The sequence below is a fragment of the Carassius carassius genome, chromosome 19 (genome assembly GCF_963082965.1).
Source record: "Carassius carassius chromosome 19, fCarCar2.1, whole genome shotgun sequence".
NCBI classification, from domain to species: Eukaryota; Metazoa; Chordata; class Actinopteri; order Cypriniformes; family Cyprinidae; genus Carassius; species Carassius carassius.
The window spans coordinates 1,748,189-1,813,642 of NC_081773.1; the positions used below are offsets into that span (position 1 = coordinate 1,748,189).

The window sequence follows — 65,454 nt, forward strand, 5'->3', positions numbered from 1 at the left end:
GCACAATCTGACTTTGCTGCAGCCTGGAATTGAACTACTGGTTTCGTCTGGTCAGAGGAGAACTGGCCCCCCAACTGAGCCTGGTTTCTCCCAAGGTTTTTTTCTCCATTCTGTCACCGATGGAGTTTCGGTTCCTTGCCGCTGTCGCCTCTGGCTTGCTTAGTTGGGGTCACTTCATCTACAGCGATATCGTTGACTTGATTGCAAATAAATGCACAGAAACTATTTAACTGAACAGAGATGACATCACTGAATTCAATGATGAACTGCCTATAACTATCATTTTGCATTATTGACACACTGTTTTCCAAATGAATGTTGTTCAGTTGCTTTGACGCAATGTATTTTGTTTAAAGCGCTATATAAATAAATGTGACTTGACTTGAATTATTATAATGACAGTTTGTGGGAAAATGTGCTTAACTTACAAAATAATGCTGCAATACTTAATATTAAACCTATAGAATAGGCTGTAATTTCTTTATGCAAAATGTATTCATTTTATTTTATTTTATTTTAGTTGAGTGTTTGTGTGTGTTCTTTGTAAATTCTCTACCGTGTCTGTAACTTAAAGCACCTTGGGATATTGTGATTAGATTTTAACAAGCCTGTTTCAGTTCCAATCATCAGATGTTACTGAGAGTCTGATGTCAGAACAGTTCCAGATTGGCCTGGAAATCCTCCCGCTTTAATTTTGTTCGGTAGCTCAGTTTGGGAGGTTTTAAGAATGCAGTCTGCATGCACTTTTACAGGACAGGTTAATGGGGTTTCTTTTTGCATTTTTGTGCGCATGTATGTATGTATGTGGGTAAGTGTTGTGCTTTTATCTGAGTATGTGTGTGTGTATGTTGTTTCTCAGTATCTCTGTACAACAGTGTGTGTGTGTGTGTGTGTGTATGGTCTGGTCTGCACATGCTCCATTTAGACATCAAAGAGCGCTGCTGATGATTTTGCCTTGCAATCCCCCCTCTCCTCCATCTGTACAAACAAACCCCGACGGCTCGGCCCAGCCCGAGACGTGTCAGGTGATCATGCACGTGAGCGACGGGAATCAATACGCCTCCCGCGTTTATAAGGCTAAAAACCCTTTTAGCATCTCTTTTATGTAGTTTCTGAAGCGCGTTCTGATTTTCAAGGGATTTAGAGGTGCTTTTTAAGAGCCAGCCTGAGTCTCGTCAAATTAAAACCATCTCTGAGAAGAATTCTCAGCCTTTTTATCTATCAAATACAAAAATTTACGATATGCAAGGCAAATGGTACAACATAAAACTCAACCCCTTAGTGGTTTATTGTATTGCTTTTTTCTTCTTTTCTTCCACACAACAGTCTATAAGACAAATCAATAAGTCCTGAATAAAGGATTATATTTGTGAAAACCTTTAGAGATTACTTGCCCCTCCCAACACAAACACACAATATGAGAAACATACAATGGTTTGTTGTGCCGTTAATGGATTTGAGTGACCGTCATTGTTTCTTGACACCCAGTGGCATTAAATGTTCAATACTTCAGAAAGGGAATATATATATATATATATATATATATATATATATATATATATATATATATATATATATATATATATATATATTTGTAAATATATAATCTATATTGTCTGATTATGGTTCTCATTCTTAAACGCAAATGCATTTGGCAGATGCTTTGATCGAAAGAAACTTTGCATTAAAGGTATGCATGTTATCTGGTCAGGCATTACCTTGGAATCAAACCAATGTCCTTGGTGTTGTTAGGGCCATGCACTAATGTTTGTGCTACAGGAGTATTATTACTCAGGAGGAGTATGGAGTTACAGTATATTATTATTAAGAAGAAGTATATTTATTGAGAAGAAAAGAGGTCCCAATACCGAAACCTTTCACCAATGTGACTAGCTGTGTACAATATGTAGTGTAGAAGACTGTGCTGCTGCTCTTGCAAATATTTAGTTTGGAAGGAGTGAAAAAAAAAAGTTTAATTAATATCATTCAATGGCCCTAATTTTTTTTCTGATCTTATCTGTGTAGAAGCTATTTTTGTTTGAACTTTATTATGAAACCTTGCTTAAAGTCTAGTCTATTTATTTATTTTTTGTCCTCTGTGATAGACAAATGACTAACCAGCCAACAAACTGCACATCAAAACTTTGTTGATGCAAAGACATAATAATATATCACATTTCTTGTCTTGTGATAGTGCATCGTTTCCCTGAACCTGGCATTCTCAGTGCTGTCAAATCTACCTCTACATGCAAACTGTATGAGAGATTGAAACATTTACATTATGTGTAAATTCTGAGTCTCTCTCTTAAAGGTGACATATCATAAAAATCTGACTATTCCATGTTTTAAGTGCTATAATCAGGCCCCTGGTGCATCTACCAACCAAGGAAACATGAAAAAGATTAATACAGTAACTTTGTTTTTGTAAGCATTTTTCTGCATGTGTCTCAAATCTGATGTGCATCAAATGTAATGTGCATCAAAAAAATGCATCTGATTTCACTCCCTTGGTGACGTGGCAAAGGGATCTCATTATAATATTACCACCCCTTGTCTTCCAGTTCCTCACAGACAGCAGAAGTGAGGAAAAAAAGTGTTTATTACATTTGAAATCTATATATTTATCTTACAAAAATGCATGGATTCGCTACAGGGGGCCTTTAATTACCCCCCAGAGCCGTGTGAGGGATGTTTTATTGCAGATGCACACACTTTATTTCACGTCTTCTGAACAGATGACAACAAACACCCGCTTACCCCCATTGAAAGTCTTGGAAGAGCAAGGACAATTTTTAATATAACTCCGATTTGATTATTCTGTAAGAACAAAGTCACATACACCTAGGATGCGTCGAGGGTGAGTAGAAGATGGATGAATTTTCATTCCCGGGTGAACTAACCTTTAATATGTACGTTTCCACGCACAGTGCCATCATTTTCGCAAGCGATAACAGTGTCTAATGCCATGAAAAAAAGTTTGAGCAAAACATGCTAACTGTTCTGCACTGATGAGCACAGAACACAGTTTAGAGTGCCAACCTCAGAGGAAACAACAGAGGATTTATTGATTTATTTACTGTATATTGCTGCTGCCACACTGATCTAAAATAAACATGCAATTTATTTCCCAGCTGTTTACCTTCACAGACATAACCAACTGTGTGTTTTTAACGTAATCTTGTGTGTGAAAGATAACTTAGTTTAGTACTCACATGTGCTTCAGAAATGTAGTTTTGTAAAGCAGTATAGTTTGAACCCATATGGTTTAAAACACATGATTTGAGTGTGATAAACATGATAATCAGAACCAAAATAGATGTTTAGCAGGTATGACGAGATGCTGCGTCGCATAGCCATACTCCCGGCACCCCTGCCGGCGCTTGCTTCCCTACTCGAAGCTGAAGTCAGCTGCGTGGCACGTGCCTTTATACCTTCCTGGTCGCTGCGTCACCCTGCCCATGATGTCACACCCTTCCATTGGACAGATTGCACACGATATTCAGAGTTGATCTTGCCAAAGGCTTTTCCCCAAAGCGTTCGACGCAGCGTCTCTTCAGGAACTCGAGCTGCATCTAACGCTTTGGGGAGTGATGTGCCAACGCTGCCAGACTTCCAAGCCCCTGCCTAGTGTGTATCCGAAGAGCACAGCTAAGGCAAGAGGACAACAAAGCCAGGAGCGGCTCGCAAATCGAGATTGTATAATCTGGCAAATGTAGAGGGCGTGGACCATCCCGCAGCGTTGCAGATGTCTAGGAGGTACACACCTGCTAAGAAGGCCTTAGAGGCAGCCATACCCCGAGTGGAGTGAGCCTTGGCTCCCAAAGGAAGGGGAAGACCAGAGGACTCATAGGAGACGTTGATAGCCTCGATTATTCAACGACTTAGGGTCTGCTTACAGGCAGAAAAAAACCCTTTTTAGGAGGACTGTATCAAACAAGCAATTGGTCTGATTTTCTCCACTGGGCAGCTCTGTGGATGTATGCGTCCAGCGCTCGAACTGGACACATACAGTTTAGCTTCTCCTGGTCTGGCTCCCGAAAGAGAGGAGGGCAGAAGGCCAACAGTACTATGGGTTGTGGCGTAACAGAGGGAACTTTAGGAATGTAACCGACTCGAGAGTATAAAAATGCTTTGGCCATACCAGGGGCAAAGTCTAAGTAGGTAGGGGCCACCGAGAGGGCCTGAAGGTCTCCAACTCTCTTTAGAGAAGTAATAGCCAGCAATAGGGCAGTCTTGAGGGTCAGATGTCATCTGAGATATCATGAATCGGCTCAAATGGAGCTTTACAAAGAGCCTCTAACACCACAACCGAGTCCCAGGGGGGAACACGGGACCGTACTGGAGGTCTCAGCCTCAGCGCACCACGGAGGAAACGTGTAACTAGGGGGTGTCAACCCACTAACTGACCATTGAAAGGGACGTGGTAAACAGCTATGGCCGCCACATACACCTTTAAGGTGGAGTGAGTTAACCCCGTAGAGAGCCTTGCTTGGAGAAACTCAAGAACTGTACCAACTGAGCAGTTAACAGGGTCAAGCTGGTGGTCTCTGCACCATGAGGTGAAGAGCTTCCACCTCAGGGCGTACAGTTTCCTCGTAGAGGGAGCTCTGGATTGGAGGAGGGTCTCAACAACCTCGGTTGAGAGACCGGAAGCTATGAACTGTGCCCCCTCAGGGGCCACACCCACAACTTCCACAACTCCGGGTGAGGGTGAATTACTTTGCCCTGCGCCTGAGAGAGTAGATATGTCCTGATCAGAATCTCCCATGGAGAGCCGTCGGGGAGAGAGATCAGATCTGCGAGCCATACTGGGCCCGGCCAGAAAGGGGCTACTAATAGAAGACGGACCCCGTCCAGGCGTACTCTCGCCAGAACTCCCGGGAGCAGAGCAATAGGGGGAAAGGCGTACAGACGAAGCCTCAGCCTGGTCTGTACCATAGCGTCCAGTCCCAGAGGAGCTGGATGAACTAGAGAGAAACAGAGAGGACATTGCGATATCTCTTGAGTCGCAAAAAGGTCCAAAAACTCTCCATATCTACTTCACCACCTCGGGGTGAAGCCCCCCGGGCCTCGGCCCCTGTCTCGACAGTATGTCTGCTCCAGTGTTGGGGAGTAACTAGTTATATGTAACGGCGTTACGTAATTTAATTACAAAATTATTGTAACTGTAATTAGTTACAGTTACTAAGAAAAAATGAGTAATTAAATTACAGTTACTTATGAAATTTTTAACGATTACAAAGGGGATTACATTTGAATATTTACACACATCCACATACAGATTTAACTGATTTCTTTCCCATATTGCACTGACTATTCTGAGACATACCGCCTTAATAATTTCCGGGATGCGGAAACACAGTCTGGTTTGTAGAATCCAGTCATAAAAACGGAATGCCTAACGCGGACGGAATATGCCACATTTTGGATGACTAAATCAAAAGTAGGTCAGTACACTTGAATCAAAACATGACATGGACTAGTGTCTGTGAATATTAAGCCCCAAAAATGCAATATATGACTTGCACATTCTGCGTGTCTGTGGAAATCAGGCGCGGACTGGACACCGGGAGAACCGGGACAATTCCCGGTGGCCTGACAGCTGATTTTGCCCCACTATTTAATATCATTGTTGTATACTAAAGCGATCATTTGCGAATCCGCCATTTGATAATTAAATCTCTAAGTCATGAAGTGTTAGTCATGACTCGCTCGCTCTCCGCGCCTCCGCCAAACGGTTTGGATCAGACTCAGAGTAATCAATGCGAGAGAGAGAGAGAGAGAGAGAGAGAGAGAGAGAAAAGAGTGGACTGTGGAAGCGCACAGCTGGAGCAGAGAAGCAGAACTATACTGTTCAGGGTTTCAGGTCAGTTTCATCTGTAAAGATGCTTTTTTGTCTTTGTTTTTTTATTTAATTAATCAAGCAGCAGCACGTTGCTCATCAGTCATCACTCAAAATACTATATAAAGGACATAATTATTATCTGTTGTACAGTAGTAATTTAGCTGAACAAAATTCTGATTTTTTTTTATAGGTTTAGGGGGAGCCACGAGAGACAACAACACAACCCTTACGAAAATTAACATTTTAATATTTAACTCTAAATCCAGAGAAAATGGTTACTATTGTTTAACTGTGGTAACCAAAAATTTAAAATTATTTTACAAATGTATTTATTTAAAAATAAATACAAATACATTTGCAAAAAAACAAAAACAAAACAAGGTTATTTTACTTTTATATAGGCTAATAAAAGCATGGTTAATTTTTGTAAGGGAAAAACATGACTCGTGTACAGTATTAGGGTTTTTCTATAAAGATATTGTAGTATTGTAGAGTATTATATTGTAAAGTATAGTTTTGTTCAATCTTGAGAATTAAAGTCATGAGAGAGATGGATAACAGGGCAAAATAAAGAGACTGAAGAGAAAAATGGAAGTGAAGGTGCAGTTCAGAAGAGAAGTTTAAATTATTTTGCATGTCCCCAAATTAAAGATTTAAACCTTTTTTTTATGTTAGGTCCATACAAAAAAATAGTTTTGTCCATGAATTTGTTTGTATGAGTTAGAATTTTCCCGTCTGAATTTTTTTCCCAGTCCGCCCCTCCTGTAAATTAATGGCAAAGACATGGTTTCATTTACTACACATAGGCCTACTGAAGCTCACAGTGTTTTCAACCTCTGCCCCCTCAGTATAGGAGTACACGCGCACATAAACATAATTTCTAGAACTGCTCTGTGTCACTTCATGTGCATTTTACTTATTTTGAGAAAACTATCATCATATACAAAGAGACAGCAGTTTAAAAAAAAACACCAATGTTTAGGAGTTTATTACACCGAATACGTCACATGCTTATTAGATAAATGTATTTAAGTTGATGTATATGCTTTCATTTATTATTCTTTCATTTTCACAAATTTAGAAAAGTAATCAAAAAGTACTCAAAAGTAATTAGTTACATTACTTTAATAAAGTAATTGAAAAAGTTACACTACTATTACATTTTAAACAGGGTAACTTGTAATCTGTAACCTATTACATTTCCAAAGTAACCTTCCCAACACTGGTCTGCTCCCACAGTCAATCTCCCATGAATATACACTGCCCCGAACGAGAGGAGTTTGTCCTGGGACAACAGAAGGATCTGGTGTGCCAGCTTGTACAAGGGGCGCGAATGCAGATCTCTCTGGTGACTGATATAAGAGATCGCCAATTTGTTGTCGGTGCGCACCAACACATGGTGACCTCTCAGGCCTGGGAGGAAATATTTCAATGCTCGATGCACAGCTAGCATCTCTAGAAAACTGGTATGCCATGTCAGATGGCAACCGCTCCACAGACCGCGGGCAGGGTGGCCACTAATGACCGCACCCCAACCGGTGAGGGACGCGTCTGTCGCTAACATTACACGGCGACCAGGAGCTCCCAGCACCGGGACCTGATTCAAGAACCAAGGTTTCTTCCATATGTCTACGGCACGAAGGCATTGCCGCGTGACCTTGATAGTTCGTAATGGATTCCCCCTCTGGGAAAATCCTTTGGTCTTGAGCCACCACTGTAGGGGTCTCATGTGCAGGAGGCCAAAAGGTATCACGTTGGTTGCAGCTGCCATAAGCCCTAACAGTCTCTGAAACTGCTTGACAGGGAGTGACTGGCCTTCTCTGACTCTCTTGACTGAGGTAAGGATTGACTCGATCCGAGCAGGAGACAGACGTGCCTGCATCGTGGTCGAATTCCACACTACGCCTAGATAGGTGGTTCTTTGAACTGGAGAAAGTACACTCTTCTTGGCGTTCAGTCTCAAACCCAGCTCCCCCATATGGGCGAGAACGACATCTCGATGTCGAACCGCCATCTGCTCTGATTGAGCTAAAATCAACCAATTGTCGATATAGTTCAGAATGCGGATGCCTTGCATATGGAAGGGAACCAAAGCCGCATCTACACATTTCGTGAACGTGCGGGGTGAGAGTGCAAGGCCACAGGGACGTACTCGATATTGGTGGGCTTTTCCCCTGAAAGCGAACGTCAGAAACTTCCTGTGTTGTGGAAGGATGGATATATGGAAGTATGCATCTTTGAGATCTATTGTGAAAAACCAGTCCTCGGATCTTATTTTAGCTACAACCTGTTTGACAGTGAGCATTTTGAACTTCAGTGACATTCCTGAGAGGTTTAGATGACGTAAGTCTAAGATTTGACGCAACCCCCCATCCCTCTTTGGAACTATGAAATACGGGCTGTAAAACCCAGACTCCCTGTCTAGAGGAGGGACCACCTCGATGGCCTCCTTCCTTAATAGGGTATTCACTTCTTGTTCCATCACCAGAGCCTGCTGGGGGCCGACTACTGTCGGTGTAACCCCAATGAATGTTGGCGGTGGATGGCCCAACTGAATGCGATAGCCTCTTTCTACTGTGTGCAGGACCCATTGGGATACATTTGGCAGTAGTTTCCACGCTGCTAACTAATGTACTAAGGGAATCAGTCTCTCGAGACTGACCTCTGGTGTAAGAGGCCCCCGAAGGGGCGGCGAGCGTCTCAGCTCTGCTACGCTCATGGGTGGAAATAACTGAGAGCAGTGCTCGCTGGAAGCCGCTGCGCCCTGAAACTCTGGCAGGGTTGGCAGACCCAACTCCTGAGGGTACTGAGGTGAGACGGGCACCGTGTAATGAGGTGGACACCGCTCTACCCCAGTAGGGGCCGCCCTCTTTAGTCGTGACAAAATGCGTCATGACTTCTTGGCCGTGGACCTCCCAGCCTGAAGTAAGGCTCCATCGGATTCGGAATAGGCTGAGAAGTCGCTGACTCAGAACGTTGCTTCAGCCTCTGGTCCCGAAACGGGGAACACGGGCGGCAACGCTCTGTTTGAACGTGGAGGGGGCTGCTCCCGCCCAGCAGTCCCTCCAGTACATCTAACTACACAAGTTAAATAACTGTCATTATATTCCTCAGAATTTAATGCAGTCAAACAATCAGACAAAGCACGGTCTGGATTGTGATACAATACACATTGAAGTGATATATTAACTTCTCAGTCATTAAATTTCTCTGAATTTAATGTAATCAGTCAATCAGACAAGTAAACACCATCTATATTGTGATAAAGTACACATTGAAGGGATAGAACTAACTCCTCCTTATTAATTGGAGTTTAAACAATCAGACAAGCGGTCGGGTATGGAAAAATTCACATCAAAACTGAAAATGATGTAATACACACGTTGCCTCGACAGCACGCGAATAGCTTAGTCACACAAACAATATTAATCCCCTCGGAGATTAAATAGCTGCTTATTAACGCTGCCCGTATAATCTTAGGCATAACACTGTTTGTTGTATACTGATGCTTATGCAACTTTATGTTTGTGCAACTACAAGCTTGCAGACGCCGTGTCATTCTCCTCGGAGAAAGAAAGGTAGAGCGTCAAGCCCGATGCCCGGGGGGAAGAACCGAAGCTTGGGCTTCCGAATCCAGGAATCGGGCAGATCTGTTGAGTAAGGTAGGAGATAAGGACGTGCCCGTCTCCATTCCCTCCAGCCGATCGATCTGCTAACCCAACGAATTCCGGCGCTGCTCCGCCTCGGCGAAAACGGGACCAGTATCGCGAGGAATATTGGCGAAAGCTCACTTCTCGAAGAGAGCCCTCCGGGATCGAAGTGGACGTGAAATCATATGCAGCGCGCTTTGATCCCGGGCAGACTATGCACAGACTGTGTGTATCCCCGCTTCTAATGTTTAGCTTTGTTGAGCAGGGAGGAACACACAATCTGAATGCGGTCTGGATTCACCCTTCAGATGCCTAGTCTTAGCTTTGCTCTTTGACATACTATAGCTACTTAAAGGAGCTAATAGTGACAAACGACAATAAATAAGACTGACAAGACAGAATGACATGCACACACAGAGCGCTTGCTGAAAGACAAGAAGCTGAAGTTAGCTGTGTGGCACGTGCCTTTATAGCTTCCTGGTCGCTATGTCACCCCACCCGTGATGTCACGCCCTTCCATTGGACAGATTGCACACGATATTCAGAGTTGATCTTGCCAAAGACGTTTCCCCAAAGCGTTCGACGCAGCTCGAGTTCCTGAAGAGGAACAGCCTGAAGAGCAACAGGCATTTTCAAAATGATATAATAAAATGATATAATAAATGATCTGTGTAGTATTTTGAGCTAAACTTCATAGACACATTCTGGGGACAACAGAGACTAATAGTACATATTGTAAGAAGGGGCATAATAAGTCTCCTTCAAATCAAATCCATGCAAAACACAGTACTAACGTAAACATAGACATCTGTTTCTATATGCATGAATAATGTAATAATGATTTAAGTTTTTTTCAACTGCTTACACGCAAAAGCTTTACTTGTAACAAAACTTCTGAAAGCTGACACTCAAATAGCAGAAGCACACACCAAATCTGCACAACCATACATTAATTTGTGGCCTTTGACTCAGTTTTCAATCAAAAAACGTTTCGCAAAACACAACACACAATTCTTAATATAACACACAAAAATGTAACAGGAATTACAGCAAAGGAGTTTGCAAATGTTTGCTTTTGAGGTGTGTTTTTGATATTTCGAAAGCAGTGCTTCATTTTGCAATACATGCCTGGCATTTTGCATTTTGTTGCAATTCATGGAATTGTGTGTAAAGTTTTGAAAACGTGTGTAAGCAGTTGAAAAAAACATCTCGGGTTACTTGACTGTAACCCTGTTCCCTGAAAAAGCAGGAACGAGATGCTGCTCTCAATAGCGCTAATGAGAACATTCTTTGTTCGACCGGTTGTGAAGCACGTGTGTCAAACACGCCAAGAATTGGCTTAAATAACCTCGGTAGGTGACGTCACATATTACACGCACCTGAAGGTTATAAATAAACGTGACACGGAAACACCCTCAGGTTAATATTTGTCTGAAAGGACGTCCGGGCACGTTTACACGTTTACAGTGTGTGCCGCATCACACACTTGCTGCAAGGGTACACCTCTTGCTAAAGCCATTGAATATGCAACCCCCCTGGTTGAATGAGCCCTAACTCCTAGAGGTGAAGTTTGATCATGCGCCTCATAGGCTAGGGCAATAGCATCCCTCACCCAATGTGAAATTGTTTGCCTGGTGGGAGCCGCCCCCCGGTTGTGGCCCCCATGGCATATGAAAAGTTGCTCAGACTTACGCCACTGGCTAGTGCGGTGGACGTAAATCTGAAGAGCACGTATTGGACACAGTAAGTGAAGTCTTTCCTGCTCCGGTGTCGTGAATGGCGGAGGACAGAAGGCTTCGAGAATGACCGGATGTATGGTTGAGAAAGAAACTTTCGGAAGATAATTAGGGTGAGGATGCAAAATAACTTTAGCTCGCCATCGAGGAGGGATATTAGATCTGAGAACCAGACTCTGGTCGGCCAACGGGGCGCTATCAGTAAGAGGTGAGACCCCTGTTGACGGACCTTGGCCAGGACTCCCGGGAGCAGAGCAATCGGAGGAAAAGCGTAAAGACGCAGTCTGGGCCACGCATGGGCCATCGCGTCCAGACCCAGGGGAGCTGGGTGAGTCAGAGAGAAATGGAGGGGACATTGTGCTGTCTCCTGTGTAGCAAAGATGTCCACCTCTGCTTCGTAAAATCTTTCCCAGATTTGACTCACTACTTCGGGGTGGAGTTTCCATTCTTCGTTTGTCACAGCTTGTCTGGACAACAAATCTGCTCCCACATTCATATGCCCAGGAATGTACATCGCCTTGAGGGACAGGAACTTGTCCTGTGCCCAAAGCAGGACCTGCTGCGCTAACTTGTTCAAGCCGCGTGAACGCAGTCCGCCCTGGTGATTTATGTAAGAGACTACAGTCGTCATAGAACGGCCGATGGCACGGGCCGTCTGCTTAGTCGCGCAGAGACAGATCTGTGGCTTGGCGAAGTTCTAAAAATGCCTCTTCATCGATGGACCCGCCTGTGCTCAAGTCTTTTAGCAGATCAGCCTGGTACGCCTGCAGAACCGCCATGGTATGCAGGGCAGCACCAGCCTGACCCGCCGCCTGAAAAGCTTTCCCCACCAGCGAAGATGTCATTCTGCACGGCTTGGTGGGAAGCGTAGGCTTTTTAAGGGACGATGAAGTCCCAGGGGAGAGATAGCTCGCAAGCGTCTCTTCCACCTGGGGCATCATCATATAGCGCCGTGCCTTTGAATCAACGATAGTCGAATAAATCGACGTCGACGGCACGAAGACACGGGACGAATATGGCTTACTCCACGACCGTACTAGCTCATCGTGGAGATCACCAAAAAAGCTACTGAGGCCCCTCCCCTTGGCCACCCGACAGAAATCTGTCGTCTAATTTTGAGCGTTTGGGGGTCTCTTGCTCCTGTGGCCAGTCTAGCTTTAAACGATCGACTGCCTGAGTTACCACCTCAAGTAGCTTCTCATATGCTTTATCATCGTGGGAGGAGCGCTCTGAGGTGGCACTTTCCATCTCAACAGAAGCAACAGATGAAGTCTCCTCGGGCCGTTCAGAAGAAGTGCCGGGGCGCGCTTGAGAAACGGACGCGAGGGCTTCATGATCTGGCGAGAGCGCGAGAGAAAGGGGCGGAGTCATGCCACGCGCCTCGGTCCGATCGACACGCGACCCCCAGGATCTTAATGAGGGAGAATCTGCCGGCTCGTAATTTTTGAAAAACGCGAGCCGCGCGCGAAGCACTTTAATAGATAACATGTCACAGTGCTCGCATTCTCCCTCGAGCCCGAGGGCAGCGTGCTCTTCCCCCAAACACTCAAAACAGAATCTGTGAGGATCATCCTCTGAGATGAGCCTCTGACACGGAGGCACGCATCTCTTATTTGATTCTGTCATTCTCTCTTTTTTTTCTTTCTTTTAATATTTCACTGCAACGCAGTGTTTTATTTATATTTTCTTATTTACTCAACTCTAACACACACACACACACAATGCGGTCCTTGAAGACAAAAAAACCTGAGGGTGTTTCCGTGTCACGTCTATTTATAACCTTCAGGTGCGTGTAATATGTGACGTCACCTACCGAGGTTATTTAAGCCAATTCTTGGGGTGTTTGACACATGTGTTTCACAACCGGTCGAACAAAGAATGTTCTCATTAGCGCTATTGAGTGCAGCATCGAGAGTAGCTTTTGATAAGGGAACTACTGTAATGAAAGTTCTAATAAATTCATACTACATTTTAATTATCTGGCCAGTTCAACTGTCTAACAGTTTTCAAAGAAAAAAAAGCTTATAGTGTGTAGAGGGCTAAGCGGCTGGTTTTGTCTATAGGGTGGCATTCTGCTCCAGCGGTGTGGTACACAGGCCCTAGGTGCACGGGATAAAGAGCGTTTAGATGGCTTTTGGCTGCGCCTGTGCTGCTGGTCTATCAGAGCAACAGTGGCAGCAATGAGGGAGAGCTCGGGATCAAATGCTGCTGATTTCCCAGACAAAGGGGGAGGATCAGCCACTAACCCGTGTGTGTGTGTGTGTGTGTGTGTGTGTGGTAGTGAGACTTACATATCACTAATGGCTCAAGGTCAGACTACTTAACTCTGCATTAGAAGAGTAACTAAAAGGTCTCTCTCTCTCTCTCTCTCTCTCTCTCTCAGTTGTTTAAACAGCATTAATTTTTACTAAAAGTTACAAGTTGAGTTGTACTTTATCAAATTTCATGTCTAATTAAGCAACTAAATTAAGTGTGATATAAGAGGATGTTCAACAAGGTAAAAGTGTAAAGTGGGATTTAATTTTATCCAATGAGAATTGATTGGATGGTAAAAACTGGACAGTTGAAGAGGAATGAGCAACAAAAATCATTTTAGAGGAGGAGCAATTTTTTACATTATATGATGATTAATGATCAGTGATTCCAAACCTTTTTGCCTTTACAATAATATCTTTCTTTTATTTATTTAGCAGATGTGACATTACATTGAATGTTTGTATTTTTATTAGTTCATGCAATTTTGCACAAATGCATTGTTAATTAATTCAGTAAAAAAATACTAATTTTTAGTGAAATAATTATTTTAGTAAATAAGTATTAAATTATTCATTATGAACCAATTTTTTTCATTGATTGATTTTCCCAGTATTATTTTGCTGGGAGGGAATATTCTTCTGTATGCTTAGTATCTGGATGAAATCACTGGTTTGCTGTCAGAACAAATTTGTTCATAAATGTGCTTTTCCGATTTTTCATCTCTTATTTTTGTCTTAAACAGTTATGCTCCCGGTTTGATCTTCGCTCATTGGGTAAATATAGAGTTTCTGTCCAAACCAGTTTTGATTTCCAATCGTGAAATGACTTGCAGAGCAGTTCAGTCACCTTTATTATATAGCAGTTCAGTTATGCAGGAAGCTTGTAAGTCCTTAAGCTTGGGAGATGAGAAAAGTCAACGTTTGCGCAAAGAAAATTTGAATTTAAAGTTGAAAGCAGTTGCAGTGTGTGACACTGGGTGCTCTTGACCCATTTGGAGAACTTGTGCACCAGAACTGTGCAGTCATTACAAGTGCATCAATGTACAGCAGTAGAGCACATCACCCGCTCTTTAAACTCTTTTGAAGCAGCAGAAAGTTAAATCTATGCAAAGTAGAATTACACCCAGCCAGAGAAAGACTGAACCTCAACACTTTGAAGTGTGAGAAGGATAGAGATGTTCTGCAGTCTGTTCAAAGCCATCACGCCATTCTGTTCCGGAGCATTCTGCAGAACAACTACATCACTGAACTCTGTTTTAGAGAAGATTTACAGAGGATCTGGAAACATGATAAGCAGAGAAGCTCTGATTCGTCTGAAATGAAGGCGAGATGAAACAGGCCCAGATATTAAATATACATGTCTGTGTAGAAAGGTGTCCTGGATTTCTGCTCATTTTGTCGTGTTTGTAGATCTGAAAGGTTACGAGTGAACATGAGGAAGCAAGACTCTTTTTCCTCTTCCTGACATGCTGTTTGATCTACGATAATTGTGAACCGACAGAATTTTGGTGGATCAGATGGTCGGGACTCATGTATGATTGTGAAAAGTACACACTGCATATTTAAACGATATAGCAGGGATTATTCAAAAAACGTTTGACAGTTTATTTTTTTGTTTGTTTGTTTGTTTTTTGTTTTCTTAACATACAACCATTTTCATCATTGATAATAGCAGCATATTAGAATGATTCCTGAAGATCATGTGACACTGAAGACAGGAGGAATGATGCTGAAAATACAGCTGCACATCACAGCAAGAAATCGCATATTAAGTATAAATTCACATAGAAAGCAGTTATTTTAAATTGAATTCAAATTTAATAATAATTATGTTTTACTGTTAATTAATACTATGTCACTGAATGATATATAGTGCTTTGAACAAAAACATTGGGTTACAGTTTATTGTAAGTATTGGTTTTGTTGTTACGGTGTAATTAAATACTCTGTAATCTTTATTTACTACATGTACTTACTATGAGACTATGGTTAGGGTCTAGTTTAGGATTGGTTGCTTTCAATTACTTGTAACAACTGTTATTACTAAGTATCTATATGTAATGTGATGTGTTAATGTCTTCATTATGAACCAGACATGAATCACACCTTAAATCATGTTGCTTGTTATGGAGGGGCGTACCATTACTTTTGGGTAGCCCTTTAAGTGCACACACTGTAAAATAAAGTGCAACCCTTTTTAGCCTGGTGAACAATAAAACAGATGAAAAATCTCATAGAGTTGCACTCGATTCACTTGGACTAGTAAGAAATCACCTAAATACCACAATTAGCACTTTTTCAACTTTTTCAAGGGCGAACAGCTCTCACCTTTTCTTCTTCTTCAAAAAAGTAAAAATCTCACAGTGCACTATTGTTCAGTCTGATGTATTTATGTTGCAGCTGTCAGCTTTATTTGTGCTGCTCTGCTTATACAATTCCTGCAGGGCAACACAATGGGAGACGTGTCACTGATCCGGCCCACGTATGTGTGTGTGTGTGTGTGTGTGTGTGTGTGTGTGCGCGTGTCCCGCAGGTCCAATGGTGAAGCTACATCACCGTTCCCCTCGGCAAAGAGGACAGCAGCCCAAGCTCGTGAACAGCCCGAAAGACAGTCTTTATTACAGCCATCTCAATGTGAGTTCAAAGCCTTTCATGGAAGCCTTTGTCTAACTTTGTTTCCAGATGATAATACAATTAAAGCTACCTGTGCCAGACCCCCGAGCCCCCACCCCCACGCCGCTCCGCCGTTCTGTTGTCTCCACCATGTGCTTTGGCGCTTTATCTGTTGCTTTCATGTGAGGATGTCTCCCTTCACGGTGAATAATTGATGTGGTTTATCAAAGCCGTGCAAGATGCCTGCCTCATCAGCCTCAGCCGCACGCGCTTTGATCAAGAAAAATTATGCTGTGACTTCTGATATTATCAGCATCTGCACACATTCAACACAAAATCACTTTGAATTAAAAATTAATGATTCTCTCGCGCATGTTCGTTGCTTCGCGCTTGTCTTTTCTGAAGCTTTACTAACTCTGTGCATGTGTGTGTGTGTGTGTGTGTGTGTGAGTGTGTGTCTTTGCGTGCACTGGTTCTGTGTCCTCTCTGCAGAGAAGTCTGGATTATCAGGGGAGCAAGTGGAAACCCAGAAAACTGGGGTAAATAACAGCTTTCCTTCTTCATATCTAAACACCCCACCAGCGCAGGAGGGGAGCTGAGAAGACCACGGCTCTGTTTGCTTCTCATGCAAATGCGCAGCTGAAAATACGAGCTATTTTAGATGCGCCCTTTTCCCCCTATTAGTTTTGGGAGGAGAGAAGACGTGATTTAAGAATGCATGTATTAATTGTGAGATATGTGACCTCACAGTCTGTGAAGTTAAGCCTGGTTCCGCTAATACCTCCAGCAGGCTGTATATCAGCACTCTTTATGAAAGGATTAACCGTTTCTTGCTTTTACTTTCTTTTATTTATTTATTATTTTTAACCCCTGTGAAAAGTAAGAGAGCTTTCTTGCCTGTATAGTTTGTCATTTTAAAACACTATTTCATCAGTTTAGCACCTTTAATTTGCAGCACTGGAGTTGCTTAACCACAGAGATGTTTCAGAAACAAATGCAACTGGAGACATGAGAAACTCAAAAGAGACAGAGAAACACACACATTAAGAGTAGGGGAAATGGAAATGGTATTGTGAAAAAAGTAGGGTTGATAGCGAAGATGCTGTGGGGACTCAGTGGGAATTAGTTTTAGTATTTCAGAGTGATAAATGATCTTCCTCCCACAAAGGGAAAGTCTGGATGTTTTGACTCTGAGGAGCTCAAAGAATATGTGAGGCTAAGTGAAGATAGTGGAAAGGTCATTAAAGTATATTAGAAACTTAATAGAAATGAGAAGAGACATGCAGCCAATTAAATTTAGAATCTAATTAGGGAAATTTGCATGTTCTGCAATTTTTAAGTACTTAAAATTATATTTTTAACAGTATTTTGCTAATTTGTCTATCATTATTATGTATGCAGTTTTTATGAGCTCATATTAGTTGAGAAATTATGTTTAAATGTAATGTAAATTTAATTAATGTAATGAATTAATTTACCACACTATTTCATTGGACTACAGAAGACAAAGCGCAAAGTATACTTTATTTGGCTCAAGGGGAAATTTATGGGGAAAAAAATAGTAATATTAATAATAATAATAATTAATAATAATAATAATACATGTGTGAAAATAAACAAATAAAAAACTATTCAATAAAGTTGAGGTCATTTTAAAAAGCTGTACTTATTATTGAACTTGTTTCATTTATAACATGGAGCTCTGTATCTCAGAAGGTACAAATGATGAGAGGTACCACTGAATTTTCTTCATCTGGTGAAGTATGCAGTGCTCATATATAAATTGAAGATTATGGCGCTCTTTCCTCAGCATTATTCTTATTGCTGTCTATAGTGCATCAGCTTCACACTAAGATTTCCAAATCACACAGGTATAACATAACTAAAATCCTTTCTAAAACATTTTTTTTTACACAATTGTCTTATCAATCTTACAAAAACAATATACATAAAAGTACAACCTTTGATGTGTGTAAAAAAAAAAGGGAAAGACTGAATATATATATCATTTCTTCTTCTTTTTTTTATGTCCACGTTATGTTTACTGCAAGGAACTACTTGAAAAAACACCTAAAAAACCTGATATATCCAAGTTAATTCAGTTACATTAATTCTTCTTATTATTATATTATTTATTTATTAATGGAGGAAGTTTTATCTGGCTCCTCCCCAGACCATAGACTGTAAAAAATATGGACAAAGCGTCTGTGACGTCACCCATAGACTTTCTGAAGAATGGGTTTGAAGCCGTTTATGGGGGGTATGGGCAGCGCCATCTTGGAAAATCTTGGGAAATCCTAACTCCGCCCACCTTCTGACGTAGCGCACTTCACTCAGCTCGCTCTGCAAATTCGGTCATCTCTGTGTATATTTTAGGCAACGAAATATGTTATAAAACACCATACTAACTATTTTCGTTTTCATTAAAAGAAATCTTAAACATTATAGCATTATATATTATTTCATGATACAGAAACAGTAGTATTATATGTCAACTGAATTAAAAAATGGCGCTTCTTGTTGTCATTCTCCGTGGCGCTGCCTTGTCAGCTGTCAATCAAGCTGTCAATCAAAGTTAACCACGCCCTTATTGTCATATATTTTATATCTAAATACGATCTAAACTAACGAGTTATAAAAAAAATTCACAGCCCTCACAGTTGTCAGGCACTCGGAAGCTATCTAAGAATACAATAAAAGTCCATGGGACCAACCTGTAAAAGCATGAATTTATGCTGTGAAAACGGACATTTTAACATGGGGCTATGGACATTTGCTCCCTTTTGGGACCTTCCCCTGGCGGATTTTCGATGTATTGCAGTTTTTCGCACTTCCGGGTAGGCTTCATTTTTCAGATCAGAATGTTGCCGCTTGCCCCAAACCCAAAGACTGCCACTTCCATCGCCCCTCCCATTATCTCATCTAGATTAATTTAGCTCCGCCCACCAAAGTCGGTGAGAGAGCACTGTCCCAGTACACAGTTAAACACAGACTACCAGCCAGCACCTTACATGGTGACCAAATTATCCACTTAGATACATATTACATCATGGTTATAAGTATTTAAAGGGACAGTTCATCCAAAAATTTAAGTACTGTCATCATTTAGTCTCCCTAATTTTGTTACAAACCTGTTTGACTTACTTTGTTCTCTGAATGATATATAAATTCTGAATAAATTCATTGATTTGTTTGTTTGTGCTTACCATTGTCAATAATTGACAAAGCTGTATGATTACAAAAAAATTGACATTTACATATCGAGTCCTATAATCAACTTCTTTAAACCATGACAAAAGATTATTAAAAAAATAATAATAATAATTTAATGTAATTTACTTTTCATTTGATGTTATTACAAAGTGCACTTCTTAAAAGTAATTTAAAGGGATAGTTCACCCAAAAATGAAAATTACGTCATTAATGACCCTCATGTCATTCCAAACCTGTAAGACCTCCGTTCATCTTTGGAACACAGTGTAAGATATTTTAGATTTAGTCCGAGAGCTTACTGTCCCTCCATTGAAAGTGTATGTACGGTATACTGTCCATGTCCAGAAAGGTAATACAAACATCTTTAAAGTAGTCCATGTGACATCAGAGGGTCAGTTAGAATTTTTTGAAGCATCGAAAATACATTTTGGTCCAAAAATAACAAAAACTACGACTTTATTCAGCATTGTGTTATCTTCCGGGTATGTTGTGAGCCGCGTCTAAAAGGCAAAGGTGGAGGTGTTGCTTCAATTTATAACAATGTTTTCAGGATTTCTCAGAGGGCAGGCTTCAAGTATAACTCGTTTGAAGTAATGGTGCTTCATATAACATTATCCAGAGAAACAAATGTTAATATTAAATCCCCTGTTATGTTTGTACTGGCTACTGTATACAGGCCACCAGGGCACCATACAGACTTTATTAAAGAGTTTGTTGATTTTACATCCGAGTTAGTTCTGGCTGCAGATAAAGTTTTAATAGTTGGTGATTTTATATCCATGTTGATAATGAAAAAGATGCATAAGGATCAGCATTTATAGATATTCTGAACTCTATTGGTGTTAGACAACACATTTCAGGACCTACTCTATTGTCGAAATCATACTCTAGATTTAATACTGTCACATGGAATTGATGTTGATAGTGTTGAAATTATTCAGCCAAGTGATGATATCTCAGATCATTATTTAGTTCTGTGCAAACTTCATATAGCCAAAATTGTAAATTCTACTTCTTGTTACAAGTATGGAAGAACCATCATTTCTACCACAAAAGACTGCTTTTTAAGTTATCTTCCTGATGTATCCAAATTCCTTAGCATATCCAAAACCTCAGAACAACTTGATGATGTAACAGAAACTACTCCAAATGGACTCTCTCTTTTTTAGCACTTTAAATAAAGTTGCTCCTTTACACTTAAGGAAGGTTAAGGAAAACAGTTTGACACCATGGTATAATGAGCATACTCGCACCCTAAAGAGAGCAGCCCGAAAAATGGAGCGCAGCTGGAGGAAAACCAAACTAGAGGTATTCCGAATTGCTTGGCGGGAAAGTAACCTATCCTACAGAAAAGCATTAAAAACTGCTAGATCCGATTACTTTTCTTCTCTTTTAGAAGAAAACAAACTTAACCCCAGGTATTTATTCAATACAGTGGCTAAACTAACGAAAAATAAAGCCTCAACAAGTGTTGACTTTTCCCAACACCACAGCAGTAATGACTATATTAACTACTTTACTTCTAAAATTGATACTATTAGAGATAAAATTGCAACCATTCAGCCGTCAGCTACAGTATCACATCAGACAGTGCACTATAGACCCCCTGAGGAACAGTTCCAATCACTCTCTACTATAGGAGAGAAACAATTGTATAAACTTGTTAAATCATCTAAAGCAACAACATGTATGTTAGACCCTATACCATCTAAGCTCCTAAAAGAGGTGCTTCCAGAAGTCATAGATCCTCTTCTGACTATTATTAATTCCTCATTGCCATTAGGATATGTACCCAAAACCTTCAAACTGGCTGTTATTAAGCCTCTCATCAAAAAACCACAACTTGACCCCAAAGAACTAATTAATTATAGACCAATCTCGAATCTCCCTTTTCTGTCCAAGATACAAGAAAAGGTGGTATCCTCACAATTATATTCCTTCTTAGAGAAAAATGGTATATGTGAGGATTTCCAGTCAGGATTTAGACCGTATCATAGTACTGAGACTGCTCTCCTTAGAGTTACAAATGATCTGCTTTTATCATCTGATCGTGGGTGTATCTCTCTATTAGTTTTATTGGATCTTAGTGCTGCATTTGACACAATTGACCACAACATTCTTTTGCATAGACTTGAACACTTTGTTGGCATTAATGGAAGTGCATTAGCATGGTTTAAATCGTACTTATATGACCGCCATTAGTTCGTAGCAGTGAATGAAGATGTATCATATCGATCACAAGTGCAGTATGGAGTACCTCAAGGCTCAGTACTAGGGCCGCTACTCTTTACGCTTTATATGTTACCCTTGGGAGATATCATCAGGAAACATGGTGTTAGCTTTCACTGTTATACTGATGATTCTCAGTTCTATATTTCTTCGCGGCCCGGTGAAACACAACAATTTGAAAAATTTATGGAATGCATAGTCGATATAAAAAACTGGATGACGAGTAATTTCTTACTGCTAAATTCTGAAAAAACAGAGATGTTAATTATAGGACCTAAAAACTCTGCTTGTAATAACCTAGAACACTGTCTAAGACTTGATGGTTGCTCTGTCAATTCTTCGTCATCAGTTAGGAACCTAGGTGTGCTATTTGATCGCAATGTTTCCTTAGAAAGCCACGTTTCTAGCATTTGTAAAACTCAAAAATATATCTAAATTACGGCCTATGCTCTCAATGTCAAATGCAGAAATGTTAATCCATGCATTTATGACCTCAAGGTTAGATTATTGTAATGCTTTATTGGGTGGTTGTTCTGCACGCTTAGTAAACAAACTACAGCTAGTCCAAAATGCAGCAGCAAGAGTTCTTACTAGAACCAGGAAGTATGACCATATTAGCCCGGTCCTGTCAACACTGAACTGGCTCCCTATCAAACATTGTATAGATTTTAAAATACTGCTTATTACTTATAAAGCCCTGAATGGTTTAGCACCTCAGTATTTGAATGAGCTCCTTTTACATTATAATCGTCTACGTCCGCTACGTTCTCAAAACTCAATTTGATAATACCTAGAATATCAAAATCAACTGCAGGCAGCAGATCCTTTTCCTATTTGGTGCCTAAACTCTGGAATAACCTACCTAACATTGTTCGGGAGGCAGACACACTCTTGCAGTTTAAATCTAGATTAAAGACCCATCTCTTTAACCTGGCTTACACATAACATACTAATATGCTTTTAATATCCAAATCCGTTAAAGGATTTTTAGGCTGCATTAATTAGGTAAACCGGAACCGGGAACACTTCCCATAACACCCTATGTACTTGCTACATCATTAGAAGAATGGCATCTACGCTAATATTTGCCTGTTTCTCTCTTATTCCGAGGTCACCATAGCCACCAGATCCAGTCTGTGTCCAGATCAGAGGGTCACTGCAGTCACCCGGATCCAGTACGTATCCAGACCAGATGCTGGATCAGCACCTAGAAAGGACCTCTACTGCCCTGAAAGACAGTGGAGACCAGGACAACTAGAGCCCCAGATACAGATCCCCTGTCAAGACCTTGTCTCAGAGGACCACCAGGACAAGACCACAGGAAACAGATGATTCTTCTGCACAATCTGACTTTGCTGCAGCCTGGAATTGAACTACTGGTTTCGTCTGGTCAGAGGAGATCTGGCCCCCCAACTAAGCCTTGTTTCTCCCAAGGTTTTTTTCTCCATTCTTTCACCGATGGAGTTTCGGTTCCTTGCCGCTGTTGCCTCTGGCTTGCTTAGTTGTGTTCACTTCATCTACAGCGATATCGTTGACTTGATTGCAAATAAATGCACAGACACTATTTAACTGAACAGAGATGACATCACTGAATTCAATGATGAACTGCCTTTAACTATCATTTTGCATTATTGACACACTGTTTTCCTAATGAATGTTGTTCAGTTGCTTTGATGCAATGTATTTTGTTTAAAGCGCTATATAAATAAAGGTGACTTGACTTGACTTGACATATTTATAGATCAATGCAAAACTATACAGGTATTCAAGGGCAGGCTTTAAGATGGTTTAGATCATACCTGTCCGATTGCAACCACTTTGTTTATTTAAACAGCAGTCATCTCAATTATCACCAGTAAAGTATGGAGTGTCACAAGGATCTGTCCAAGGTCCTCTGCTATTTTCAATATATTATAACAATAAAGCAATAATTATTGCTTAATTAAATTGGCTTCAGACATAACTCATACAGTCAGATTTTAGAAACTCAACCATCTGTAGAAGAAGATGAATGAAGATGTATCCTCGGCACATGACTGGCAGTGGCAGCATCTCTCTCTGTTCTTCAGAGAAATGTGTTTCAGTCTTCAGTAACTTCAAGCACAGCATTACAATCCCAACAATATGAAGTCACTCATAGGTTGCTTTGTTATTTGTTGCCCTTTATTTCTTCTATTTTTTTTTCACCTCTTTCTGTGACTGTAGTCTTGTTTGCTATGGCAGACTGTCAGATCAGACACGTTTCACCCTAATACACCTGACAGACAGTGCAGATGTCACATGGCATGAATGAATGAAGAATTTAATGACAGAGCTCACTGAGTTTGGAGACGTTGATGTCCTGTGGTGTCGTTAAAGTCATTCAGGACACAACAGCAGTTATTCTGCAGAAACTCTGACTTTCTGATGACTTTCTACACATATACAGTGGCCCCAAAACATACTTAGACATTAAAAATACATTAACGTCTCTGCATTATCAAACCAAGTGGCATTTATTTTAAAGATAGCAAACACACTTTTAAAGGAAAACATTGACAGAAATTGAACTAATAAAATAGATAACTATGCGTGTAAAATTGTGAGATATAAATGTATAAAAATTTGTGAGAAAAAAAAATTTATATTTTATGGCAGATAAAAAAATAAACTGAATTGGGAGACTCGGAATTGCATTAAAGAAAGAAATTTTGTGATTAAAACATATCATAATTCACCCTTTTCCACACAGATTTGCAAGAAAAAGTCCAAATTGTGCAAACCAGTGTTAATTTTGACAGGCATTTTTGATTTAGTCTTAGTCTTTATCTTGAGACAAAAATGCTTAATAGTCTTAGTCACATTTTAGTCATTTGAATCTTTCATAGTTTTAGTCTAGCTTTAGTCGACGAAAAGTCATTGCATTTTTGTCAACTTTTAGTCATTACTATTTGTCAAGCTGAAGTTAGCAACATTTATTTTGGTAGTTATTTTATATGTAGTCTTCAAACTAAAATATTAATTAATTATTCTCTATTGGTGCTGAGGTCATTGATTCAGATCACTAGTTGGCTTTTTTTGTAATCTATCCATCCACTGCGCCTGCCATACTGAAAATAGATCACAGTCTATGGACTTAGACTAGATATGCAAATGCCCCTTATCCGACAGGAATCCAGTAGCCAAAGACAGTAGCCTATAGGATGTATTTTGAATGTCCGGCAGTCCTCAAATAACATTATAGTCCCATCTAGTCTTGTTAACGAAGACGCGGCATAAATTTTGTCATGGTTTTTATCATCAAATATTAGTTTTAGCTTGTCAACGTCTCATCTTCGTCACAGAAAAAATTTTTTGTTAACAAATATTTTCCGTCATCGTCTTCGTTAGCGAAATTAACCCTGGTGCAAACAATTTTTTTATTATTATTATTACATAGTGGAAAGGAGCTTTTTATATAACTGATTACATGAAATCAACCAGTAATGTGACACTTTGTGGTTGTGAGTTTTGTTATATAGTAGGCTAGTGTATCATGTTGATAGTTAGTGTGATTGTCTACACCTTTGGTTCCTCTGCTAGTGGAACCGTGTCATATATCCACTGAAAATCATTTAAACACCAGCTGAATAAAAGACATTAAACAAAAAGTAGAAAGAAAAATGAAGGTAGTGAAGAGGAAAGCAGTTGTTGATATTTTATACCTACTGCCGTGACACTCAGACATGTTTAAGTGTGGTTTCAAATAAGGTTCTTATATAAAGCTGTGAAGGTAATTCACCTAATTTTTTTTTATATATATCATAAACAATCAAATGGTGCTGAAAATCAAATAATAAATTAACTTAACATTTAATGAATGTTTATTTAAAAGTATTTTAAAGTAAATTGTCCTCATTGTGTAAAACTGCTTTTTAGGGCCCTTCCCCTTTGAGATGTTTATAACAACCCTGCACTCTCAGAGATGGATTTGACCTTATCTCGTAGCATCAGGCAATATCTGCATTTCAAAGCCTCTCATGGTGATGGAAAATTTGAGGAATACCCTACAATGTCTTTCTTATTTTTGATTCACATCCTTGATATAATTCTTTCATTAAACACAGTTTATCAAACCAATAATGATACAATCATTAATTTGAATTCTCCTCAAGGAGGCAGATAATATTAGCACATGAAAAGTGATTCTGCGCGTTTGATCCCCCCTCAGAGAAACACGGAGACAAAAAGACATGAAGAGAGCAAGATAAGACTGTTATGAATGCCTCGCATTTCAAATTTTTTTCAACTTTGTTCTTTTAACATTTCTTTGTATTACTTTTTCTCTAAATCTTTTATTCAACACCTCCATCCTGCCGTGATGTTGTTGTAGATGAGGAATTCTGGACATAGCTCTCTCTGGGATGAGAAAGGCCGCACCACGCACACAAGCTGATTTGTGGTGCTGTTTTTTTTTTATTTTTTTTTTATTTTATTTGCATATCATTTGGTTCATCTGCAGTTGTTGACCCCTCAGGGCCCGCAAGAAAATCTGATCTTTAGTGAAGATGTAGACAAATCTTTTTCTCTCAAACACCCTCCATGTCTTTCAATTGCTTTCAGGTTAAAAAAAGCTTGCTTGCCTTATTGACAAGGTTAAATTTGCAATATTTTTAAAGAATAAATAAATATTGCACACATATTCAAACACTTGCAATATTAGACAGGTATTTACAATACAAATTGTGGCTATTAGGTGATGTACATGAGTGTGTTTTTGAACTTAAATGTAAACAAATGGTCTCACCATTGATGCATATCTGTGTTTGTTGCCAATTGCCACAGTAATTTATTTTGATTTGATGGTTTTCCTCCAATACTGCTGTCAATCCATTTTTATTTTATTTTGTTTTGTTTTTGTTTTTTTGAAAATGATGAAGAAGTGGAAGAGTTTGCCTATATTTCGGTTGAAAGGATGTATGACATTTTTTGAGAAGCCAATCTGACATTTGTTCAGTAGATTTCTGTTACTAAAGAAGTGGATCAATTTGCTCTAGTGTTTTCCATGTGACTTTGTTGACAATCATCCCATAATAATTATTATAATCAACACTTTGGGGTAATGAATCATCAGATCGATCTGCTCATCCTGCTCGTTTAACCCTCTGGGGTCTGAGGTGATTTTGGGGCCCTTGAGATGTTTTGACATGCCCTGACATATTTCAGCTACTTACTTAATACTGTTGGTCAACGTGTAATATATATATATATATAGCTGCAGGTCATATAATTAGAATATCATCAAAAAGTTGATTTATTTCACTAATTCCTTTCAAAATGTGAAACTTGTATATCATATTCATTCATTACACACGGACTGATATATTTCAAATGTTTATTTCTTTTAATTTTGATGATTATAACTGACAACTAAGGTAAATCCCAAATTCAGTATCTCAGAAAATTAGAATATTGTGAAAAGATTCAATATTGAAGACACCTGGTGCCGCACTCTAATCAGCTAATTAACTCAAAACAACTGCAAAGCCTTTAAATGGTATCTCAGTCTAGTTCTGTAGGCTACACAATCATGGGGAAGACTGCTGACTTGACAGTTGTCCAATAGACGACCATTGACACCTTGCACAAGGACGGCAAGACACAAAAGGTCATTAGCCGCATTTCCACTGTCGGGCCAGTGCGAGCTAGGGCATTAAAGCGGGCCGGGCGGGGCTGATGCGTGGTTAGTAGGTTTTGGGGGAAAAGCCACAACAACTGAACACATCAGTGTTCAGGCCATCTTTTCTTCTCACAAAATCAATGTAATGAAAATGTTTCCATCCACTGATTATATGTTTTTCCATATTTCATCCTTGCCTGCTGCTTTGGTGACTTCATCACCAGACTAAGTTGTCACCGGGGTGATACCTTTTCAGAAGGCACACCATTGTACCAAAAGAGTCCATAATGTTACATTAAAGGTTCATATTAGTAGGCCTACCTAAAAAGGTTTTTCTGAGAGTTTGGTAACTGTAATATTATTACTGAAATCGTATTAGTATTAGACACACTACTTGTTAATGCAGAAAGTAATATTATTACTGTAACTAGATACTGACCAATACTGCTTATAACAAACACTAATTAGCCAGATTTGGGTTTTGGAATTCATTTTTATGTTCAACTGAAAGTTTAGATTTATTTCGGTCACACTTTATTCTCGCTATTAACAAACCATTAACTAAAACTTTTGCCTCAATAAACTCCTAATTTGCCATTTATTAATAGTTAATATGTATTAAGTATTGGGTAGGATTAGGGATGTAGAATATGGTCATGCAGAATATGTTTTTTTTTTTTTATAAGCACTACTATCTGCCAATATGTTAATAATAGGCATGCTAATAAGCAACTAGTTTTAACAATTGATCCCTGTGCTAAAGTGGTACCTTTATTTCTTGTTTATTACAAAGTACATGTGGCTTTACATGTACGATTATTGAAATGAATTAATGCGTAATTATAAATGACAGTAATTCCTATGCCTGCAGAAAGAGGCGGATAAATGATCATCATAAAGTTGTGTTAATAAGACGTTTGGCTAGCGTGAGTGTGTCATTGTGAGCATGCTGAATAGTTCTAGTGCTAATCACAGCTGGCTGTGTCCAGTTTTCTAGCGTTTGGATGAAGCAGTAATGAGAATATTCTGCGAGTATTATTCCCCGTCTGAGAATATTTAGTTCTTTTGAAAAGCGCCAGCTGAAATAGGTCACTCTAACACCCGCGAGTGCCTCTTTAAAGAACATCGAATCCATTAAGAGAGATCTTGTTCCCTAGATTATTTTGGCCCTGATTTGCCATGGAAATCAATTTTGAACAAGCTCTCTAGTTTTTGTGCTTGCCTCTGAAGTTCGCCCTTTTATGGTGTAGACTGTTCTTCAGTGGGCATCCTCGGCTAACCGAGACAACATCAGACTGAAGAAAGTTCGTGTGACGTATTGTTTAATAATCAGAAGCAGGTTGAGAATTAAACAGAGCTGTGGAACTGTCAAACACAATGCTTTTATTGACAAGCTAAAGCAATCGATGATCCCTAACTTGTGTCTGCTCCTGTAAACAATGCTGGGCCTGCACCTGTGCTCTTTAATATCTCAATAACTCTCCATAAAACCAGGACGGCCTATTCTTTGCGCTCATTAAAGCACCCTCTGCATCTGGAGCACCCGGCGATCTCTTTTAATGTGGTCGGCACACAACGCCGAACAGTTTTCCCCTGTTTGTTCTAGAGCATGTGTTTTCTTTTCCAAGTATGTGGAGATATTTTGCAGCCGTAATCTTTAGATAGAGCAGTATTTATTGTCAGACAGCACACTCTCTCATACTAATAGACAGGGTGGACTTCAAAGGGGGAACACAAATAGACTGGCATTGTCCTGTCTCTATATTCTCTAGAGTTCAAAGGAAGAGTTTTGAATAGCAGTGTTTCCAAAGCCTCTCTTTCAAACCTGCTGGGATGTAAAGCAGGTAACCTGCCATTGATACACAAGAACACACACACTCCTGCGTATATGTTCATTTGCTATGTGAGCCACATCTCGTAATCACGTCGGGATAATAAGACTGGGAATGAAAGTAAACACTTTATTTTGCCGTCTTTGCTCGCCGCCTCTCAGAATAAACAGGTACTTTAGGATATTTGCAGATTAGCGGTGTGCTGCTTTTACGCTGACTGATGTGTGACAGACAGACAGACAGGCATAAGAGCCAAACAGATGTCGGGTGCAGGAGTGGGCGCCCTCCCCGAAGACCGATTTAATGAAGAACCGCGGAAAGAGAGCGGGGTAGAGGAGAAAGACAGAAGGAGAGAGCGGAGTAGCATAAGATGTAGAAAGAGAAGGGCTGAGAGGGGGAGAAGGAGATAAAAGAGTGAGTGGAGTACGCACATCAAAGACTTGCTAATGATGCTGGATGCCATTAGGGCTTGTAGTGGCCTTTGTTTCGGTTTCCTAACACCTGCAATTTGTTGAGGGCTTTCTATGCCCCACTGAATTACCCACATTTGCATGAGCACTAAGTGAATACCGGAGGGATAAAAGTGGGAGATTATGCCCCACTGCATTTGGACTTGAATGTGGGCTATGGCCAAATCTGGCCAATGTTCGGCATCTGTCTCAGGAGTAACTGAGCTATTAGCCACCTGGGTCTAAAAGATTTACCAAACTAGTCTTTACTTTGCCAGTTGATTCACATGAACTTAAGTGTGTTTCCTCAATTATAGGCTGTTTTAGATCTCTAACATTTTTTTCCGAAAGTTTCTGGAAACTTTTCACCACTGCTTAATTGATCTTTATTTGTTTTGTTTTTTACATTTAAAAATGACTTAATGGGTACATTTCATCATTGTAGCCAGATTTTTGCTCCTAAAATATAAAAATCATTAAAAAAATGATATTGTTAAACCTGTATTTAAAAATTTTATGATTTATTGCATTACCAATTGGTAAGATTTTTTGTTTTTGAAAGCCTTTATTTATGAAGTCTTTTTATGCTCACCAAGGCTCCGTTTATTTGATCAAAAATGCTGTAAAAAAGTAATATTGGGTAATTTTATTGCAATATAAGATAGCTTTATAGTTCCATATATTTTTAAATAATAATTTAATATTTTGATCAAAGAAGAATTTTCAGCATCATTAATCAGTGACACATGATCCTTCAGAAATCATTCTAACATGCTGATTTGATGTTAAAAATTAATGTTGAAAACAGTTGTGCAAATTAATATTTTTATCGAAACTGTGATGCACAAGTTCAACAGAACTGCAATCATTTGAGATAGATAGATAGATAGATAGATAGATAGATAGATAGATAGATAGATAGATAGATAGATAGATAGATAGATAGATAGATAGATAGATAGATAGATAGAAAAACTAGCAAATCAGTATTAGCAAGCAAAAGAAAATGTTTAAAATGTATTTTCCACCACAGAAGGCTATAACAAGGACACAATGAAACAGAATGATGAATTTGATGCATCTAAATCTACTGCTAAAAACAAAAATTAAATAGACTGTGAAAAGTGTGATTTAAGAGAGTTTATCTTTCCAAAAGTGCCTATGAGAAAAATGCATGAGTCTGTAATCGTGAGGTATGATCTGAAGTCTGTCCTGCATGAGCATGGCCATAAGGAAGCACATGTAGCCCATATCTCCTGAAAATGAGCTAAAGTTTCTATTCCTGCGGGGCTTGGATAGATGTCTGGGGAAAATCAGAGCATGAAATTGCGATTAGCCCCTGTTGTTTGTGCAGACCAGGAATAGGCTACAGGACTTGGCATGGCCGAAGGTGTAACCTGTTTTGTTTGGCCTTGCTGAAGCCCTCCCAGATGGTGCTCGCAGCTGCCACTGAGTAAACGCAAGCAGGACGAGCGCTGAGAGAAGAAGTGGCCACGACCTGTTTACATTCAGGAGAGACAACAACAGATCTGTCCCTTACAGTCAGGACAAGCCATGGAAAGAGACTGTCTCAGTTCAGACGCTTTCTTACAGCTCGTCATAATCATATACACATAAACATTATGGGAAGTAATTCACCTAATTCAGCTTGAAACATTAGCTTCTCTACACTAAGCACTACAGAATATGAGTTCTGCCATCAAAATGAAAGTTTTATTTTAGTATTGATACTAGTTTTATTAATATTTTTAGTTGTAGTTACTTTAGTAATTTTACTGTGTTTTTGTCAGTTTATTGGTTTTTGTTCTGTTTTGTTTTGTTTTTGTCTATATATATATATATATATATATATATATATATATATATATATATATATATTATTTAGTTATTTTAGTAAATCTAATTAAATGTGCGAAAATGAGAAATGTTTCCTGACATAAAATAAGTTTAGGTTTTTTTGTTATATTTCATTTCAGTTAGTATTTATTTCAAGTAATTAAACTTTTTCATGGTTTTAGGTTTAGTTTTAATGATTGACCCTGAGTGAGATGACTAATGGGTTTCAAAATAATCACTAAAATGCCAAACTAAATATTTAATATCTCAGTTTTGTCCGTGATTCAAACACAGATTAAATGACACAAAGTCTGTTGCTCCTGATTCACCGCTTTTCATGCTAACAATAAAAATACCCCAGTATTCTCTCAGGTCTAATTAAAAATTTTAGAAGGGGTCAAAATTATTTCTCAAATTTTAATCAGATTTGGCAAGATACTTTGTTTACAAATTAATTTTAATTGAAACCTGTCAAATTCTCCCAAAGCCTAACAATCTGAGCTGCTATCTACGTACAGCTACTTTATATCTCTATAATTGTATTCAAACGATTCTATATGCATTTCACAGATTTGCATACAGGAGTACGCAGAAGAAACTTTATTTGAGATAAAGATGACACTTAAGTAGCGCTGAGAAGTTTCTGAATGTTTATTAATTTATTACATTTGTTCCATCTTTTGAAGGTTTGAACAATATCTCATATTACAGTGGGACAGCTATTGTTTAATATTGATTTGCACACAAAACAGTTTGTTGATATATATGTTTCTAGTAAAATCTAAATGATAATTATCTCGCTTTCTGCGATTAATTCAGCGGCGAAGAAAGCCTCGATTGTCTCAAGGACAAATCTGCACAGTGCTTCAAACCAAATCCGACCGAATCTAAAATGAGAGTAAAAATCTTTAAAATAGATGTTCTGGCCCCTCTGTATAATCCTAAACCTCTGATCACGCTCGAGGAAGCCAGACGTGACCCCCACAGTTACCCCGGGCCGGCGGGAACAGAGCGGGTCAGAGCTCCGATGCCACACACAGCGGTGAACGGGTGTTTAAGGGGCGACCTCTCCCTCATCTCCTGACCCGAGGCCCGTCAGCACACCGCTCCAGCCTGAGTACAGGCAACAGGATCAGGTTTCAGAGGAAAATGTTGGAAATTAGCAAGAGCAGAGTCAGGCTCAGAACACAATGGCAGCTCTCTGTCAGGGGGAGACTTCAAAGGGCCGCTGAGTGACTGCTCTGAGTTGGACTTTGTTGTAGATCACTGAGGAAATTCACAGATGTTTTCTCATACGAGACACCATTACTGAGGCTCTCGCACCCGGTAGCCCCGAGCATTTCTCTGCCTTTCCATCTCTCCTGCTCTTGTTTGAGAGACAGATGTGGAACCCCTTTTTTCTTTTTTTTCAGACTTTTCGCTTTATTTTCTTCTGCAGTCTGTCCAGAGAGCATGAAAAGTTCGGCTCTGACCTGTCCGAAAGAAGCCTTAAAAATCAAGAAACTCACTTTTGATGCTTTCATCAAAAAAACACAGAGATGCTGTGATCCTGTCAGAAGACATCCATTTAAAGTTGTGCATCACCACCAAACTTGCAGATGTGACTGATATTTTACATTATTTGCATGTGATTTGATTAAGCTCTTGTATTAACCCTATAAATCTTAATGTTTCTTGGCATCTAAATTATCGACATGATCAAAACCTTGCTGAAAAACAGGCTTTTGAGGAGCATTATTTGTTCATCTCTCAAAAATCATTGTAATACATTGCATAACATCTACGTATGCTTTATTTTTAAAGATCGTTGATTTACATTACAAGCTATCAGAATGACATTTACACCATTAAATTTGTGTTTTATGTAACCACTGAAAAACCCTCTTTTTTCTTTAATTCCAGATTGCTTTCTCCAGACTTTTGCTACAAAATGTGCTGTATATATAAAATAATGAGAGGTAATTATTTATGTAGCAATATTTCCTCAGTATTTGGATTTCTGTTTTTATTACGAAAGACAAATGTGTTATTTATCAGTTTTCTTGTAAAATAAAACGGAAAAATGCAAACTGTTGTTAATTATATAAGGTCTCCCCATGGCAGCCTGTTGAACTGTTAATATTTAAAAGAATATATTGCCATACAACATGATTACAAGAGTAAGGGCTGACTCACTGTGCTACATTTGTTTCTTTTTTTCTGTTTTGTCTGAGCGACAGACTGAAGTGTGTACATCCTCTTGGGAGAAAGTGCTCAGCTGCATGGTTTTGAGTTTGGGTGAAGTTTCACTTGTACAGTATTACTGTTTTCAATCTAATCTTGTCAGCTGTTTTGTCTCCTAATCGATCTAAAAATAAATAAATTTAAAAATCAAGTTTTGTCATTTATTGTGTGCCGACTAAAACTCTTTGCATGAACCACATAAACTAAATTAAGGTTGCCAAAAATGTTAAAAACGTATGAGCCTGTGGCACTTTTGGTTTTTAGCGGTCTTTTACGATGCTTAGTCCTTGATTCCTGTGATATTTGCGGAGGTGTCACATGCCCTTGGAGACTGAAGGCTTGACTGGTTCGGGGCGGAGCAGAGGGAGGAGAACTGGAAAATGTTCAGACTTTCTCATAGATTGGATCTCCTCCTCTTTGCCAGCCTGTAAATCACACAACTAAGACATCATCAGCATCCCCATCATGTCACCTCCACACCTTGATGTTGTGGGATGTTGTCGCTTGTGCTTTTTGCTCTTTAATCACAAGCAATTAGTGCAACCAAAGAAAAAAAAATGGTTCGAGAGCTGCTTTGTTGACCTGTTCCAGAAACAATTATTTGTTAAAAATTGTCTGTGGGAAAATTGCTGTCTGTTTTTCAGACATATTTCATGTTTAATTATTACTGTTGTAATTTTAATGCCTACATTGTTGTGTTTATATTAGTGCTGTCAAACAAATAAATCGCATCCAAAATAAAAGTTTTGGTTTACGTAATATATGAGTGTGTACTTTATATATTTATTATTTAGATATACTAAATACAAACACAAGCTCATACATATTTAAGAAAAAATGTATCTTTATGTATGAAATATATTTAGATATGATATGAAGTTATATGATATTTATATGATTATAAATATATACATGTAAATATTTTCTAAATATAGGCTATGCTGTATGTTTGTGTGTTTATATATTCATAATAAATATACACCGCAGACAAATATCTAAACAAAACCTTTAATTTTGGATGTGATTAATTGTTTGATAGCACTAGTTCATGTATTGCACACATACAATATAAGTATATTTTATGACATGTTATATCATGAATAACTGCGAGTTCACTTTGATTTTTGGAAAGAGCCAACAAGTCAAACCAAACATGTGATGTATCCAGTATAAGCTTAAATGGCGGGACAGAAAAACTACGTGTGAACTTTCTACTGAGTCAAATGATTCCTTCCTCGTGAAGTTATCTCGTGAACCTGTACCAGATCTCTGGAGATAGCACACCGTCCTATTGTCACACAACAAATCCTTAATTACAGAAAGGGGGATCGGGTGACTCTGGAATCCAATAGCGGGGTCTCCAGGCAGCGAGGGGGTCTTTGATCAAGAAAATCCAATTATTTGTGTATATACATTTCCCACATTGTGATTACTTCATTAATTGTCCCGCCTTTATCCCCACCCGTCCCATCCCCCCCTCTAATAATCAGCCCTTTTATCCAGAGCAACAAACACACCATAGGAGCTTTGTGTGGATTCAGAGGATTTGCTTCCCCCTCTCAAAGAGCCGCTCTTCTTTGATGATTGGGCAGCGGCGAACTTCAAAGTCATAAATCTCACTCCTGACTGGCTGGCGGCCCACCAAAGTCCTTATCAAATCCAAAGAAGTGATCCTTCACTCCCTCAGATGGTCCAGGGATAGCTGGAGGAGAGGAAGCGACGCGCGCGCACTTTCCGTGAGAAGACGTTTTCAAGTATTTGTGAAGAAGTGTATTTGGCTGCTTTTAAATCGGGAAGCTTGAGGAACTCTAGGAAGTGTTGCCATGGCAGCTGTGGCTGTGCTGAGGAACGACACACTACAGGCATTTCTTCAGGTTTGTCAAAAGTTTGAGATGTTGTTGAAAATGTCCTTCCTTTACGCGCGTGTGGCAGATAACGCATACAAACGGTGCTCAGTGAACTCCGGCAGATCTACTTTGTTTTGGCGATTTCATGTAAAAAAAAAAATAAATAAATAAATAAATAACAAGACTGTAGGAGCTGTAGGACTTTAACACGATGTATCCAGTCATGTAATTAGTAATTACAGAGTTTTTGAGAGTTTAGTTCGATTTTCATCATCAGTAATTAATTTAGTGGAACAAAAAGTGCAATAAACTTGCTTTGCATTTATTTTTAAATTTGTAACGCTGCAGTTAAGCTGCTTGTTTTTTTTTTATTAGTGCACATAATTAGAATGGTAAACACTTCAGATGAATCGTCATTTTTTTACGGTAAACGTAGCTATTTCACAAATGCAGCTAAAGTTATGCATATTGAAATAACCAAATTCTGTAGCTTTGCCCAACTTGAGAGAAGATTAAATGTGGTTATAGTTCAATTTACTCATTTTAAAATCATATCCGTCATTAACACTAAGGTAAATCATTGAACACAACATGTGGAAAAGTTTCCCCCAGAATCTTATCTTCAAAAAGGCTTCTTTTTGTTTTGTTTTTTTGTTTGTTTTTTTAAAATGTTTTAACACTGCTTTTTCCTACGATCCAGGATCGCACTCCCAACTCCTCGCCGGAAAACAGCAAACACTCTCCTCTGGCGCTTCTAGCTGCGACGTGTAACCGGATCGGTCATCATCACGGATCCACACCCACGGACTTTATTCAAGTTCCCTACGACACGACCCTCGGGTCTCCATCAAGGATTTTCCACCCTTGGAGTAACGAGGCCAATCCGCAGCCCTCGCTTTCCAACAATTCTTCCTTTGGACTGTCCTCCAAATCTCACCTGCAGGGCTCCTACACCACCCACCACGAGCTCCCCTTGACCCCTCCGGCCGACCCCACCTATGCTTATGACTTCTCTCCGGTCAAGATGTTGCCGTGCTCCATGCAGTCGTTACAATCAAGCTGCCCACCGACCTACGTGCCGGCCGTCACCTATGCAGCGCCGCCCCCCATCCCGCACGGCTTCGTCCCGGGACACTCAGGGCTAGTCCATCAGCAGCAGAGACAGCTGTCTCCAAACCCCGGGGAGGAAATACCGTGGTGGAGCCTTCAGCAAGGAAACCACGTCAGCCACCCGGCGAGCCTCGGCCCGCACCGCTTCCCCATCCAGAGGGGCTTGGTGTTAGGACACACAGACTTTGCACAGTACCAAACTCAAATCGCAGCCCTCCTCCACACCAAATCTCCCCTGGCCACCGCCAGACGCTGCCGGAGATGCCGGTGTCCTAACTGCCAATCGTCCAGCTCCAGTGACGAGCCCGGGAAAAAGAAACAGCACATCTGCCACATCCCCGGATGCGGGAAAGTATACGGCAAAACGTCCCACCTGAAGGCGCACCTGCGCTGGCACTCGGGAGAGAGACCCTTCGTGTGTAACTGGCTCTTCTGCGGGAAGAGCTTCACCCGATCGGACGAGTTACAGAGGCACCTGAGAACTCATACCGGGGAAAAACGCTTTGTGTGTCCGGACTGCTGCAAGAGGTTCATGAGGAGCGACCATTTGGCCAAACATGTGAAGACGCACCAGAACAAGAAGAGCAAAAGTCACGAAAAGACCTCTGATTATGTCAAACGAGAAGACCTGAGACCTGTGTAGTAGTAGACTTGGATGACTATAGACTAGTGCAATATATACAATCTTCAGGATCCTCATGAAGCGAAAACATGTTTTTTTTATTATTATTATTATTATTAAAAAGGTTGATGAGACTTGTAAGACTGGGAGTCTCTCTTCATTTTTTTTTTTTTTTGGACTTGTAAATAAAATGTCAAGTCATTCTCAGTTCCTCAAGGAACCCTGGAAAACCCTGTTTCCTGTCCCTGAGCTACTCAAAACATAAACAAGTTTTGACTTGTGTTCAGATCTCTGTCTTCGGTGGAAGATTTCTTTATTCTGTAGATATATTGATAGCTTTTGTTGAATGAAAGTGTCAGTTCTCGCTCCTTGTGGGGTGTTTTAGCATGCTATTGAAAACCATGTGTTAATCTTTCGAAATTATTGTGTGAAAATAAAGAATATGACTTGTACATGCCATTGAAACATAAGGCGGTAAAGTGGAGTTATTAAGAGTGGATAGATTTATTTTTTCAAGAGGACAAATGTGAGTTAAACAGATGTCAAAGTTTAAATTTAAGTACGTTTGAGTGTGTATCAAACAGAGAAACAGTGAAACTCTGTTAACAATGTCTAGAATGAGCCGAGAATGAAGCACTGTGAAATGTATGAGTTATTAGGATACATACAGCTCTAATGTTCAGTTCAAAGGACAGTTTTTTTTACAGCATTATGTGAGTTTAAGAACAAAAATGGCAAAAATGACAATAAAACAAACGCTGAATGACATCAGCTGTAGTTTTCAGTTTTTCGTAATCTCTCATAAGCATTTTCTAGATGTTGTCAGTATTTGATATGTAAAATATATGAACACATCCCCGACATTCTACAATACATGTCTGTAAGAATTAGTATTTAATTTATTTTTTTTTTTTCACTGCATCGCAATCCTAGAGTCACATTAAAGAAATATTGTGACTAACTGTATAAAAGAAGTGCTACTATCATGTCAGGTTCCTAAGTTCATATAATACCATCTGTGTGACCCAATTAGAAAACAGAATATCAGAACAGTGCTCAGCTCCATCTTGATGCAACATATTCAGATGCACTGCGAGTAATAGAAAAACCTCATTTCTAGGCAGATTTCGATGTGCTTACATTCAGATCCTGATGTCAGTTTTAACCTCAGTCTGTGCATTAACATTTTATTTAAGTGGTCTCGGCCAATTCACTCTAAATGGGAGTACCGTAGTTCTAATTAATTCTCTGTCTGAATTATACTGAGCGTTTTGCACAGTGAAAGACAAAAAACACTTAAAAATGTATTATTATTATTATTAAAGGAGGTTTCTACTTAAAGTTTCTATTATCTTGCATAAAACTACATCCGTTTAGAATACATTAAGTATGTGTGTGTGTTAATGATATTTGGAAGGGGAATTTTTGGCACCTGGAAAGATGTTCATTCTTTGAACTCTACTGTGCAGTTTCTCCTGCAATAGCGCCTCCGTTGGTAAAATCCGAGCACACATCACTAAACCCTCCCCTAATGTTGGGCCAGTTACCTGTGTTTACTAGCAGATCTAGCTATACTACTTGTTCCAGCTATACTAGTTAGGGTTAGTCACTTAAGTCTCTACAGAAGGGCAAAAACAGCAACACCTGTGCCATACTGCTTGATCATTTAAACTGCATTTATAATGGTTACAGTTTTGGCGTAAAATTTATTAATATTAGTATTAATAATAGTTTCTTAGACATACTATACAATAATATGTGTTTCATATGTTCTCACTGGGCACATTTTACGGACTGGATCTTTATCCATCAACACCAGTGAACTCAATAATTATGTAAAGGAGAGAATCCCTAATCACTGTTTGGTTGTTTGTATGTTTTTTTTTTTTATTAATCCTAAAATAAATATAAAAAATTATAAATATGTTGATTGAACTTTATTATTAAAACAGATCTTCTATCAAAATGAATAGTGATTTTCTCAACAATATACCGATTATTGCTTGCTTTTTGTTGAACGTAAAACAAGAAGACTAATTATTCAGACATTCGTTGTCATCTCTTCACATTCATTAATGTTTAAGCAAGTAATTTCTTGGTATAGTGATATAAAAATACATGATCAGTAAGTTAGGCCTTACACATCACGAGAAGCCTATGCAAAGTAGTTCAGCCATCACTTCTGGGAAGTCGTGGCCTAATGGTTAGAGAGTCGGACTCCCAATCGAAAGGTTGTGAGTTCGAGTCCCGGGCCGGCAGGAATTGTGGGTGGGGGGAGTGCATGTACAGTTCTCTCTCCACCCTCAATACCACGACTGAGGTGCCCTTGAGCAAGGCATCGAACCCCCAACTGCTCCCCGGGCGCCGCAGCATAAATGGCTGCCCACTGCTCCGGGTGTGTGTGTTCACTGCTCTGTGTGTGTGCATTTCGGATGGGTTAAATGCAGAGCACAAATTCTGAGTATGGGTGACCATACTTGGCTGAATGTCACTTCACTTTCATTCACTAAAGCATAAAATAGATACAAATTGCGATAAGAGCGTATTGGTATTTGCTAACAATAGTATAATGTTACTAAACATTGCCAAGATGAATACCAAAATACAAGCAGAGTATTTACTAACATAATCTTGATTTACAAAGTTAAGTGCTTTTGTAGATTTTTGACTAGAATGAATAATAACTCAGATGTCCCAATATGAAGTGAAAGAGCAATCAGTGAAGGATCTGCGCATGTGCCTTGTTCAGGTACTGAGATACATGTCTCCATGAGCCTCTTCAGCAGCAAGCATTGAGTTGTTCCCACAGGGCAGACAAGGCTGTTCCTCTCCTCCAGAGGGTGAGATATGGTCAGGCTATCACAGCAGCACATGTGGCGTTGCACGGAGGGACTGCTGGAGGGAGTTTATGTTTAAGCCTCACCGTGACCTGATCTGAATGCCACACTCTGATCTTCCTTTGATGTCAGTCTGTTGAAAGGCTGGCAGAATCAGGCATTTAGACACACATACTTAAGCACGCATACTTGCAATCTTACATGTGCTTGTTTATTTTAGAGTATTAAATGTGAAAAAAAATTTAATAAACCCAGGCCTAGCTGAGCATCAAAGGTTGTTTGGGGTGTGTTTAAGATCATCACTTCTGGCTGCAGAATGAAGCGATGATTTGCATGAAAAGAGTGATACATTTCTCACCTCAGACCTACTTTTCCTTTCCTTTTTTTCCCTCTCTAAACAACCAGTTTATTTACTTTCTTTATTAAGCAGAGAAAAGATACTTTGCTATATTGTGACCTGACTGCTCATTGCTTTTCTAAAAGGATTACATATAAACATATAAAAATATTGCATACACATATTTTTAAACATCATTTTATTAAGCTAATTAATACTTCTTATTTAATACTTATTTAATAATTAAATACCTCCACTAAAATATATAGTCCCTGTGCGCTATAGACAGTGTGCAGTGTTATGATAAACAAGACAAAGCTGTGACCAAAATGTTTGTTTACCAATCAGGGCCAAAACTATTCATTTATTAATTTAAATTAGCTGTCGACCGATTGATTGATTGATTGATTGATTGATTGATTGATTGATTGATTGCAAGTTGAGTTGCATTCTGAACATTCTTTTTAGGCTATGAAATATTTCTGTTTACCATCACTGGGATTATCATCATCATTATTATTATTATTATTATTATCATTATTATTATTATTATTATTATTATTATTATTATTATTATTATTATTATTATCACAACTTACCTGTGGCCTATGAACTCTTGACCACATTCCAAAAAGGCAAATGTCTATGATGTCTAAGAACAAAGGTTTAATGATATACAAACATGATACAATGTATGTACTGTATTTGTTTATTTATTTATTTTTTTTTTTATTATTATTATTTTATTGCTTAATGGCATAATTTGCATAGATGAAGCAGGTGTGCGTGTGGACTGAGCTTTAATATACCAGCGCCACCTTGCGTCGACGTGAGGTTCATATTCTGCTTCTGTTCTGCTGCTGCTCACTGAAATTACCATGGCGTGAATCAAGAAATATGGCATTGTTTTTCGTTGTTAATTGCCTCCATAGACCTACTGCAAGACCAAAAAGAGTTAAAATCCAAGTTGCTTTATTTTGCAATGGCCACCAATGTCTATACTGCTAATGTCAAAATAGAGATTTGGGTTTGAAATTGAAGTTACTCAGTAAGGTGAGGTGTGCCTGCCAATCCAAGACTCTATTCAACAGAAAAATGATTCTCCGTTGAAGAGGGATCTTTGAGTATTTATTATTATTATTTTTTTTTTATTATTATTTTTTTTGCAGACCTGCAGATTTGAGTCACAGAGGGAGCTGTCCAGGTGCTGAAGATACATTCAATATGACAGAATCCAGAGATCAGTAGCCTATTACTCCTATACAGTCGATGCATTCCTTCTTGCCAAAAGTGTTTAGGTAGAATAGTACTTAAGGATTTTTATCGCCTTGATAAAAAAAGAAAAAAAGAAACCATAAAAGCACTGCATGCATGAACTAAGAATCGGCTTGGATTTATTGCATTAATTGAACGCTTGCTGCCACCATGTGGAGTTCTCCTACAACACCCGTCTGAACAGCGTTCACATTCATAGAAAACTTCTCAGACAAGAGCTTCTCTTTTCAAGGTTAAGAAGATCACTTAGCGCATAAACATAAAGAAGAACCCTTCAAAGCTCGACGAGTCTCTCGCTTATAGATATTTATGAATAACCTGTCCAAGAACAGTAGCTAAAAAGTGTTGCTCTTCGAGCAGTGTTGTCCTTGGTGTTTGAAGGGCAGACTGACCCAGACTCCTCTCGGGAGCAGCATGTAATTGTGCTGTGCGCTGCTGTCGTGTCAAACTTGAAAAGTGTTTGTTCGTGAATTGCATTCTCATTTAAGACACAAAGTCCTGCGGGAAGGTGCCACAGCTGTCGTAATAACGCTCGTGCTGATGCTTCTGTAGAAGTGAGATGTGTTTCAGAGCCAGTCTGATGTTGTGGAGAGGTCCGAGGATTACTAACCGCGCGTCACGCGCATCCAGTGTCGAATAAATAGGCGATTTACGCTTTGAGTAGCAGCAAATAACACATCGCCTCCGGAGAGGTCATCGAGTTCCGTCGAGAATTATTTTAGATATATTTGTGAGCTGATTTTGGAGGAGCGAGAGCGCATCTGACGTCGAGGAATTTAGTTGCGTGGAGATTTTGGATATTGTTTGGATATTGGATATTGATATCTCGTTTCTTTTACAAGGTAAGCGGTTTCTAGGACTTTTTTTATGTTTTTGTTGATCGTCTAAAGTAAGACTGTAATTATTCATCTAACAGGTGCTTCACAGCAGACAGGCGTTCAGTACAGTCTGTGCTTTTGTGATGTAGGCTATGCTTATTTGGTAAAACTGTGGATTTTATGTCATCTTAAAAATATAAATTAATTAATAAATCAATTCTAACAATACCAATCTATATTGCATACAGGTATAGGTTTCTGTTAACCTTTCAACAGCCATCGGTTTCCTTCATCCATATCTCATCTGAATTGAGAAATCAATATGCACCATTTCTTAATCAGTGTTAACATGTGTAGGCTATATTAATCAAGACAATATGTGATTGGCATGATGATGAGCACCAAATCCATTTCTGTGAATGAAACTTTTAGAGCACCGTTTCAGATCTAGGAGTCTTAAAATCATTTGACATTTTGATCCAGTAGCATTTTCATTGAGGAAAAAAAAAAGTCTTGGAATGTTTAATATAATCTCGGCTTATTTGATTTATTTGAGGAAGTAAGCCTACAATAAATCATTTTAAGGCTCGGCAACCTGTGTGAGTAGACTGGTTTCTAAAAGGTAGGCTACTTTCATTATAATTATTGTTTGATTTTAAACACATCCACTTAAATAATCCTTCATGCTGAAATGGTTCTTTGTTAAGGTTCTGTTTATTATTATTATTATTAATAATAATAATAATAATAATAATAATAATAATAATAATAATAATAAATAATAATAATAATAAGGTTCTGTTTCCAAGGAAGCTTGTCACCCAAAGAACCGAAAGTATTTTATTATTTTTAAAGAAAAGAGTATCACATATAGGCTATATGAGACTATCTAAGCCAATAGCATATTCGATTTAATTATTGTTTTAATTTATGATATGAAAAATCTGTTTCAAATTTTTTTTTTTTTTTTTTTTTTTTTTAATGCTAGACCTTACATGATGCCGGTGTTGATGCTGAACTTCCCTCTGTCTCTCCTCCAGTCAGCTTGACTGTGTGTGTCTGCTGAATCAGGAGCAGTTTTTCTGAGAGTGGCAGGGCTCTTTGGATTGAGGACTTAAACACTGGGGCTGATGGCGGCTTCCTCCTCCTCCTCCTCCTCCTCCTCTTCTGGCGGAGATCCGGATCCCAACTCGACAAATTTACGGCCACCCTCCTCAAGTAGGTCCATCACCGATAAACCGCTATTTCACTCCGGCTATTTGCTTTGTGGCCAACGCCATTAATCTTGTCGCTGAGGCGAGAAAACGGCGCTGTTCGCGACGCGTCAGGAGCAACAAATCACCGCAGCGTTGAGCGCGCGGCGCGTCGGACCCCCGCATCACCCAGACAGACCAATGCCGCTGTCAACATAGGGGATGGCCTTTAAACACACCTGCACACAGGCAATTAGTGAAGACAGACGAGCAGCCAACTCTGATCCGACATTAGTTTTCAGATGCACAGGTAACACACTATTGTTTAAAATGTAGGCTTGCTATTATTAAAATTTAGCTATATATCATTTTTGTAATTTAAAATTAGATATTAGGCTACTATTATTAACATTAGCTATTATTAAAATGTATTAGGTAGTAAGCTGTCATTTTTATGTTGCAGGACAGTTTTATAGCTTCAGTTGTAGCCTACTTCTTTAGGTAGCCTATATTTTTGTCATCTCGGTCCAAAGGTAAAAACGGGAACGAGTCTGTCTGTCCAAGTGTCTAATCACATGAAGTCTAGCCTATCTATAATTGTAGGCCCTCTAAATCGGTACTAATGGCCCGCTGCTCGCTTCAGTGTGTTTCTGTGTGATGGGGGAGGCAAACAGCTCTGTTTATTAATTTCCTTATGGCCGGAAGAAACATGCTCTTCAAAAATTAGCCACGGCATATTGTGACTTTGTGTGTGTCTGTAGCTGCGGGGTACATTTGCTCACATACATCCTGGGCTCTGTTTTCTTTATTTTTTTAGATTAGCAATTTTAGATTTAATTTCTCACATTTCTATTCTGATAGCCTTGAATTTTTTTTTTTTTTTTTTTAGAATTTTCAAAAGCATAAAATCCTCGCTATTTGTTAAATTCCATTGCTCTATTCTTTGAAGTGTCCTATATGACGTCTTTTCAAAACAAGATGTCAATAAATTCGTCATGTAGGCCCTCATTTAAATTGTGAAATGTAAAAAATAAAATAAAAATAATAATAATAAATGCATCAGATTTCAAGATTCGCTTTATGTTTTCGTGCCACGTTTATCAGCCAAGCATGCCAATTATTTACATCAAGTAAATCAGAATTGCAGTTGAAATAGAAAACGATTTAATGCACCTGAGATGAAAAGAGGAGAAGGCATTTGGAGAAGAATGGGACGGGATGCTGGGAGAGATAATGAGCTGCTGGTCAATGGTGCTGAACTCATAATAGCGCTGCTGAGGGTTTGGGCCGAGGGGAGGGAGCTCCTCATCTACCTCTTGTCCTGGTTTGGCCTGCATTAATGCTGGATTCTGTTCAGCTGCCTGCCACATTAATTTCATATTAGGAGCATAAAGGATGGTGCATTTACCGCTTGGGTGCATTTAGAAAGAGCTTCAATTGTATTTTGTGGATAGGCGGGGACCATATAATTATCGCTTTATTTGCCAGATTACTTAGAGATTTCGCCGTTTTCTCCCCGTAGACTATGACTGGAGTGGAGTCGCTCATGGATGCACGAGGAAACTTGGAATGAAGATATGTGGTAAGTTGAAAAAAAAAGGCTAAATATAAAAAATTAAGCAGTGAATATGACGGAAGAGTTTCATGGTTTGCAGCCCTGAAATAGCTACTACGCCAACTATTTTGAAAACCACCTGGCACTGTGGTGCATAATATGTCTGTATTAATTGCTTTCTAACGAGCAGATGTGTCTCATAGCGCCCCCTTTTGGTGGTTTCTGCTGGTCACCTAATTGACCGTCAACAACAGCAGCAGCAATTACCTCCATTATGTGCCGATGAATGGAGGAGAAGACTGAAAACGAGTTTCTTTTTAAAATGAAAAATTTTAAGGGGTGAGTATATAGCCTATTGGACTTCGCTGAAAGACTGAAGATGCACTGCAGTTAACAGACAAAACAAAACCAGAACAGCCTACAGAATTTGCTTGAAAAATGTTGCTTTGCTTAACCATGTAATTTAAAGAAAATCCGTTCGGTTCGTTTATTAAAGATAAAGCTTTCCGATTGTTTTAGTCCGGCATCGAGTTGAGAGGTGAGCAGATGAATCTATGTGTGTCCCGAGAGAATTTCTGCTCAGTGGAGATCTATTAAAGCACAATCCGTCAAGCCTCTGTTTTGCAGCGATAACACAAATCCTTTACATAACGCTTACTGATAAGAGGTGATTTCAAAAGAAATAGTCTTTCGTGAATTAGTCGCGCTAAATCGGTTTATGGTTGTTTCATTAGATACAGACGAATGGGAATATAAATAGTAAGGGTCGAATATAAATAAGATTGCGTATAAAATGACAATGTGGTTTACGGAGTAGGCTACATAGACGCTATATATATATATATATATATATATATATATATATATATATATATATATATATATATCCTAGGTTCATCTGGCATACTAGAAATGTGGCGTGGTAGAAGAAGAGCCATCCACCGCTTGAATGATCCCATATCAGCTGAAGAAGATGAGGATGAGGACAATGAGAAAGCTGCAGAAGACAAAATATAATAATCTGCAGTGGTGTTGATGTGCGGATGGAAAGCTCCTGCTACTGTCTCGATGCAGGGTTTTTTTTTTTTTTTTTTGCTGTGCTGTGCTGTAATAATTCCTCTGTAGCCTAGCAGTGTGATGTCAATTCTGCACTCAGTTATATTTTGCTGTTTGTTGTTTTTAAACGAAGACTTAAGCTACAAAAAAAAAAAAAAAAAAAAACTGTTTAACTGTATTTATTGTTATGGCTAATAATTGTACATGTAGGCTAAATGGCATCTATAAACTGCGGTATGGTCCCTGTCATGACGAGCATCAGCTGCGCTCGTGCCTGATCTCTGTGATGTCGAGGGTTTATTTACAGTCCATCTACACCCCTGTGACACTGAGGTCATCATGTGATGGTCACCTGTGTCATGAGCCGGACACTGCTCCGAGAAGACCTTTAAAGACACTTCATCTGTGTCAAAGTATGTGCTGCAATGTTTGGAAAAAACGAAGGCCGCTCATTTCAGTCTTCTTCTCTGTGTAATAATACAGGATTTTTGCAGAAGAACAATAATGTGGACGACAAGAGTCGAATTGTCAGGTTTATTAACGAACAGCAGCCCAAGAGCATTTTAACACGGGACAACGCGCGAGACGCTCGCTTCAGACGCGCAGAGACGGACTTCTCCAATCTGTATGCGCGAGGTGAGGGACAGTCCCCCCCCCCCCCCCCCCCCCCCCACTATTCATCAGGCTCGGCTTTTACTAAAATAACTTTATTATTAAATGTGATATAGGCTACGTATAGAATATAGGTTATAATATAATTTGCAATGGGATTCATATTACATATTTTTTCTGATATGCAGTTAATTATGTTTAGAATTAGGCTAATAAAATGGCTCAAAAATTAAAGCAGTAAAGCAGATTGATGTTAAAACAAACGATTGGTCTGGCCTACGTTTTACATAGTTTGCCTGCAAATAGTTTGTCAGTAAATGATTAATGACATTTGTGTAACATTATTTTTTATTTTAAATATTCTGCTTTCCACTCATACAAAAAAAAGAAAAAAGCTTGAATTATTATGATTTTTAAATGTTTTTGAAGGAAGCCTTTAATTAGACAATTAAACAAAAATGAAATATTATTAAATTGTTATTTATAATATTATCAAAAATTTGTAAGTTATTTTAAATGTGATTTATTCCTGTGATGCACAGCTGTATTTTCCCCATCATTACTTCAGTCTTCAGTGTCACATGATCTTCAGAAATCATCTCATATGTTGATTTGCTGCTCAAGAAATGTTTCTTATTATTATCAATGTTCAAAACAGTTGTTTTCATTTCTTTTCTCTCTTCTTTTTTTATAAAACATACCCCAGACTTTTGAATGGTAGTGTATCATTTTTGACATTGTGGGAATACTTTCATTTAAAAATGAAAAGAAAAATATTTTGATCAAATAAATGCAGCCTTGGTGAGCAAGAGATTTCTGTCAAAAACATTAAAAAGAGAGAAGAATCTCTCTTTCACCATGCAGCATGTGTAAATTACCTATTTTTCTACGAATGAAGGAAACTGTAAAAACAAGCAGCAGTTTGATTGACTGATGCATCTTTGTAACAACTGTGGTCACAGATCTGCTTCCTGCTAAGAATGGCGAGGAGTATACGATGCAGTTCCTGCTGGAGGTGGTGGACATCCTCACTAACTATGTGCGCAAGACCTTCGACAGATCCACAAAGGTGCTGGACTTCCATCATCCGCACCAGCTGCTGGAGGGAATGGAGGGCTTCAACTTAGATCTGTGTGATGAGCCCGAGAGTCTGGAGCAGATCCTGGTGGACTGCAGGGACACGCTCAAATACGGCATCCGCACCGGTGATCCTCACCTGCTCCTCCAACTCAATGAATGCTTCAGAATCTTATAGTGACACACGCTCTTAAAAACAAAGGGGCTTAAACAATTCATCACAGCGATGCCGAAGAAGAACCATTCTTTTTTATAATCCGAAGCACCTTCGTTTGCCACAAAGAAGCTTTTGTGAAAGAGAAAGGTTCTTTATGGAACCATTTAAACAAAAAGGTTCTTCTATGGCATCGTGAAGCACCTTTATTTTTCAGCGTGCATGCATATGCAGTGGTGTTAGTGTGTCATCTTCTTTCCTTGTCTGCAGGTCACCCAAGGTTTTTTAACCAGCTGTCTTCAGGTCTAGACATCATTGGTTTAGCTGGAGAGTGGCTGACTTCTACTGCCAACACTAACATGTGAGTTCCTCCTTCCTTCCTTCCTTCCTTCCTTCCTTCCTTCCTTCCTTCCTTCCTTCCTTCCTTCCTTCCTTCCTTCCTTCCTTCCTTCCTTCCTTCCTTCCTTCCTTCCTTCCTTCCTTCCTTCCTTCCTTCCTTCCTCCTACCTTCCTTCCTTCCTTCCTTCCTTCAGCTTTGTTGTGTTGAGTGAGGCAAACAATTTGACCTAATAAGACAATTCAGCAGTTTACAATTTAACTTTATATTTAACCTATTTATGAAGTGTTATGGTACTTGCAAGATGGAACTAAAAGAATATTCTTCAAAATCTCTAATGTTAAGTATTAAACATCAACTATTAATTTAGTCCAAACTGCTTAATTTATAGCCTCAATTCAAGCCTTGACAGATCATTTTAGCTTTACAACTGCTACAACTGATAAAATGATAATAAAATAGATTACAATATTAAAATCTGCCATTGATTTGTGGTTGAACATTCAATTTATAACCACAATGTGAAAAGTGGTGACCTGCAAGTATTACCTTAAAGAGCTTTTTGTGCCTGATTTAGCTGGTAACATACAGTTTTTCTGGTATATCTTGATGTAAATTCGAACCAGTTTATTCAGACACCTTCAACACTTCTCGCATTATCACAGTTTATTTGCTATAGTTTTAGATAATGTCAATAAAAAACTCAGTTAAACTGTGTCAAATTCATCTTGATCATGTCAGAAACTTTAATAGAAAGGTATGTATGCATTTGATTGAATAGCTGGCAGCTTTTAAATTTAAGAACACAATTAATACCAATTTTGGTCAACGAGTAACTGAGCCATGCTTAATTTGGTTCAGTCTGTGGCGTAAAATGGTTGCATTAGCAATTGTTGGGGATTATATTTGGCACATTTGGCTTTTATTGTTAGTGTGATAATGGAGAATATGGAGCTCATATTTGAGGAGGAAAAGTCGAACAAAACATGCAATTTGCTGCAGTTTCTAATATTTCTAAGGCCAAAAAAAAAGAAAAAAAAAGCTGACAGCTTGTAATATAAATCAATGAGATCTTTATAACAGATTACTTACACAAAATTCGTATAAATATCAGTTATCACTCTACATCTCCCAATAATATGTTTTTAGTAAGATGATAATTAAATGCTTAGTTTATGATCAAACCTCAGTATTTCTGAAGCACACTTAAAACTGATGTTTTTGATACATTTCAACATGCATTTTCTAAAAATGATGTATGGCTACTCAAGCAAACATAAGTTAATTTAGGCCTGTAATTGTTCATGAAATATTACTAAATATAAACATTATTCTTATGTTTTTTGTTTTTGTTTGTTTTTTACATTTTTACAATTATACAAAAATAAATTTTACTTGCTAAAAAAATAAACTTTCAATCAGAGGGATACTTTCCATCAAATGGATCATGTGTGTAGCCAGTCTTTTAAAAACTATAGGGCTGCATTAAATAAAATAAAAAATGACAGAAATCAAGAAAGGTATTCAAACTGGAGTAATTTATTTATTATATTTTTTTAAATAAATAAAGAGCATTCAGATCTGTACTGTATGGACTGTGTGGTTGTATTGTATTTACCCAACAGCTATTCAAAAATTTAATTTGTAAGAGATAATGCACAAAAAAGCATTACTATAAATGGACTTTTGACTAGAAAACCTGTGACAACTAGCCCCGGTCTCCCCAGTATATGATTTCACCTTCTCAAGCTTGCACAGGTTCACGCTGTCTCTAAATTATATGTCAGTACTGTTTATATTGATTAGACAGAACTGCATGAGCACTTGACATTTGCATGTACTAATGAGCTGCTCATCATCACTAATCACCGTGGATGATTATTGACTGGCGCTAATAGGCTGAAGATGCCTGCAGTGGGGTTCCTCCCATCACAATGTTTCAGTGATGGACTGAACAGACTGACATGAATACAGAGAGTTAGTGAATTACCTCCTGCTGTCAGGACACTCATTAATGTGGGACAAGTAGTAACGAGGTGTGTGTGTTTACAGGTTCACATATGAGATTGCTCCCGTGTTTGTACTGATGGAACAGCTCACCCTGAAGAAAATGCGAGAGATCATTGGCTGGCCAAATGGAGAGGGCGATGGCATTTTCTCACCAGGTGTGGTCAAGTAAACAACCGTTGCTGATATTTATATGGCCATTTATGTTAACAAGAGGTGTGTGGTAGATTGTGTACAAAAGCAGACTTTTGATTATGTTGATAAAGGCCTTCGAAATATGTGCATATATGTACATATCAGATATGGTATAGTAAGCTTTATAGGGCTACTTACAGACCTATTGGATTGGTGTGTTCTTGCAGGAGGAGCGATCTCAAACATGTACAGCTTGATGGTGGCACGGTATAAACATTACCCTGAGGTTAAAATCAAAGGCATGGCAGCGGCTCCCAGACTGGTGCTGTTCACCTCTGAACATGTAGGTCATGTACACGCTCTCTGTCTTCGCTCTCCTTCGATACGCTGTTAGATGCTGAGCCTGAAAGTATTCCCAATATTCTTAAGTTATCACTTCGAGTGCATTGTTCCTATCAACTGTTTCTGAAGTCAACCCATAGAATAAAAATAGGACAAAATATCAACATTCTTTCATTTTTAACTCATCCGTGTCATCAAACACATAAGAAAATGTTTTGCAGTATATCTTGGTTTTTCTTTTTCATGCAATGCATGCAGCAAACTCCAAAACTGACTAAACAAGCACCATAATTGTGTATTATATTGTAAGATTTCTGAAACCATATGCTAGCTTTTTGTGAGACCATTTCATTGTAAACTTTTTCCTTTTGCTGCATCTCTCACATCTCATTTGCATGCATTAAACCGATCTCGGTACCTTGACAGATCAGTGATGTCAAACCCGGTGTAATGTGTCTTGATGCACAGTATTTGAATGTATGCAAATGCAAATGAGATGTGAGAGTTATGCTGGCTGGTGCTGCTTTATATGTCTCGTCTGTCAGTTTAGAAGCTTTGAATGTAATTATACACGCACAAGCCCCACCACTTACCAGTCCATTACAATGTTGTTCCCAGAGTCACTACTCTATAAAGAAGGCCAGTGCAGTGCTGGGTTTCGGCACAGAGAATCTGATCTTGCTGAAGACAGATGAGAGGTAAGTGGAGGCTCTCTGTGTCTGTGGACTGTCTCATCAATGAAAGTCTGTAACATTTGCATGTTTTGTTAGAGGTAGAGTGATTCCGGCTGATCTGGAGGCCAAAGTCATTGATGCCAAACAGAAGGTGAGTCTCCAGTGCACAACCAAAAGACTTCAACATCTTATGAGACTTTTGTGTTTAAATTGCATCTTTGTATATAATCCAGTCATGAAATTACTGTCACAATCATGCACTCCTTCAAACACAGTCATTTAGACAATAATGCATAATCACTTTCAACAGTTTTCGTCTATTTTTTTTTTTTTTTTACAGCTCCGATAACACATGGTTTTGTAAGGTAGAATTAATAATGCTTGAACAAAATATATACTGCACAGTCCTGCATTCACACCTTTAATTTCTTGCACTGCAAACTTTGATGGAAAGCACATTGGACTTCTAAAGCTAAAACTGTATTGAAATGGCAACATTTCTTTAATATCACTGTTTAAAATTATAGTGCAGTTGATCAAACATGGGTTTCATTTAAATAATATTTGTTTCAGAAGCATTTCATGAGTTTAGTTTGAAAGATTTAGTTTTGAGCGACTCTTGTGCATGTTATCTGGTGAAATGGTTTTGTTGCGTCTCTGCTGTCCAGGGGTTTGTGCCAGTGTTTGTGAACGCTACAGCTGGATCTACAGTGTACGGAGCCTTTGATCCAATCAGTGAGATCGCTGACATCTGTGAGAAATACAACATCTGGCTTCATGTGGATGTACGTTTGTGATTATCATTATTGACTTTAACAGACTGATTATGGTCACACTCTGAATAAGGTGCATTTAAACTGATGGTGTCAATGTGTGTTTTAAGGGAGCATGGGGTGGAGGTTTGCTGATGTCTAGAAAACACAGACACAAGCTGAATGGCGTAGAGAGGTATGGTGAATAAATTACACTCCAGGGGCAAAGGATTGGTCTGAAAAGAGAAGACATATATTAAATAAAATCAGCTTGCTTCATGAGTACTATGTGGGTGACATAACATTCACATAGTAGTCTTAATTTGATAAGAAGAAGCTATGTAGTAATGTTTAACACTTTGTTGTTCAGTCTTGGGGAAAAGAAGTGAGCTTAATTGTATTAAAAGCCCACTTGTAGGGTACTTCAACTCTTAAAATTATATTTTAGGAAAACTGTACATGCAGATAATATTGACACTTGAAGTGCACTTACATGGCTGTTTCGTAACCCACTTAAAAGTCTTTTAAAGACTGCACTTTTAAAATTATGTCAAATTAAATATTTTTGTTTTTGATGTGTTTTCTAGTGTCAATTGCAGTTAAAATGGATTTGTTTTTTGCTCGTTTGTTTTTTCATTAAGTTTATACAGCTGGCTACAAATGTTATCTTCACACTGCTGACAAACAACATAAAACAAAAATACAAGGATTTTCCAAAAGTGGGGGAAACTTCATATTTCAAATGTTATAGTGGTTGCTATACACCTGCTAAGCACATACTCTATTATGTTCTTATCTCTTTAACCAACTACACATGTGTGAACAGTGTGTTCTGATCAGTGTTGTCTCTGCAGAGCAAACTCTGTCACATGGAACCCACACAAGATGATGGGCGTTCCACTACAGTGCTCCGCCATTTTGGTCCGAGAGAAGGTAAGAGAGAAAATGAGAAATGGGGAAAATAAATTAGTCTGAATAGTAATAGAACAAATTAAAATTCAGTCATAGAATTCAAAAAAAGCTGGGTGAGAACAAGAGGAAAAGAGAGGCAGAGAGACAAAGAATAAAAAAAGAGAGAGAGCTGCTTGTTGACATGTTGTTATTATGATCATCTCCACTCACTGTGTGTTTTCAGGGTCTTCTTCAGGGCTGTAACTCCATGTGTGCAGGATATCTCTTTCAGCCGGATAAGCAGTATGATGTCACCTATGACACAGGGGACAAGGCCATACAGTGTGGCCGTCATGTAGACATCTTCAAATTCTGGCTCATGTGGAAGTCAAAGGTGTGTGTGCACATCCATTAGATCAGAACCTCAGTGCTTGATAATGTGTTACTTGTGAATTAATCAAATGCAAGATACAGAAATCATGGTTTTACTGCAGTGATGAAAAACAAATCAGATGGATGGATGGATAAATGAACAGTTGGACAGATGGTTAGATGGATGAATGCATCGGGTAGACGGATGCATGAACATTTACATGGATGGATGGATGAACGAACGAATGAATGAAAAGTAGCAAAGGGTGGATGGATGGATGGATGGATGGATGAACGAACGAACGAACGAATGAATGAATGAATGAATGAATGAATGAATGAATGAATGAATGAAAAGTAGCAAAGGTGGATGGATGGATGGATGGATGGATGGATGGATGGATGGATGGATGGATGGAAGGAAGGATGGATGTATAGTCAAAGTCAAAGTCACCTTTATTTATATAGCGCTTTAAACAAAATACATTGCGTCAAAGCAACTGAACAACATTCATTAGGAAAACAGTGTCAATAATGAAAAAATGATAGTTAAAGGCAGTTCATGTATAGACAAAAAGTTGGATGGTTGATGGATTAATTGATAGATGGATGAATATTTGAATGACTTAAGGATAAATGGGTGGAAGATCAATGGTTTTATGTATGAAGTTATCGATACATGAATGGAAAGAAGAATGGATGGATGGATGGATGGATGGATGAATAGATGGATGAACAGATGGACGAAATGTTGGATGGATGATGAATTAATTGATGAATGGTTGAATGGATGGAAGGATGAACAATTAGATGGATGATGGATGGTTAAATAGTTGAATGGATGATAGATAAAGTAGTGGAAGATAAATAGATGTACTATATGTATGAAGGGGTGGATGGATGGATTAATGGATGGATAAATGAATGGTTGGATTCATGGATGTATGGATGAATAAATGGAAAGATGATGGGATGGTGGAAGACTGGTTGGATAGATAATAGATTAATAGAGGGAAGATTGGGTGGATGAACAGTTGGATGGATGAATAGTGGATGTATGTTTATTGTATTGTAATCAATGTTAATCCAGCTCAAAGATGTGTTTGTAGAATATCAGATGTGATGTTATGGATCTGTTGTCTTCAACAGGGCACTATAGGCTTTGAGAAGCACATTGACAGATGTCTGGAGCTGTCTGAGTATCTCTACCACAAGATACATAACCGAGAAGGATATGAGATGGTGTTTCAAGGGGAGGTGAGTGAAAACAATCACATACTAGTACTATTCAGAGTCAAGGTTTCTTTCATAACTTTTTAATGATGCCCTTATGTCTGTTTCTTAGCCCCAACACACTAATGTGTGTTTCTGGTACATTCCTCCAAGCCTGAGGCTTCTGCCAGATGGAGAGGAGAAAAGACAACGACTTCATAAGGTAAGTAGATACTCACACACTTTCCTTCTTAGTCATTTCATTTAACCAGTAACCTTAAGTTTATGTCCTTTGAATTATATCTAGGTTGCTCCCAAGATCAAGGCAATGATGATGGAGTGTGGAACAACAATGGTGGGCTACCAGCCTCAAGGCAATAAGGTCAACTTCTTCAGAATGGTTGTCTCTAATCCGGCTGTAACCAGGTCTGACATTGACTTCCTGATCGATGAGATAGAAAGACTGGGGCAGGATTTATAGAGTGCACAGGGTTGGATATTCAGTAGATGTTAGTAAATTCTGTAGAAATATAGGAAATGGAGAAGATGTTTTGAAGCAATGTATCAGCTGGACATTCCAGAGTATGAGACCAATGAGATGCTCTAGAATAATGAACCTCTCTGATGTTCTAGAATGTTCCACTAAGAAACTGGACATTCCAGAATGCAGAGGTGGTGAGCTCTTAAAGCTATAATTTCATAATGAAGGATCAGATTTCCTCCTATGACATTATATGACCTCTCTTCTTCCCTTCCCCCTGTTCTCTTGTCTCCTGTCTATTGTGTTCTTTCTATTGTAACACTTATAAGGTTCCCTTTCTGGTTAACTACATTTGTTGACATGAACTGACATTGCCAAAATACTTAATGCATATTTTAATCTTACTTTGTTATTTTTAATATTTACAAATGCATCTAAAATTATTTAATGGACCTGAGCTAACTTGAATTAGCAATGAGCAGTCGTATATTTATGAACTAAGGTTAATAAAGATTGATAAATACTGTTATATTATAACAGTATATTATATATGTTATATTAATAAATAGTGCAAATACTTTGCTCATTACTTAATGTCAAATACTTGATCCTGATTGACTAAAGAATGTTTTAGAGTTTTACACTGAAAACTGAAAAGCTGCATGTCATTCTCAGTAGTGAGATGGTGGCGTTGCTGTTCTTGAAGCCGTTAAACTTACAGTCCTTGCATCACCACCTAGGTGTGCATTATTTTCTAATAATTCAAGTGTCCATTTTCAATTATTCAATATTCAATTCATTAACTCATATTAAGTGATGAAACCTTTTTGTAGAGTGTTACCCTTTATTTTAACAGGAAATATCATACTATAGAGCACAACTGTACATTTAAGAAATGTTCATGGTTCAGTTCAAATTAAGCTCTATGACAGTGTCTGTGATAAAAAAAAATTTAAAAAAAATTGTCCCTTTCTACAAAGAAAAGAAAATTGTTCTTACAGTATTGCTTTCTCAGTGGACATTTAACAGGCAAGGCATTGGAGTAGCAATACCTCACTGTATTAAAGTCACAGTCACAATTACAATAGAGAAACCTGCAGTTCAAATATCATAAGATAAGCACTTTATTAAAAAACTGAGACTGACTTTTTTGTTTTGCTTTGCCCCATAGACATCCACTGTAAATGCATTAGACACAATATTTTTGTACAGACTGAGGGACATAGAGCATCATTTTTCAACTGTGAACATTTCCTTTAAAATCCAGAACTAATCTGAATTCTTGATAAAAAAAAAAAAAAAGTATAAGAATATACAGTAATATACCACTATCTAAGAGCCATCTGGACCGTCCATGTGATTGCACAAATGCATAACTTCTTAGCTTTTATGTCATGAAGATTAACTGAAGTATGTACCATTGTACCAAGTACTGTATTGACACGCTGTGTTTTTAGAATTTATGACTCTTTGTGTAAATTGTGATTGTTTGTGACAAACATATATCACATAGTTTTACAGTAAGAAATGTTTGAATAGTGGTAAAGATATTATTCTCTCCAAGTATTTTCATTTGTATTTTGAGATACAATATTAATCTATATTATTTAAAACAGTGCATTAGAGATTTTAATTCATTTATCAACCAAAGACATAAAAAATTAACTCTGCTACATTATATGGCCAGAAGTATGTGAACATCCCATTCTAATGAATGGATTTTGCTATTCCAGTAACTCCAGTAAAGAAACATTTCAATGCTACACCATAATACCCGTCTAGAGAAGCGGTGGTGCCCAAAACAGGGACCACATATGGTTTACTAAGTCTGGTGGGGAAGACATTGACAGTGAGCACAAAGCCCAGACGTGAACCCCACTAAGAACTACTTTTCCAGACCCCCTCACCCAACGTCAGTGCCTTTGGCCATATAGTGTATCTAACTTAGTTTAAGAAATGAATGTCTATCCTAAGATATCAATATAACAAAGCATTTTCTAACCATAGTGCAATGAATGCTGTAGTTGAGATTTAGTCAATGGTGTTCATGAATTATTATAAAAAAAGGAACTTTAAAAAGGGAAGAAAAAAATCTAAAATAAAGTCTCTTAGCTTTTGTTAAGAGAAATTCACAGCGACGTCACAGCGATGATCCTCCAGAAAGGGGAATGTATTTTATTAGCAGCTATATTTGTAGTATTAGTAATTAAGTTTAATTTCTTCAATATAGACCAAACACAATTTAACATTCCTAAATCAACAAACTATGCTAATATTTTGTGGATGCTTTGCTTACTTTAGTCTGCACATTAGATGTAAAGCTAATGATCTCTAGCTTGAAGTGCCTGAGTGTGTACTAACTACAAAATGTGCATTTTAACTGGCTTGCAGTACTGTATGTGCAATATCACTGTTCACTGTTACCAGTAGAAATAAACACTCAGCTTGAAAAATCTTGGTTTATTTTGTGTGTTTGCATAAAGTAATCCACACCGCTCCAGTCCATCAGTTAATGTCTTGTGAAGTGAAAGTGAAAGTGTGTGTTTTTTTTACTTTAATCTGTCACTTCTGGCCAAAATAGGAGTCCATAATCCATAATATAACCTTTTCTCCTAGTGAAAAAGTCCATTCCCTAAGTTTAGAACTGTTTTGGACTGATTTTACTTATTTTACTGTGCATATTTCTCTCCTGATTCAGACGAGATGACTTTTTCACTGGAGAAAGTATAACGATGATTAATGATGGATTTGTTTCTTACAAACATGCAGCTTTTCGTTTCACGTGATGTTAACTGATGGACTGGAGTGTTGTGGATTATTGTGCTGTTTTTAACAGCTGTTTTGACTCTCATTCTGACGGCACCCATTCACTGCAGTGGATCCATTCCTGAGCAAGTGATGTAACGCTACATTTCTCCAAATCTGTTCCTGAAGAAACAAACTAATTTACATCTTGGATGGCCTGAGGATGAGTACATTTTGCAGCAAATTTTTATTTCTGAATGAACTACTCCTTGAACATATAATAAATGCTGGACTCTACCATATAGGAAAAAGATGGGTTTCTTCAGTGCATCGAACAAGCACTGTGGTGAGGTCATCATTCATTGTAATTGACAAAGAGGCCACACCACTCCATAAGATTCTGGATTTCCATGTTCCAGCTCATTTCACAGGGATTATCTGTGCATTTCACAGCCATTGGATATAATGTTGAGGCACAGCTGCAGCATTAAATGCAACTCTCTAATCGAAATGCAATCACTACAAAACGCACCATTACCTTTGCAAAAAGCTTCTTGTGGCAGATTTCAGACAGTCTTTCTAGAAAGTATTTTGCAGAAAATGAAAGTGATTTGCCTAAGGACAGGGAAAAGAGACTATCGTCTTATACCCAGCCTCTCTTTCCTCAGTCTCCTCTGTCACTTCTCATTTCTCTCATTAATATCCCTGAACAGGAGTTTTACTGAGTGATCGCAGCAGTGAAGTGTTTCCAGTCCAGTTTGCATATTATTTACCTCTTTAAAGATATTTATCATAAAAGCCTTCAGACCTTGTTCACTTTCATGAGCAAAGGCGGCCTGTGGGGAGCCATTTTTTTTAGCATCCTTTTATCTGGGCTGGGTTAATGCAGGAAAAAAGTATAGGTCGGTTTTTTCCTCTCTCTCATTTCAAACTGGGTTTCATCCTGCTGCATCCTGATACAGTGTGATTACTGGCATTGCAGAAGACATGGAAAACAACAACAGCTTTACATTTTTAAAAATAAAGCCTCTTATTCTAGTTGTATAATAAGGCATTGTAGGCATATTGAATAATGTTAGCTCTTTGACAAATTACTTTGTTCCTCTTTGTTCCTTTGGATAAAAGCATCTGCTAAATGCATGAATGTAAATGTAAAGGTTCCAAAAACAGGGTTTCACAGTGATGCCATAATGATATATGGACATCAGTTAAAGAATTGCATGATTAATGGTATGTGTATGTAATGTCAATTAATTCTCTGTTGTTAAAACAGATTCTTTATTTATCTTCTCTCTCTGTTTGAGATTCCACTGATACACCTTTAAGTGTAATTTTCCCATAATGTCAAAAGGAAAAGCCTTGTGAAAGCAGCCAATAGTGCTCTCACTTACTCACATTATCTTCACAGTCCTAGCAGAGCTCTTCTGCACCCATCCAATCCAATTACAAGCATTATTAAACTTAGAGCTGCATTGGAAAGAATAAGATTGGCTCTATTCCCTCACACACACACACACACACACACACACACACACACACGTCTCAGGTGTGTGCAGTAGACTGAGAAAACCAGCTGTCTGCTCTGTCTTACTCCATATATACTGTAATGCAGTTTGCTCTCACACACTTTTGCCATTGCATAAGATGACCATCCAAACCAAAACAGATTGCTGTGAAACCACTTTACGGTTAATGTCTCTTTTTGGACGATAAGTAGCGCAATTTTCTTTGAGGTGCTTTTGAGTACTGTGTAAATGCAATGGTGCATATGGTAATCATGGTCAATCATGGTGCATATCAAAGCAACTTGGCATTACCATCTGACACTTTGGCTGTATCTCAGACAAACACACTTCCTATTCATACTTAGTTTATTTAGAATCTAGTTTGATTATTAGATATGTGAGGTTGATTTTGCTGTATGGGTGAAAAGCAGTGCCCATCTAAAACGGGTTTGTGTGTGTGGTGTTAGTAAGTCTCAGATTGGGTTCTTGGTGTTTTTAAAATGTACAGGGCCCGGTTCCCCGATAACGCTCACTCTTAGCGCGCTAAGAAGACATCGAATGATATATCTTACCAAAGTTGTTGATGTTTCTAAGTGTGTTCCCCGAAGTGTCCCTTAGGAAGCTTCTTAGCACGCTGCCTCTTACGTCCGACGTTACAAGAGCGCTGTCCAAAGTCAGGGTGCTGAATTAGTTGGCATCGATTGCTCATAAATTGATTTTCCACTTCACATGAAGGTGCATTACAGCGTTAAGAAAGACAACACGTTCTATGCAAATGAAACATTCCTCAAATTATTACAGTAACATTTATTTTAACATACTTTAAGTTATCAGTAGAATATAGACTATAAATTAAATTATCAAATGGTCAGTAATATGTTCACAAGATTATGGCTATGTTGTGATTATATGATTAAGGCTATGTTGTGACGGCTAGACGAACCGGGTATCCCTCGCTAATCATCCACCCTCCTTATCCCATTGTGCCGCTTTTTGACATGGGTTTAACGACTTATAATTGAATATATAAATTATATAATACACTTTTATATTAATGGTAAGGTACTTTACAATCAGAATTGATTGGCAAGCAGCTGCAGTTACTTCTGTTTAATGCGGTATTGATTGCAATTGGTTTATGTTTTTAATAAAAAAACAACCTATCTACAATGAACAGAGAGAGAGAGAATTAGATACAAAATATGCTGGGGAAGCAACGTAAACAAGGGCACCAAGCTTCTCGTCAGAGAAACTTGAAGTTTTGCTGGACCTTGCCACCAAGTCGAAGATCACACTCCTATGGTCCACTATAACGTGCATGTTTATGGTCGTGTATCCCTTTCGCGATATTTCCTCCCGATCAATCACTGATGGATTGGCGATAGGGATGAGTGTGCCATCCACCAGGATGTAATACCCGGCATGGCGCAGAAGGGCGTTGGTGACTGTGTGGACACACCTCCACACCGAGGTCTTGATTAGGCCGTAGCCCTCTCCCACGACCTCGATGAATCTCTCTGTAGCAAAATAAATAAATAAATAAATAATAATAATTTTAAAAAAAAGGAGCGCTGGGCTTCAGGGCTTAAAGCAGAATTCCGCCGCGTTAGCCTGGCCAGCGCAGGTCTGGGAAGGTCCAGATGCTCCACAATGAGTTGTCTTGGGAGGGGATTTTTTTTAATATAGCCACGTCAGGCAAAATGTCAAAAGGGCTTAAGTTTTGCCGAATAAAAAAACTGACATGGACTAAACGGCTCCGAGTCCGACTCCGTCTTTGATTCAATACAAGAACCCGTTGGATCGCTGCCATAGTTGGTCGCTTACTGGGCACCACCATGATTACCCATTTAAAGATCTTAGCCATTTAGAGCCAAATTGTTTGCCAGATTTTAATTATCAAAAAAATGATTGCAAATTCGCTTTAATTACATTACGAAAAAGCCTAGGCTAATTACCACCTTATTAGTTCTGTAACCACATAAAGTCAACTTCATAAATAGGCCTGTATCCATTGCGAACATAATTTATTATGAGTCTTAAAAAATAACAGAAAATCATTGTTGAGCCACAAAATTGTCAACATACCATAGTTTGACTTGTATTTCGCTGCGCTGGTTTCTAAAGACTGTTGTACAGTAGCGTCATGAGCTCAAATAACGCTAAGAGAGAGCTACGATTGGTCCAGATAATCTTACGAAAGTGTGACTTACAGAAGATATACTTAGCGTACGAACGTGTCGGGAACCGTGCCATAAGGTTAAGAGAGAGGTTAAGGAATAGGTTAAGAACTACTTAGCGATAAGAATGTTTTGGGGAACCGGGCCCAGATTCTTTGGGACTATCAAGCGCACCCCAAAAAATAAGATAATTATTTTACTTATAATTATTTTACTAATAATTGCGACAAGACGTCATCCTTAATAAAATAGACTGTACAGTAGTTCCTTATATGGTGTAATATCTCATTTGTATTCCCTTCCACTAGATGGCAGACATGTAGTACTTTGATTCTAGACCACATTATGCATTGTTTCCAGGCGGCAAGGAAGTCGACCGGAAGTTGAAGTCGGCTGGGTGCTGCCATCTTGTAGCAGAACTTCACTTGCGTTAGCATCCCATTGACCTCCCATTCATTTTGGCGTTACTTTGACAGCGAATAACTTTACATCTGAGGCGTTTAAAGACTCCATTTGTCCATTATTTATTTCTAAAGATACACGAAAATGTATAAAGGGCTCCATTACCTTCTATGTTACATTATGGCCCCGTAGAAACAGTTTTTGTAAAAATAGGCTAACGATTGCGTCATAACCACTCGACTCTCTGTCGCATTACCGTACAGACAGGAGAAGAAGCTCGCAGGCAATTAACTTAATATGGCGTACTGGCGTTACATTTTAAAATACTATACAAAATAATTAATCAGAATACTTACTCCTTCTCACTCACGCCAAAGAACTCCCCGCTCAAGCTCGCCGTCTCTGCAAGATTAACGATGGCAGTTTTACGCACAGCTACTAGAAGATTTACAAATGTCAGACAGGTTGCTGACGTCATCAAGCTTAGTTTGAGTCTGCGCGTCAGAAACGGAAGTGCTAAAAATAGCTAAAAATGGGCTTCACTTGTCTCAACTGAGTTCCAATGGGGTCGCTGTGTCCATTTCTTTTACTGTCTATGATTGTTTCTGTTCAAAGTGTTCGGGAAATAGCAGAGCAAGTGAGCTCTCATGTCATTGATGCAGAAGCAATTCATTTCCTAGTGTAAATGGTGAGATTTATGAGAGAAAATCGCCAGATGGCTAATACAAAGTTGTACCGCGAGGATGTGTTGCAAATGTTCGCCGATTCTGACTCTGAAGGGGAATATTTGCCTTTTGGAAATGACGATCGGCCATCTAATGATCGCGCGTCTCGCGGTACATCTTTGCAGCGCAATGGTGCCGCCGTGCAAGGCGAGAGTGTTCACGAAGCACAAACAAGCGATCAATTCGACCCTTTGCCTTTTTTTTCCCTGATCATTTGGAACGAGAATAAAAAGAAAACAAAAACAAAAAAACAACAACAACAACAATCAAATACAAAAAAACCTTGCAAATAAGTTCAAACATCCATTCAATATCTATTATTTCCTGAATATTACTGATGAACTGATCAAAAAGTAGGCTACTGTACACATGTGTTTTACTACTATATCGTGTAGTAATATAGTAATAATTTATTTAGTAGTAATTTAGTACTTTCTCCTGTTTTATTGTTGGCTTCCTCTTTCCTGATAATTTGGAATGAGGATAAAAAAGACACACACACACACACACACACACACACACACACACATGCAAATATGTTCAAACATCAATTCAATATCTAATATTTCCTGAATATTATGAAATTCGAGATAGCCGCCCCTGGTGACGTCATAATATGCAAATTAGATTAGTATATTTACACCCCACATAAACATTTTTCTAATTGACAGTAGATCTCTATCTTTAAGTCCTTTCCAGCCACAAGCTTTTGAAATCTTGATGTCAAAATACAATTTTTTTTTCCAAAAAACCCTGTCGCCTTAAGGGTTAAAGGTATTTAGGTGTGATATTGTCAGGCTTTTCTATTTACAGCGCAGTAGACGACGCATAATATGATAGCATTATAATATAACAATGCAACTTGTAACAATAAAGTTGGCAGTGGCTTCATAAATTAATTTAAAACATTAAAAACGAAGTATACCTAATGCATATTTCTTTGTTCTTCCTTTTCTAGAACAAGAGTTTAAGAACATTGCTGTATTTTTGTGTTATTAATTAAGAGAAAGTACTCCGCCATCTTTCTCCGACGAAAGTGACTTGAACGCACGTAAGCACGACTTCCCACCTCGTGCGTACGAACTTCCCAGGAGGATCTCTGTTGTACCCTCACCTGTGATGTTTTGCTTTAGCTGTAAATATATGGCTTAAAGTTAAAGCTATCTATACGTATGTGTGCTAATGATTTATGTATTACATGAAGAGGCGTGCTCCTTTTGCCGTTTAACTTGATGTTTTTTACAGTCTATGGTTGGTTTAGGCTATAATAACAGCCAGTATGATTCTAGTCTGTGGGATTACAGGTAATATGAAGTCATGTGACAAGACTGCTAAGGTTGACAATGTTTGTAGAGGAATAATGGCACATACTGCTACGAAAAAAAGAAAAGAAAAGCGAGTATGCATCAGTGTGTACTGCAGTATGCAGCAGGCCGTGAGTTAGTATGTACTTCAGACACAGTCCGGGTCTCCAGCGCCCTCCAGAGGTCTGGTCTGATCTGATCTGATCTGCAGCTGCTCTCTCTCTCTGGCACTGAGAGGTTTGTTTCCCTGTCGTTCTCGCCTTTATTTGTTCCTTCCTAAATCGCTTGCGAGAGCGCAGTGTAAGCAGTGTTAAAGGGTTAGTTCATCCATCAAAATTATGTCGTTAATAACTCACCCTCATGTTGTTCCAAACCCGTGAGACCTCCGTTCATCTTCTGAACACAGTTTAAGATATTTTAGATTTAGTCAGAGAGCTCTCAGTCCTTCCATTGAAGCTGTGTGTACGGTCTACTGTCCATGTCCAGAAAGGTAAGAAAAACATCATCAAAGTACAACCCGAATTCCGGAAAAGTTGGGACGTTTTTTAAATTTTAATAAAATGAAAACTAAAAGACTTTCAAATCACATGAGCCAATATTTTATTCACAATAGAACATAGATAACATAGCAAATGTTTAAACTGAGAAAGTTTACAATTTTATGCACAAAATGAGCTCATTTCAATTTTGATTTCTGCTACAGGTCTCAAAATAGTTGGGACGGGGCATGTTTACCATGGTGTAGCATCTCCTTTTCTTTTCAAAACAGTTTGAAGACGTCTGGGCATTGAGGCTATGAGTTGCTGGAGTTTTGCTGTTGGAATTTGGTCCCATTCTTGCCTTATATAGATTTCCAGCTGCTGAAGAGTTCGTGGTCGTCTTTGACGTATTTTTCGTTTAATGATGCGCCAAATGTTCTCTATAGGTGAAAGATCTGGACTGCAGGCAGGCCAGGTTAGCACCCGGACTCTTCTACGACGAAGCCATGCTGTTGTTATAGCTGCAGTATGTGGTTTTGCATTGTCCTGCTGAAATAAACAAGGCCTTCCCTGAAATAGACGTTGTTTGGAGGGAAGTATATGTTGCTCTAAAACCTTTATATACCTTTCAGCATTCACAGAGCCTTCCAAAACATGCAAGCTGCCCATACTGTATGCACTTATGCACCCCCATACCATCAGAGATGCTGGCTTTTGAACTGAACGCTGATAACATGCTGGAAGGTCTCCCTCCTCTTTAGCCCGGAGGACACGGCGTCCGTTATTTCCAACAAGAATGTCAAATTTGGACTCGTCTGACCATAAAACACTATTCCACTTTTAAATGAGCCTTGGCCCACAGGACACGACTGCGCTTCTGGACCATGCTTTAGTTGGCATCT

At 38.7% G+C, this 65,454-nt stretch overlaps 2 protein-coding genes across 2 annotated transcripts; both read left to right on the forward strand.

The window, feature by feature from the left end:
- The first annotated feature begins 35,052 nt into the window (after nucleotides 1–35,052).
- On the forward strand, nucleotides 35,053–37,856 carry LOC132094632 (transcription factor Sp5-like). The gene is made up of 2 exons (XM_059499307.1): nucleotides 35,053–35,393; nucleotides 36,067–37,856. Exons 1-2 carry the CDS (start codon nucleotides 35,343–35,345, stop codon nucleotides 37,117–37,119), a joined length of 1,104 nt encoding a protein of 367 aa, XP_059355290.1. The 5' UTR covers nucleotides 35,053–35,342; the 3' UTR covers nucleotides 37,120–37,856.
- Nucleotides 37,857–43,405: 5,549 nt separating this feature from the next.
- LOC132094848 (glutamate decarboxylase 1-like) lies at nucleotides 43,406–57,051 on the forward strand. The gene is made up of 16 exons (XM_059499478.1): nucleotides 43,406–43,583; nucleotides 45,081–45,140; nucleotides 46,653–46,805; nucleotides 47,744–47,986; nucleotides 48,283–48,373; nucleotides 50,402–50,514; nucleotides 50,719–50,834; nucleotides 51,452–51,531; nucleotides 51,604–51,658; nucleotides 52,176–52,292; nucleotides 52,391–52,455; nucleotides 53,114–53,192; nucleotides 53,395–53,544; nucleotides 54,672–54,779; nucleotides 54,868–54,957; nucleotides 55,042–57,051. The coding sequence occupies exons 1-16, from the start codon at nucleotides 43,496–43,498 to the stop codon at nucleotides 55,213–55,215; spliced, it is 1,782 nt and encodes a 593-aa protein (XP_059355461.1). The 5' UTR covers nucleotides 43,406–43,495; the 3' UTR covers nucleotides 55,216–57,051.
- The last annotated feature ends 8,403 nt before the right edge of the window (nucleotides 57,052–65,454 follow it).

Bases quoted from the DNA above. Each gene is read 5' to 3' on its own strand.
- LOC132094632 (XM_059499307.1), top strand. From the start codon at position 35,343: ATGGCAGCTGTGGCTGTGCTGAGGAACGACACACTACAGGCATTTCTT. The intron at 35,394-36,066 runs GTTTGTCAAAAG...CCTACGATCCAG, and splicing joins CACTACAGGCATTTCTTCAG to GATCGCACTCCCAACTCCTC.
- LOC132094848 (XM_059499478.1), top strand. From the start codon at position 43,496: ATGGCGGCTTCCTCCTCCTCCTCCTCCTCCTCCTCTTCTGGCGGAGAT. The intron at 50,835-51,451 runs GTAGGTCATGTA...TGTTGTTCCCAG, and splicing joins TGCTGTTCACCTCTGAACAT to AGTCACTACTCTATAAAGAA. The intron at 51,659-52,175 runs GTGAGTCTCCAG...TCTGCTGTCCAG, and splicing joins TCATTGATGCCAAACAGAAG to GGGTTTGTGCCAGTGTTTGT.